The 72,089-nt window shown below is 45.0% G+C and overlaps 1 protein-coding gene across 4 annotated transcripts; it reads right to left on the bottom strand.

Annotated features, from left to right (window-relative positions):
* Positions 1–25,047: 25,047 nt before the first annotated feature.
* LOC137422949 (aly/REF export factor 2) lies at positions 25,048–51,858 on the bottom strand. Of its 4 annotated transcripts, none has more exons than XM_068109632.2 (6): positions 51,469–51,858; positions 47,072–47,245; positions 46,821–46,968; positions 35,015–35,057; positions 28,569–28,701; positions 25,048–26,629 (listed from the first exon to the last, which is right to left on the bottom strand). In XM_068109632.2, the coding sequence occupies exons 1-6, from the start codon at positions 51,595–51,597 to the stop codon at positions 26,615–26,617; spliced, it is 642 nt and encodes a 213-aa protein (XP_067965733.1). In that variant the 5' UTR covers positions 51,598–51,858; the 3' UTR covers positions 25,048–26,614. The 4 variants fall into 4 exon arrangements, with proteins under 4 accessions (XP_067965733.1, XP_067965734.1, XP_067965732.1 ...); XM_068109633.2 differs by having other exon boundaries at positions 25,048–25,674; positions 51,469–51,714; XM_068109631.2 differs by having other exon boundaries at positions 25,704–26,184; positions 51,469–51,717.
* Positions 51,859–72,089: the final 20,231 nt, after the last annotated feature.

Genomic DNA, 72,089 nt, shown 5'->3' with positions numbered 1-72,089 from the left:
GCTTAATTTAATTAAATGCTTAATTTTGCTCTTGATGTGTTCATAGCTCTTGCATGAGCATTTCCTTTGAAATTGTTTGTGGTTTTGTTTGTGTCTTCACCTTTGGTTTGTAAAATTTTTATACTTGCTGGTTTCCTTTAAATATCATTTGCTCCTTTTGGTGAATTCATGATCCTTACGAAATGTTTCTTTAAACTGGTTGCTTTGCTTACAACCGCTTTGTGGAATTGCTTGTATTTTTATAATAAAAGGGCACAAAAGTCTCTCTCTCTCTCTCTCTCTCTCCCTCTCTCTCTCTCTCTCTCCCCCTCCCTCTCTCCCCCTCTCTCTCTCCCCTTCTCTCTCTCCCCCCCTCTCTTTCCCTTTCTCAATTTTTCACTTAATTTAATCAAACGCTTAATTTGCTCTTGATGTGTTCATAGCTCTTGCGTGAGCATTTCCTTTAAAATTGTTTGTGGTTTCTGTTTGTGTCCTCACCTTTGGTTGGTAAAATTTTTATACTTGCTGATTTCTTTTGAATATCCTTTGTTCTTTTTTGGTGTGTTCATGATCCTTATACAATGTTTCTTTGAACTCGTTGCTTGGTTTAACACTGCTTTGTGGAATGGTTTTATACTTTTATAATAAAAGGATACAAAAAACTCACTCTCTTTCTCTTTCTCTCTCTCTCTCTCCTGGCCGTTCGTGTGTTGGGCGTGGCAAGATGGCGGTTGTGCAGTTCGGGGAGGTGTGAGTTGCTCTGGCTGTCGAGTGTTCCGGCTGTTTTCCCTTATTATTTCAACCTTTCCCTCGCCCCCACGACCCCCCTGTTGTTCTCATATCATTACTTCCTTCGTATTCGTGTTTCCTCCCCTGTGCTCGAACCTTTCCCCTGTATTATCCTTTCCCTCCCTTCCCTTCCTTGAGACGAGAGAGAGACAGAGCGCATGCGGTGGGTGATGGTAAGTAAGTTCGTTGCTTTCCATTGCATCTGCATGTTCTTATCGCTTCGTGTAAAGTGACGAGAACTGTTTTTTGAATTAATTACTTTCTCACTTTGCCGTCGCCATCCTTATCACGGCCCGGGCCGGCATGACGAGCGTCCGTTCTCGCAGTACCGCGTTCGGATCGTTAAGCAGGAAGCATGGCCTCACGTGCGTCCCTCCAGCTCATGTTGCGGTCGAAGCGATTATTATCGCCGTCGGTGAAATTATCGGAGCTGAAAATGTCCTCGCAGCTTCGAGAATGAACAAGAAAGTTGTTGTCTTCGTGCTACAACAAGCAATGGTTGCGAGTGTTGTGGAATCGGGTTTATCCGTCGAGCCCGATATTTTCATCCCAGTTTCACCGTTTGATTCGCCATCAGTAAAAGTTCTGGTTTCCAACATTCCTCCATTTTTGGAGGACGAAAAAGTCGAGCTTGCTCTTCGTAATTTTGGCACAATCGTGTCCCGCATTTCAATGGTTCCCTTACGGTGCCGTGACGATCGTTATAAACACGTTTATTCCTTCAGACGTCAATTATTTATGATTTTGAATGAAAACCGTCGTGACCTTGACGTTAAATTCACGATAAAACATGATAACTACAATTATCAAATGTATGCAACAACAGAGGTGTTAACGTGCTATGCCTGTAATCAGCATGGACACCTGCGGAGGGATTGTCCGAATAATCTCCCTGATGCTAATTCAGCGTCCAATCAGAACACCACACCACCTGAAGAACAGGAATTTCTTCCTGCGACTGAAAGACGGGACTCTTCTTCTTCACCTGAGGGACAGGAATCACTTCCTTCGCAAAATGCTCACCCAGGAGGGACGAATGATGCAGATGATGGCTTCACGGTTGTAACCCGGAATAAAGCACAGAAGCGGGCAATTGATACCAAATTAGACAATCAAGTGAAACCCAAGAGGTCTCCTTCCTATGCGCAAGCGATAAGAACACCTGCCAAACAACCATCTGAACCCATTCCCACGGACTCACCTCTTGAGCAGCCAAGGAACTCCTGTTGTGAGTACACATGAAACTGTTACTCCCACTGTGCTTGAAGAACCGGAGATCCTTCGTGGAGTCGATGAAACCCTCTCCCAACCCCCACCATGCACAGATGCCACAGTTAAAATCGATGCACCGGATGTACAAATTGATTGTGATCTGGATGTGGCTGTACCTGCAGCATCTGGACAAATTGCTAATGAAGAACCGCGGGAACTTGTGGTTGACAGCATGGGTTACGAGTCTGATGGAACATCTTCTGTTGCTTCGACCCTAAGTGACACAGGCAGCGATGTTCCTCCTCACAACCTTGAGGTTGATTCCTCAGTATCTCCCGATGCCGTTCACGCCTTCTTACACAAAAGTTTTCGCAAAAAGGGGGTCAAAATTAAAGATCATTTTCTAGTCCTAGAAGATTTCATTCAAGTGGCTCGACTAATGATTTCTAGACCGGATCGGTACAACGTTGCAGACCCTCAACGTCACCGGTTAAGGAAATTTCTAAGTCGTGCTCGGAGCGAACTCAAAGACCATGGCTGATGTCCTGCCGGTGCCCCCATCACAATGAAACTACGCATTGCCAGCCTTAATATCAACGGTGGTCGCACGTCTCTTCGTAAAGTGCAAGTTAAACAACTAATCGAGTGCAACAAGGTTGACATCTTGTTGTTGCAGGAAACTCATTCTACTGAAGGTTCTTCAGCTGAGTGGGAGTTGTTTCTTAAAGGGCATTGGTTCTTTAGCAATCTATCAAGCCCAATTGCTGGGATAGCCGTCTTCTTTCGGCAAACTCTTCCTTTGACTTCGGTTTCCTTTAAAGAAATTGTGAAGGGATATTTAGCTTCGCTGACTTTCTCTGTTGGTCAGCAGCTTTTCACAATAATCAATGTGTACGCACCAAGTACAAATGCTGAAAGATCTTCCTTTTTTGACTGTCTTGACTCGTATCTTGCTGGTGTCCCCCCTGACCACTTTCTATGTCTTGGAGGAGATTTCAATTGCACACTTAACCCCTCCCTTGATAGGAATGGGGCTGAGCCACATGCAGCCAGTACAAGACCTCTCGTTCACTCAATCTCAAGATTCAAGCTGACAGACATTTGGAGATTGCAACATCCGATGCAGCAACAATTTACTTGGTGTCGCTGCTCTAACAACTTAGTGTCGCTAGCTCGACTTGATAAATTGTACGTTTCTGATCATTTCCTCAACCTCGTCTTAAACACCTCTATTCTCCCATCTGGGTTTTCCGATCACCACATCATCACTATGCATTTTCAGTTGCCACTCATAAAGGTGGTGAGCCCTTATTGGAAGTTCAACACAACACTTCTTCAAAACGAATTCTTTGTTGCATCCTTTAGGGCCTTTTGGGCACATTACATCACGATGGATAAAGAGTTCTCGTGTTTACGTCAGTGGTGGGACAACGCTAAAGCTCAAATTAGAGTTTTTTGTCAAAATTTCTCACGACACAGTACTCGGGATCACGATGTAAATATAGATCTGGTGAAGACACAAATTCTTCACTTGCAAAACAAAGTGTCCTCCTCTCGTAATAATGGGCAGCAGCAGATGCTGTATGAAAAGAAAGCCGTGTTAAATGAATTACTGGCCGAACGTGCAAAGGGTGCACTCCTTCGGATGAGAATGACTCATTTGCAACAACTAAATAACCCGAGCAGACTTTTCTTCAAGCTGGAAACTGCCTCAAAAAAACAAAAACAAATATTGTCCTTGCGTTCTGCTGGCGGAAGGATTTTGACTGATCCAAGTGACATTAAACTTACTATTAAGACTTTCTTTTCTCACCTCTACTCCTCCAAGCGCACTTTCTCAAACCATATACATTCATTTACCGCATCCTTGCCTACACTTACTGAGACCCAGAATTCGACTGCTGAAGGCGAAATAACATTGGACGAACTCACTATTGTGTTTTAAAGACCTTGCCCACCAGCAGGGCACCTGGCTTAGACGGGTTGCCAGTGGAATTCTACAGCACCTTTTGGGATTTGCTGGGACCATGTCTATTAATTGTCTTCATAGAAAGCATACAAACTGGTGAACTTCCCTTGAGCTGCAGACGTGCCATCATTTCATTAATCCCTAAAAAGGGAGATCTTCATCTTGTTGAGAACTGGCGCCCGATCTCTCTACTTTGTACCGATTACAAAATCCTGTCTAAGTTACTCGCTAATCGCATAAAGACCTTAATTGGGCACGTTGTATCCCCCGACCAGTCTTATTGTATTCCCGGCAGATCGATATTTGATAATATTTTTTCTGTTCGTGATTTGATTTCGATTTGTCATTGTCAGAATGTTAACACCGGGCTGATCTTTTTAGATCAGGAAAAGGCCTTTGATAGTGTTGACCATTCATATTTACTTGAAGTTTTGAAGGGGTTTGGGTTTGGTTCCTTCTTCATTTCTTGTATCAAGCTGCTGTATCACAACAACTTTAGTTTGGTGAACATCAACAACAGTTTATGTTCACCTTTTCCTATTCAGCGAGGCATTAGACAAGGCTACCCTCTTTCCGGGTACCTGTATTCACTTTCCATTGAACCCTTGCTGATTCACTTACGCCACAAACTTTCTGGGTTCTTGGTGACACCTCTTGCTAATCCTGTTAAGGTGCTTGCGTATGCTGACGATTTGTGTGTGATTGTTAACACTCAGTCTGACATTGCTGCCCTCACAAGTGCTCTATGTGAATTCAATTTGGCATCCTCTGCTACTGTCAATTGGAGTAAGAGTAAAGCCTTGTGTCTTGGTCCTTCTGGGTTATTTATCCCACCTTCCCTGCCTAATGCTTTGCAGTGGAGGTATGATGGTGTTAAACATCTCGGTGTGTTTCTTGGAAATGAGACCTTTTCCTTAAAGAACTGGGATCAGATGGTTGATCACATCGCCCATATCCTTAATTGTTGGAAAAGATTGTCCAGCCTACTGTCTTATAGAGGTCGAGTGCTGATAATTAATAACTTGGCTGCTTCCAAACTCTGGCATCGGATGACTGTCTTACAACCGCCCAAATCGCTAGTCATTAACTTGCAGCGTATCCTTGTTAATTTTTTCTGGAACGGCATGCACCGGCTCCGAGCTGATCTTCTAAGTGTCCCCTTGGATAAAGGAGGTCAAGGACTTGTGGACATTACCAGTAAAATACTGGCTTTTCGACTAACCACCTTGCGCCAACTTCTCTACAAGGAAGTCCTGTCTTGGCGGCCCCTGGCTTCTTGCTTGTTGCAGCAAGCGGGTAAGCTCAGGTGTGGCCCCGAGCTCTTTCTACTCGATCTGCAGCGAATAGACATCTCCTTGCTGCCCTCCTTTTATCGAAGTCTCGTGAATGCCGGTCAGTGCCTCCTTCCAGTACGAAACAAGGATACATATAAATTTTGGAATTTAATGTGTGAACCCGTTTTCTACAACAGCCTACTTTGCCATGATTGCCAAAGTAGGTCCCTCATTCAATCTTTTATCGAATCTGGTTTTTTTCTTGTCAAGGATTTTGTTAATCATACTTATTCTGGATGGCAGACCCCCAACCAGATTTCGGAAGTATGCAACGTTACCTCAGCCCGACTAATTGGACAACTTCTTCGTTCAATTGTTAAAGTGTTCATCTCTTTTAATTTATCATGGCCTCTACTGCATGATGTTCAGAACACAAAAACAATGCACCCTGACTTCCCTGATTTTTGTTTTTCTGGTGCTCCTTCCACAAAGCCTCTACAAGCCTGTGCAAAGGCTACTTTGTACGTGCAATGTCTTAATGTTGTCATCTCTGCTAACCCCAATAGCCCACTGACCACCCACTGGAGAGAGCTTCTACCTGCAGGGGCTCCATCCTCTCCTACCTGGTCGTCGATGTACGCGTTACCTGTGTCTAAACATGCCGGTGATATACAGTGGAGGCTTGCACACTATTCTTTGCCTTCCAACGCGTTTCTTAAACGACTGAACCTCGTGATATCTGATGACTGCCCTTTTTGCCATCACTCTGAGGACACTTTCCATGCATATGTCGGATGCCAAAGGCTGGCTCCACTTTTTCAACTCCTGAAATATGTCTTCCAGAATTTCGGTTTTTGTTTTTCTTCTTATCTTTTTGTGTACTGCATGCCTGTGTCTAACGAGAATGTCGGTTCTCAAATCGTTAATTTTTTACTTTCCGAGGCGAAACTCGCGATATATATTACGCGGAAGAGTCGGGTCTCTGGGACAAGCTCACCGGAATGCAGTATTTTGTTAGCCTTTAAAGGCCTTGTGTCTGCCCGCCTTAAAATTGAATTTAATTTTTACCGAGAGACTTCTCGGCTTGATCACTTTGTTCAAAAATGGTGCAAAGCTGAAATCCTGTGTAAGGTGGAGGGAGATGAACTTTTTTTGCTGCCTAATTATAATTAATGTCATGTTTTTCAATTCCTTGATTTAATTATTTTGTTGACTGCTATTGAATTACTTGGTTTGTTGTGCTTTTTTTATACTTTTGTAATAAAAGACCTTAAAAGTCAAGTCTCTCTCTCACTCTCTCTCTCTCTCTCTCTCTCTCTCTCTCTCTCTCTCTCTCTCTCTCTCTCTCTCTCTCTTTCTCTCTCTCTCTCTCATTACTTTCTCTTCCATGTGTACTTTTTGTCGCTCCTTGCAGCCTGAAGCAATGGCTTGTCCTTCAAAATTACAGTGTGGAACTCAGCACAGGACAGGTCGAAGTTGAGTGAGACCAGTAGCTCACTCTTCATGAGCTCCACAGAGCACCTGTTCCGGACGTCACTCCATTTGTTGACCATTCTGGAGACTATTCTCTCCACAAACCCTGTTGAGGCTGGTATGCTCGGTCGGTAGGAAATGACTGACAGCATATTTGGGAGATCAGCTGCCTGAAATACAGCCATCCACTTGGCAGCCATGTCTGTGGTCTTCCATTGATCGCCCTCCTGGAGCTTCTCCACAAGGCTGCTTGCTGTAGTGCACTCATCGTACAGTTCATCCATGTTCAGGTCTTCCATTGATCGCCCTCCTGGAGCTTCTCCACAAGGCTGCTTGCTGTAGTGCACTCATCGTACAGTTCATCCATGTTCAGGTCTTCCATTGATCGCCCTCCTGGAGCTTCTCCACAAGGCTGCTGGCTGTAGTGCACTCATCGTACAGTTCATCCATGTTCAGGTCTTCCATTGATCGCCCTCCTGGAGCTTCTCCACAAGGCTGCTTGCTGTAGTGCACTCATCGTACAGTTCATCCATGTTCAGGTCTTCCATTGATCGCCCTCCTGGAGCTTCTCCACAAGGCTGCTTGCTGTAGTGCACACATCGTACAGTTCATCCATGTTCAGGTCTTCCATTGATCGCCCTCCTGGAGCTTCTCCACAAGGCTGCTTGCTGTAGTGCACTCATCGTGCAGTTCATCCATGTTCAGGTCTTCCATTGATCGCCCTCCTGGAGCTTCTCCACAAGGCTGCTTGCTGTAGTGCACTCATTGTACAGTTCATCCATGTTCAGGTCTTCCATTGATCGCCCACCTGGAGCTTCTCCACAAGGCTGCTTGCTGTAGTGCACTCATCGTACAGTTCATCCATGTTCAGGTCTTCCATTGATCGCCCTCCTGGAGCTTCTCCACAAGGCTGCTTGCTGTAGTGCACTCATCGTACAGTTCATCCATGTTCAGGTCTTCCATTGATCGCCCTCCTGGAGCTTCTCCACAAGGCTGCTTGCTGTAGTGCACTCATCGTACAGTTCATCCATGTTCAGGTCTTCCATTGATCGCCCACCTGGAGCTTCTCCACAAGGCTGCTTGCTGTAGTGCACTCATCGTACAGTTCATCCATGTTCAGGTCTTCCATTGATTGCCCTCCTGGAGCTTCTCCACAAGGCTGCTTGCTGTAGTGCACTCATCGTGCAGTTCATCCATGTTCCGGTCTTCCATTGATCGCGCTCCTGGAGCTTCTCCACAAGGCTGCTTGCTGTAGTGCACTCATCGTACAGTTCATCCATGTTCAGGTCTTCCATTGATCGCCCTCCTGGAGCTTCTCCACAAGGCTGCTTGCTGTAGTGCACTCATCGTACAGTTCATCCATGTTCAGGTCTTCCATTGATCGCCTACCTGGAGCTTCTCCACAAGGCTGCTTGCTGTAGTGCACTCATCGTACAGTTCATCCATGTTCAGGTCTTCCATTGATCGCCCTCCTGGAGCTTCTCCACAAGGCTGCTTGCTGTAGTGCACTCATCGTACAGTTCATCCATGTTCAGGTCTTCCATTGATCGCCCTCCTGGAGCTTCTCCACAAGGCAGCTTGCTGTAGTGCACTCATCATGCAGTTCATCCATGTTCAGGCTGGTAATGAGGTTGAGCTTTTCACAAACCTTTTCAAGGTCACTGAAGGTAAACTTGCCATCATGGAGAGATAGAGGTGTAAGACAGTGAAGGCAGTTGCTGTCGGAAAAGTCAAACCATTTTTCAATGTACCTTAGGGCAGTGTCGATGAATGCAGTGAATTCCTCCCTTGTCTTGCCTGCATCAACTGGAGAGAGACGCTGCAGCTTCATTTTTGTGAGGTATTCATAGAACTCGTCATCTCACCTCTGTGTGAGTTTGGCTCTAAAGGAATGCATGATGGGATAGAGCTCGAGACAGGAGGTAGCATTGGCCTCAAGCTTCTTAACAACATCTTCAAAGAGGGAGCGAATGTTATTACCGAAGAGAAGGTAAACCTCCACAACATCACCATCATCCTCCTGTACACCAGAATCATGGCTGAGCTTCAACACAGTGCTGATTTGCCTGGGGCACTCATCCCCAAGGCTGATGAAGTCGGACTTCAGTGCGGACCAGTTTTGCATGAGTCGAGAGATGGCTGGATTGAGGGAAAGCCATCTTGTTGTGACATGCCGCAGGACTTCACGGAACTCTATCTCACAGAACTCGCAAAACTCCTTCAGTGCCTCTCTTCTTTTGGCTGATACAGAGAAGTGGCTATAGACTTTCAGAACCACATTCTCAACATCAATGCTCAAGTTGTCTCCTGCATGCTTGACTGTGTTATGCACAATATGGGCATGGCAGTTACCCTGAAACAGGTTGTTTTGGCTTTTCTTTAATACTAGCCGAAACCCGTGGAACATCCACGGAAGGGAGGATGTGGTGTATGGATAGAGTGTACCATTATGGATGGCATAGGGGAGCGCTCATGGGATCTTCTTCTTCCGCTAAGCTGCAATTTTTTCTCTTCAAGTTAAGTCCAATCAGTCCTCTCTGCTCGAAGTGCTCAGGCCATGCCTTCCCGCTCTCATACTTTTATTTCCGTTCGGTGTAGAAAGAGATTGACATATCGTTCGTCTGTTTTCAGCCCGTTATCTTTAAGCTTCCTTACGTCTCGCCACCTGCTACACCTCTCTGAGTTACGAGGATTTATGCAACGCACCCCGAGTATCGCAACGTCACTCCATTTAACTTTATTAAAATGACGATAAAGACGTGAAACCCGTGGAACATCCACGGAAGAGAGGATGTGGTGTATGGATAGAGTGTACCATTATGGATGGCATAGGGGAGCGCTCATGGGATCTTCTTCTTCCGCTAAGCTGCAATTTTTTCTCTTCAAGTTAAGTCCAATCAGTCCTCTCTGCTCGAAGTGCTCAGGCCATGCCTTCCCGCTCTCATACTTTTATTGCCGTTCAGTGTAGAAAGGGATTGACATATCGTTCGTCTGTTTCAGCTCGTTATCTTTAAGCTTCCTTACGTCTCGCCACCTGCTACACCTCTGTGGGTTACGAGGATTTATGCAACGCACCCCGAGTATCGCAACGTCACTCCATTTAACTTTATTAAAATGACGATAAAGACGTTTCCTTATATATCCTAATTTAAAATGTTCAAGGGAATAAAAAGACCATTTGGTTCACACCACCCATGTTCACGCCACTCGACTGTCCAATCAGCGGACGGCTCGCTTCGCCTTCGCCCAGCAGACGCCAATACGATGGCGTCGTATCGGCAGTTAATCGGATGCTTTTGGGCCCCAACGTCGGCTAATTCAGATTTTTTGAGTATGGCTGTACGTGATAAACAAAGAGCGCGGTTCGTCGATCGTAAATGCATTAGTGCCGTGGGCATCGGGTCACTGGGTGCGGCGTAAAAGGGATAACAAAGTCGAGTCCTTACGCTATTATTATATAGATGGTGTAGACTGAGTTGTGGATCCCGTAGTTCACACTCGCGTTTTCAGCGCTGAAAGCTGAAACTTCACCTAATGACAGCCCAAGTGTTTCGAGAGAGTGCAGTATGCACTGCACGATTCCTTCTGCTGATTCATTGGAATTCTCCATGAAGTCAACCATTTTATTCACCACATGAAGTTTTATTCACATTGGCGAGATCTTGTCGGCGAGGGCACGGTTTTTCGAAGCTGTCCACGCTCTCACGCTTTCGAAGTTAAGTAATTGTTCACAATGGTATTTTTGTCGAAACTGTATTTATCTTTCGGTGTGTGTACCTATAGTGTGTCCCTAGGAAGATTCTCGGTGTTAATCTTTCATACCTGTATAAAAAATCGCCAGTTATTTCGTGCCGCGTTTTTTGAGGCCTAGTACAGCACTGGAGGGGGGGGGGGGGGGTTGCGGGGCATTTGGGGGTCCTCCCTCAATAAATTTTCAAAAAATGATCATCAGAAACGGCATTTCGTTAGTTCTTGAAAGTTTCTGCAGTTCCTTGTGTTCGTCCCTGGTCCAACAATTCAACAGATTCGCAATGATTAATGGTCAGATAGAGGAACTGGGGAAACGACTTGCCCAACTGTTCCTTCTGCTATAAATTGATGAATTTTGTAGGTGTGTGTGTGTGTGTGTGTGTGTGTGTGTGTGTGTGTGTGTGTGTGTGTGTGTGTGTGTGTGTGTGTGTGTGTGTGTGTGTGTGTGTGTGTGTGTGTGTGTGTGTGTGTGTGCGTGTGACGTGTTTTTTGTGTAGTTCTCCTGGAGCTTTCTGATGTGGAATTTCTGATTTGTGTAGTTCTCACGAAATTATTGTTATGATCTCCTGAGTTAATTAGGCTGATTAACTACAAAGAATCCAGAAGAATTCCCATGTTTCTAAATGCACGCCATGTTAAGGTGTATAGAGCAGCTTAATAGGTGCTGGTCAAAGTCCGGCACCGCCATGCGCCTCGGTTGTGAAGCTCAAGGCAGGAGGTTCTTCTCACAAAAGAGATCAGATAGGACAGCGGATGTGAATTATTTTATTAATGGTAAATTATGCTATTTTGGAATAGACGACGCTTGTGTTTCTTAATGAAAATGTCACACACATCATGTGGGGATATGGTGAAGTCATGGTGCATGTTCATGAGGGCCAGAGATGCCATCCGACTTTCTCCCATGGAATATCTTAGGTACGGTAGGTCTTCAGACGACGCAGGCAAGAAAATGAGCGTTCGGCCTCACAGGAGCCTCCAGGGAGGGTGCATCCAATATGGAGTAGGACTTTGATGGATGGGAATTCGTCTCCATCTACTGCACAGAAACAATCCATGAATGTGCTTGGAAGCGTGTTGTTGGGCTTCCTTCTCCAAAACATGTCATTCTCGAAGCTCATTTATCAGTCCTGCGGGATGTTCCATGTCGTTTTTCCAACGCAACAGCTTCTGATGTAGGGCTGGAATGTCGCAGGTATTGGCGATTATTGCAGATGGCATCAGCAGAAACAGATCACGACGTTCCTGGTTTTCAGGACAGAATCGGGTGTCCATTTCCTGGCTGAGGTGGTCGAGAAATGGAATGGCACTGTTTCTGAGGTAGAAGAGCAAGGGAGTATTGGCGGCAGTGTTTGGACGATGGATTTGTCGTTTTACAACTCTCGGCATTGTAAAATCACCTCCTACAGATTCTATCATGGCCTTAGCGTAATCGAACCACAGAGAGAATTCAGTTTCAGCATTTGACCATAGTTGAGTGAGCGCGTCCTTCTTGTCGTCAATCATAGAGTGTGCCTCCAGCACATCCATGCTGTTGCATTGCAGAGGGGGGGGGGGGCTGCGCACCCCCTGCACCCTCCTCTTGGATCGAAGGTGGGGTGGTGCGCACCCCCTGCACCCCACCCCCCTCTGGATCCGCCACTGGGTCGATTGTGGTCCATTTACTTTCGTTCTCAGTTTTTCCCAGTCTTTTCACCCCATACTTCCTTGTTTAAAATCTTAACTTAAAAAACAAACAAATTTTTTTTCCTTCTTTGTTCTTATTCGTTGTTCTTATTCCTTTATTCGTTGTTTTTATTCGTTTATTCATTGTTCTTATTCGTTCGTTCGTTCTTCGACCACGTTTCACCCCCATTTCCCCAAATAGTTTTCATTGTTCAATTTAAAAATGTTTAAACTTTCCCCTGAAGTACTGCATTCTACCATATATTATAACACCTTTTTCTTCTTCTTCTTTAAAAGGATGCTTTCGACTTGCTCACCAAATCTATTCATTCCAAAAAAAAATTCCATCTCTTACAGTTCCTCTTTTCTACATTCCCTAAACTCACCTGCACTCCATCCCCCACCCTCCCTCTCCAGCGTCCTCAAACGTATCTCTGACTCGAAGGTCACAAGAAACTCATTTTGGAATAAATGTTCATTTCCCATTAATCGTACACTTTCTAAAATCCAAACTTACCCCTCCCCTCCAAATCTTCCCCATCACTCATCCCTTTCAAATCTCCCCCCTTGCCCCTTCCCTCCTAAACTCCCCCCGCACGCCTCCCCTCCTAGACTCCCCTTTTCCCCTCCCCTCCTAAACTCCCCCCTCACCTCCAAATCTTCCCCATCACCCATCCCTTTCAAATCTCCCCCCTCGCCCCTCCCCTCATAAACTCCCCCCTCCCCTCCAAATCTCCCCTATCTCCTATCCCTTTCAAATCCCCCCCTTGCCCTTTCCTTCCTAAACTCCCCCCTAACCCCTGCCCTCATAAACTCCCCCCTCCCCTTCAAATCTCCCCACGCTCATTTTTTCTCCATTTCCCCCCTCTCACCCCTCCTCAAAGCGTCCTCCCTGCTTCTTCCCCCCTTCCAACTCTCACCTCCATCTCCCCCAATCTTCTGTCTCGCTCTGCCTCCCCCCCACTCAAATAACACCTCACTGTGCCTCACGCAATCACCATCAAACCGTTTGTCTGCCCCATCCTTCCCTTTCCCCCAGCTATTCTGAAATCTCTGACACACTGTCAACAGCCCTCCCTACCTCTTCCACATCTTACCCCCCCCCCCCCCCCCCCACCGTTCTATATCCGATGCTCCCCCTTCCTCTTCATTAACGGTATGGACCTCAAACATCCGGGGCCTTCGCTCAAACTTGACTGATCTCTCCATACAGGATGCTTCTGACAAACCAGACGTGACCTGCTTAACAGAAACTTTCCTCCTTCATGATGTCTCTGATTCCTTAGTATCTCTCCTGGGTTACTCCCTCCTCCGGTATGATAGACCTGAGCCTCGTCCTGGAGGAGGGGTTGCTATCTTTATCAAAACCTCTCTTCCTCACTCGCCCTGCACTGCCCTCTCTCCACCTCACCCCCAGGAGTACCTCTGGCTACGGCTTCCCCTTCACTCCCACCTTTTGTTCATATGTGTGTTGTACCGTCCACCAAACAGTGATGATTCCATCTACATCTAGCTGTCTGATAATATGGACCAACTTCTGTTCACTCATCCCAACTCTCTCTTCCTCATATGTGGTGATTTCAATTGTCACCATGCCAGTTGGCTGGGTGTGGGTACCTCTCTAGCCAGCCATGGCTCCTCAGCAAAGGACTTCTGCGACTCACCGGGATTGACACAATCTGTCAATTTCCCGACCCAGATCTCAGTCAACGGAGCATCTTCTCTTCTCGACTTGGTTATGACTAACTTCCCTGCAAATGTCTGCTGCTCTTCTTCTGCTCCAATCGGCTCATCTGATCATGTGCTTGTTAAAGTGGACACTGGACATCTCTCTGACCATTCACAGAGAGCCTCCTCAGCGTCGACGAGTCTGGCATTTCACTCAGGCCAACTGGCATGGTCTTCAAGCAGCCATCAAACATCTGGACTGGTCTCCCATCTCTACTGCCTCTGACGTCAACTCATCCTGGGATTTCTTCCTAAGTAAATTGCTCTCTCTCTCTCTCTCTCATGCACAGATTCATCCCTTCTCGGCTTCAGTTGTCATACCCTTCCTCTCATCCATGGTACACAGAATCTTGTGGTGAGGCAGTTGCCCAGAAACAACTTGCCTTCGCCTCCTGGAAAGCAAATCCAATGGAAGGAAATCTCATTTCCTTTTACAAAGCCCGAAACAAGTGTGTGTCCACCCTCAGGAGAGCCAGGAAACAATATCTCTCCACTCTCAAACCTGTCTCCCTCTTCCAAATCTTGGTGGCGTCTGGTCAAATCTGTTTCTGGTGTTTGTTCCCCCTCCATCCCCAATCTTCCCTCAAATGGCTACACGGCTGACTCCGCATGTGAAAAAGCTGAATGCCTCAACTCTGTGTTTGCCTCTAAATCTTGTGTCCCAAACCCATCCCTCTCTGTACCCACCGTACCCAGCTGCTCCTGGACTCTGTGTGGTTTCCTCCTGACAAGGTGGAAAAGTTTCTGCCAACCCTCGACTCTGATTCTGCAACTGGACCAGACGGCGTCAGCCCACGGGTCCGAAAATCCTGCTATGCCGCTCTTTCATTCCCTCTCTGTGTTCTCTTCACCCTCTCTTTTGCTCAAGGTCATCTGCCATCAGCTTGGAAATCAGCCAACATCACCGCTTTACACAAAAAAGGTGCAAAAACAGATCCTTGCAACTACATCTCTCTACAACTCTACAACTCTGCAGACCTTCTCCCAATTATCAGCAAAGTCATGGAATCGATGATTGCTTTGGATATCAAATCTTTCCTCTTCTCAAATGGCTTGAGCTCTGATCATCGTTTTGGTTTCAGACCTGGTCACTCTACTCTGGACATGCTGCTTCTGCTGTCTCAACAATGGACGGAGGTCCTCAATGCCAAACAAGAAATTGGAGCTCTCTCCCTTGACATATCATGTGCCTTCGATAAGGTCTGGCACCCCGCTCTGCTCACCAAACTCTACTCCTTTGGTATCCATGGAAATCTCCACGCATGGCTGGCGGACTTCCTCTCTAGTCGGAGTCAATGTGTGGCCCTGAATGGATTTCTCTAATCTCCCCTTCCTGTTCAGGCTGGAGTTCCCCAAGGCAGTGTTCTGGGCCCTATGCTTTTTCTGGTCATCATTGATCTCTCTGACTCTCTTGAAAATCCTCTCTACCTCTTTGCTGATGACTCCACTCTTTGCTGCTCCATACCTCATCCCTCAGATTGGCAGTCTGCAGCCTCCTCACTCTCTGCAGACCTGGACAAAATCACAGACTGGGCAAACAAGTGGAACATGTCTTTTAATCCTGACAAATCTCACACTCTTACTATGTCTCTCCGAAAAGACCAACTGGACAACCCTCCCATCTACTTTCTGAATAATCCTCTCCAAGAAGTTCTGTCACTCAAGCTTTTGGGTCTCACTATCTGCCATGATCTTTTCTGGGAAAATCACATTTCAAATCTGGCCTCCAAAGCCAGTCGCCGACTGGGCATCCTCCGTCGTGTGAAGTCCTTCCTTGGCACACCTGAGCTCCTCACCACATACAAGGCTTTCATCCGCAGCTCAATGGAACACTGTTCTCCCCTCTGGGCCGGTGCTCCTGCCTCACACCTAGCTCAGCTTCACGCTGTTGAAACCAAAGCTTTCAGAATCATTGGAATCTCCCGTGATGAATCTAACTCCGAGGGCCTTTCACTTACCCACCACAGGCAGGTTGGTGGTCTTTCTGTCGTCTACCGACTCCTCTCCGGACTTGCTCCCCCCGGCTCTCTCTTGGCTCTGTCCCCCAAATATTCCTACAGGTCACACAAGATCTGCCTGAAACCCTCTTATGGTTAAACTGCCAAAATCAAGACTCTCTGCTCACCTTCACTCCTTCATTCCTCTTTTCTCTCGCCTCTGGAACAAACTTCCTCACTCTCTTCAATCCCACTCCTCCCTCCAGGTCTTTAAAACAGCTGTTCACCACCATCTCTTATCTTCCCCCATCCAAAACCTTAATCTTTTCTACCCCCGCTAATTTCACCCCAGATCCACTTTTTTTGAAATACCAACATCTTTCCTGGAAGTCCTTGCAGTGTCCTTGTGTTTTATACTTCTCCCACCCCCCCCCCCCCTTCCCACGCCTCCTCCCCCAAAGCCCTCTCCCTCTCACAGATCTCCCATGTCCCTGCTCTCAAATGTTGTGTTTGTGTGCTTCCCCCTCTCTCTCCATCTTGTCTACCACTCCCCTTATTATATACTTTGTGTGTCTGTTTGATTTTTTTTGTGTGATAAATGTTAGCTCTTCCACGAGCCTCGATCCTGTAAACAAAAAAACCACACCAGTTTCAGGTGTGAAGAATTGCACTGCCAAGGGAAACATTTTTCTGTTACCTTTGTTGAAGGCATCAGTTTGGACAGAATATGGCAAAAGTCTTTCAGATTGAGTCAACATTTTCACCACATCTCCCACTGCCTTTGGTGCAAGCACATCTTTTACCAATGCCTATGCTTTCGTTCTCCCGTTGAGTTTTGTGAGAAATAAAATAAAGAGAGAAATAAAAAAAAACACAACAAGACATTTTCTTGGCAATTTTTGAGTCTTGCAAAATCTTCTGGCTCAGCTTCTGTGCACAATCAGTACTGTTGTAGCTCAGGTTATGCTTGACATTGTGATACACATGAGCCAACTCTGCAGCTGTTACCTGGAAGGGAGGAGCCATTAATTATATTAAACAATGTTAATAGATTTTTTAAGTTAAATACACAATACCATATTTATGAATTATAATATACTAGCAGAAGTACCCGGCATTGCCGGGTGGGGGAGGGGAGGGGGAGGGGAAGGGGGAAGTGGAGGGAGAAGGGGAGGGGAGGGGATCTGGGGGGAGGGGAGGAGGGGAGGAGAGGGGGGGAGGGGAGGAGAGGGGGGAGGGGAGGAGAGGGGGGAGGGGAGAAGAGGGGGGAGGGGGGGGGGAGGGGGGGAGGGGAGGGGGAGGGGGAGGGGAGGGGGAGGGGTAGGGGAGGGGGAGGGGAGGGAAGGGGGAGGGGAGGGGAGGGAGTGAGGGGGAGGGGAGGGAGAGGGGGGAGGGGAAGGGGGCATGGAGGGGGGAGGGGAGGACGGAGGGGGGAGGGGAGGGGAGGTAACATTACATTACACACACACAAACTGTGTTTTATGTTCAATGGTCTGGCGGCGGGGATGGAACATCACGTGATCGCTCTGAGCGAATCAGCGCGCTGCTCTGCCACTGGCTCAGATTCCATGTATAATATTCCTCGCTGAAATGCGCTGAGGTAAAAATATATTATGAAATAATTTTTTTTAGGTCAGCCATGTTCTTCCCAGGCTCAATGGCCATGTCTATGCCAAATATCAAGCACATGAGCCTCTCTGTTTAGGAGTCTATCGGTAACATTACACACACACACACACACACACACACACACACACACACACACACACACACACACACACACACACACACACACACACACACACAAACTGTGTTATATATATATAGATAACAGACTGATCGTGCTATTTATTAATACTCTAAATATAATTTGTAAATGGTCATATTTAGGCTCATATAATATGAACTATCATATAGTCTACTGTCGGCATTATCAAATAAATCTAATTTTAACCTTCAGTCCAAAACCTGTCAGAATGGATGGAGTAGGCTAGTTGGCTATTGGCAGCATTATTAATTATGAACATTAAACAGCATTATTAATTAATTATCATCACCGATATGAACAGTGATGTGGCTTTTGTTGAAATTCTACATACCAGGAGAGAGTAGATCGACTCCTGACGAACTCTTCCGATATAAACGTACGGCTCCGAAATAACATGGCAGCGTGTGCAAAGCGACTGAGAAACAGGTGTAGCAGCCACTTCCGTGTTACAGATTCGACGCGCACTCTTCACACGTGCAACTGAGAAAGACGTGTAGCGGCCGCTTCCGTTTTGCAGAATTCAATCTTTTTTCAAAATGGGCGCCATGTACTGTTTAGATTTTGATGATTTGCGTGTGATATGATTCAACGGATGTTTATATGAATCGTTTAAAATAAAATAAAACCCTTCAATTTCTGATATTTTGCCTTTTCATTTGGGCTTCCCAATTGAAGCCCAGCCCATAGGGTGGGTACCGTTGCTAGTAAATATAATATACAGTATGAACATCTACGCTATGTCTTGCGAAACGGTTTTGGTTTTATTAACTATCATGTCATTCTAACCATTGTGAAGACCCAGTGTATTATGAAAGTATGGTGTGCATGAAAATAAGGGACAAATCGCGTCCCGTATTCACTCGATACGGGACACTGCATTTTATTCTCCAATACAGGACGATCCCGTATTATACGGGATGGGTGGCAACCCTACTCCAAACTGAGTGGCATATGCGAATGAAGAAAACTTACTCTTCACCCCACTATACAAATGGTTGATGTAAATTATGAATAACGAGTAAAAAACCCGTCTTTGGACAGCGCAGCCTCGTCACCGTGCTTGAGTCTGAAGCCTAGGCCTAGTGTCACGTGTGCAAATATCATCTTTATTTATTCTCCACTAGCAGGAGTACCCGGCGTTGCCCGGTGGTGTTCTAATCTTGTTGGCATTTTGAAGAAATCAATTTTTTTTAAAATATAATTTTGTGGGTGCCTAAAACACTTCCCTACACCTACTAAAGAAAATATATATTTAATATTCTATTATTACACACACACACACACATCGGGAATAATTTAATATTACCTTTCACATACAGTATCTACAAAGGCTCAGGCACCAGAGAGCGAATTATATTAAATCCCCCAAAAAATCTAACTTTTTTTATTCAAAATTTTCACTTTTTTATTACTAGTACACCCGCAGACTCCGGGAGGGGCAGGAAGCGTAATTCCTCTTTGGGGTATATAGATTACAGTCGATCTATGGGCGGGTCTCAAGAACATTGGGTGTGTGTTCATTTACCAAGTTTCTTATGAAGAGATCGCCAAGTGGTTTAAGCATTTGAGCAAGCACTCCATTCAAAACCGTTAAGGAACAGCTGGTTTGGCAAGCGCTACCTAGCTGCTTGGTAAAGGAGCACAACCCGAGGTTCTCCCTTTCAGTTTCGTATCAAACACCAGGAGAGAGTTTCAAAGGTTCGCCATGAAAAATGCCACGGTAGTGGTAGAAAGGGCCATGTTATTAACCCTACATTTGTGTAGAAACATTGATCGTGGGTGTCATGAAGTTAATGGTTCCATCCGAGCGATGCCCTCCATCTCCTTCACATTACTTATGATGCTATTCCGACGCCGACCGCGTGGGGAGGATTTTATATACCACCTGTGAGTAAGGACGGGTCATTCCGCTCTCTTGTGTCTTCGAGTTGGTAAGATTGTTACAAGACCTGTTCTACATTTGCTAATATCTCTGCAATGGCGTAATAGTAATGAAAGTGCTCAGAGATGCTTGCTTAATAGCTTTTGTGTTCTCTTTGTAGATCAGTTGCATTCAAGTGAATAAAAGCTCATGCTTTGGAGTTCTTGGTGAATCGTTTCATTTCACCACAGTGGGTCCGTGGCGAATCTGCACATGGCGATCCGTGAAGTTCACGTTTACAAAGTAGAAACCATCACGGCATGTCGTCATTTACTTGAACTCGATATCTCTTTTTTCATTCCAAACAACCAACTCCAATCACAAATTAATCACAAAACAAGCGTTACGCCTCGGTCCCCCGTCGGGGAAGTGATGTGAGTTGACAAAGTGGAAGACGCAGAAAACATGCGATGATATGATATTTCACTCACAAGGTTCAGACATACATGGCGGCGGCCATCTTGGATTTTGATGTGGCAACCCAATTTTCAATAGAGTTCTTCCTTATGCCGAGATACACCCACACACCAAATTAGAAGTTGGTACTTCGCTTATTTTTCAAGATATTCATCTCACAAAGTTCAGACATACATGGCGGCGGCCATCTTGGATTTTGACGTGGCGACCCAATTTTCAATAGCGTTCTTCCTTATGCCGAGATACACCCACACACCAGATTAGAAGTTGGTACTTTGCTTATTTTTCAAGATATTCATCTCACAAGGTTTAGACATACATGGCGGCGGCCATCTTGGATTTTGACGTGGCGACCCAATTTTAAACAGCTTTCTTGCTTGTGCTTAGATACACCCACACACCAGAATAGAGGTTGGTACTTTGCTTATTTTTCAAGATATTTCGCTCACAAGGTTCAGACATATATATGGTGGTGGCCATCTTGGATTTTGACGTGGCGACCCAATTTTCAATGGCGTTCTTCCTTAGGCCGAGATACACCCACACACCAAATTAGAAGTTGGTACTTCGCTTATTTTTGAAGATATTCATCTCACAAGGTTCAGACATACATGGCGGTGGCCATCTTAGATTTTGACGTGGCGACCCAATTTTCAATAGCGTTCTTCCTTATGCCTAGATACACCCACACACCAGATTAGAAGTTGGTACTTTGCTTATTTTTCAACATATTCAGCTCACAAGGTTCAGACATACATGGTATCAGACATACACGGCGGTGGCCATCTTGGATTTTGACGTGGGTTGCACCCACACACCAAATTCGAATGCAGTCCTTCGCTTACGCACGCACGCCCGCACGCACGGATGGACGGACACACGGACGGAGGGGAAAACCATAGTCCCCCTTTCGCTCCGCTGTGCGACAGGGGACAATAAACTTTTAACAACATTGTTAATGTTTCCTTCATTATAAAAACTACCAAGTCAACAGTTAAAAGGATTTTGAGCCGATAGGTGTTACGGCCTTGGCAAGATCGATGGAGACAGCGATCTGTTAGTGTATACACCGCCCAAATAGCTATGTGGAATTCTCTCATGTAGAGATTAAACCCACGTCGTTTGAACTTTGGCCGAGGTCATTATTTACTTTTAATGATGTTTATATACGAATCAAAAAGAAGATAATTGGTTTTGGGTCGTCTTTTCCGCATATATCGTGGAATTGTGAGTTGGAGAGACGACCGTGGTGGCGGGGAGGGGGTTAGCATTCTCTCAAGCAGGGATTCAACCCATGTCCTAATAAAAAGGTCTTTGTCCGAGGTCACTGAGTCCGATCGGTGCAGCTGTGCAGCGATCAGTGCAGCCGTTTGTGCGGCACCCAGGAAAATAACATTATGCGGGAGTCCAAACCTGAAAATGCTGGAGGCCAAAGCTGAAATTGGAAAAACAATATACCCTATTTTATTCCAGGAGATCCCAGGATTACCCACCCAAAATATCGTTGCGATTGGTTCAGCCGTTTTTGCAGTACGTACCTTTGAACGGACGGACAGACGGACATTTGGTGAATTATAGTAAGATAAGCTATTTATACACGTTATCACTGCAGGAAAAATGCCTTGGAGAAGTGGGACATTGTTAGTATTAATATTGTTTTGTAATAACATTTACAATATGCGATTATCATTAGTTTTGTTATTAAAAGCGTCTTTGGAAAAACGCCACGATAAAGCTAATTTAACATTTATATACAACCCAACGTGCAACCCCATTGACGGCAATGGCGGGAAAACTTGCTCGGGGGGTGGGGGGGGGGGGGGGAGGGGGGAGAAAACCCCCTTGGGGAGGGGGGCAAATGAATGCGCTACAACCTTCATTGTGTAACCCTTCGTCATCCTGTCATGTTTGGTTGCGATTGGATAAGTAACGACAGAATGTATTGGCGTCCAAAATTCATCAGACAGACAGACACAAATGGCGTATTTTAGTATGATGATTATTTTTTCCCAAAACACTCCCAGGCACTCATCACTGCTGAACCTTTGAAAGTTTGTTTCCAATTTAATATTCAGTTTACATTTATACCTACTGTATTCATTTATCAGGATCTGCATTGGGGGTAACAGGACTTGTAAACAGCCAGTAGATTATTGGCTGAGACATTGTAAAAGTGTTACCTAAGAAATGTAATGATGTGTTATTCATGGAATGGATGCAAGTGAATGAATGTGCCCTTGATGTTTCTGGGTTCCGTTTTGCAGGATCTATAAATATGGTGTCGTTCATGAAGATGTACTGCCGACCTTGACCACTTCCGGAAGAGGTTTATTTGTATTTAAATGTCTGGTAATTGCTTTGTATTTATTTATACGTATGTACACTTGAATATAACGAGCATTCATCAAAAAGGCTCTGGCAGAATAGCGCGATTTGAAAAGGGGAATCAAAACAAAAAATCGAACTTTTGTATTTAAACTTGTTGGAAATATATACTGTATATATATTTTTGCCTGAAACACTCCTGGGCATTTGTTGATGAACCCCTGAAAGTTTGACGAAGATCTGTTCAACCACCTGTAGGAAAAATGGCGACACATGCATGACACAAGGCCCAGGGGAGGGAGTCCTCTAAAGGAGAGGGGATACATGGGAAATTGTGTGAGGGAAGAAACCCAGAATTCTGATATTCACACATCGGCAAAATGTCGATGGTCTGATTGTCTCCAATAAAGAAGTGTATTTTCATAATTTATTCAAGAAGAAAATACTTCAGAAACAGCATTTAGGAATATACGCGTAGTATAATGTTGTTGTGTAATTACCCTGTAGTGAACACCACAGGGCGACACGGATGACCAAACGAGCTTTAACTCCAAGGCGTTCAATCCAAAGATTACGGTATTCTTTACACGCGAGGGAAAGGAGGATGACAACCCGACTTCTTCGCACCTGGATAATTAATCAACTCAAACGACACAGAATTTGCTGTACAAAAATACCGGCTTTATTAATGAAATGCCGGTAACAAAATAATGAACGAAAAAATAAAGTCCTAATTGGAGCGCCCCCATACAGACTCAAATACAAGCAAAGGGAAATATAAAAGAACGAAAATAAATGTGTTATTTATTGTGTGCACTTAGCTCCGAGTTGCTCTTGAACCTCGTCAGGAATCGTCAAAGATCGCCACAGGCCTCTACGTCCTTGCGCGCGAAACCGCATGCTGCACTCCCCGTGGGCATGAACTAGGCCTCGCCGCGCGGTCCGCTCACTTCTGGTTCCGTGTGCGAAGCGAACAGGCCGCGTCCGCTCGGTCGCTCCACCCGCGCTTGTCCTCACAATCTCGTTCACCAACACCAACACCAAAGCCAGAGGATGTGAGCCAGCCATGAGCAGATGAAGAAGAGCGATGTCGGGACACGACCGTTTGTCGTCAAAGCCAAGACTCAAGAGTGAGGGAAAGCCAAGAGCGGAAAAATGTCGGGCAGAGCGTTCCTTTTATACTCGGGGTTCTGATGTCATCAGTGCCTACTCCACCAATCCAATAGTCCCATCTCAGCAATCTTTGCGCCAATCAATCCCGGACCAATCACAGCTCTTCGGGGCGTGGCCCCATGGCCTGCCTGATTGATGTGTGCTCACCAGGTCGGTGCTTTTCGTGGTAGTGCTCAATGTCCTGCTTTCGGTTGGTTTTTTATTTAGGGTTATTAATGGGCGATTTCCTGGCTAGGTGTGTGTGTGCTGTGTGTGTCATAAAGAACAGAGGAAAAATATCAGAGGCCATTACATCGTGGATTTACCATTAATCCCTAACTAATTAACATAACCCCACCCCTCGTGATGGGAACGAAGATACGCTCTTCCACGACATACGGTCTGACTTATGTACATCAAGAAGGCTACACGACATTCAGAAGGCTACCTATGTAATTCTACCTGGACTAAGGTAATCGCTGCCTACCCCTTACAAACGTAACAATATGATAGATTTAATTGGTAGAAACAGCATTTAGTAATACATGTATGATATAATTTAAACATGCGAGAAAATTCTCAGCTATAGAATATTCTTGACTGGTCACAGATGGCCTAATGTCCTTCGGGGGTATGGAACAACCAATGGTGAGATTACATTTTAATCAAATTAGACAGTGTTGTGATGCAATTCACTTACAAAATTATATTTGTTGAAAAATTGTTTTAACCAACCTTGTTGCAATGTTGAAAAAGCAGTTTGACAACTCCCCAGTTACAAAATAAGTTATTGGGATATCTGAGAAACTTCCAATTCATTCAATCAATCAAGCATAAGCAGTTTGACAACTCCCCAGTTACAAAATAAGTTATTGGGATGTCTGAGAAACTTCCAATTCATTTAATCAATCAAGCATACTCTGACAGTGTCAGTGCTATCGAAACACTCTAGTCGAGTTCATAGAACTAGAGAGTTCATAGAACACTGTCCCACACAGTCTTAAGAAAAAAGGAAATGGGTGTGGTCTGCATGCGGCGAATTTGATTGGTTGAGATGGCATGAAATAGCTTAATATTTTTAGAAGTCCTGATAAATAGATGGGTTTTGAGTGTTAAAAAGGCAATTTCTGTTCTGCAGTGTTCCAGTGTATAATTCAGTTGAAATAAAATAAATATTTTAAAGGTTGTATAAAAAAATTATTCCGGAAGTTTCCCCGCGATTGATGCAGCGTCTTTTACACCACCTTATTTAACATGTTATATTCGTTATTCGTGCTGGTTGTTTGTGTCTTTTATGACGTCCTTAAAAACCGTAGTTTCCTGTTTGGAATTATTTTCGATTTGGTTTGACTGCCAGATAAGCAGACAGAGTAAAAAAAAAAATACCCCACTACTCTCAGGAATTTGTTCAGGCTGCCGACAATAACTCACCTACCTTTTCTTACAGACGGGACGCCATGTTTAACGTCCATCCGAGGGGCGGCACACACATTGATACATCACTTTGTTTGCGAAACACCGGGATGACAGTTTATAGTTGAGCCGAGATTCAAACCCAGGCTAGACAGCTCTCAGAAGCAATTGTACATACCTCTAGGAGTCCAGGCTAACTGGCAGGATAGCCTGATATATATTGTTATATGTGCAATATATTGTTAATCAGTTGTCAAAATGTGCACAAATGTATGGATATTTTCACAAATGTATGTTTTATTGTATCAGAAATAGTCTCACACCCACCATTGTTGTGATTGCAATGACAATTTACAAATGGAATAAATCTTCCATCCACTTGATCGAGTTAAAATTCCCATCCACTTCATGAAAAAAAAAAATATATATATATATATATATTTTTTTTAATGCCTGAACAGGAAGATGAGCGACCGAAGGTTTAAAACTGGGAGGATTCCATCAAAAGTTCTTCCTGTTCTGATCAATATTCCCACAAGACTACAATACAAACAGGTCCTCAAAACAATTGCTAAACAAGACAAGGTAATTTACAGTCCAATGCAGACCTATGGATTTGTAGAGGTCAGTAGATCTGACAATGAGCAATCTATATTACAGGTGTGTGTGCACATGGGGAGGTGACGGACAGAGGTATTCACACATATGCGCACATGCAAACACACACACAGCAATTTCGGCCGAAACAATGCAGAAATCAAGAAATTGATCAAATCTCAAGAATGAAATGAAAAGTTATTGGAAGCTGAAGAACGCTGAAATTGTACCAGTGAGAGTTGAAGCAATGGGAATGATGAAGAAGAACCTCAAGGAGATCTTAAAAACCATCCCCGGGAATATTACTACAAAATACAAGAAAAGCAAGACAAAGTGATTTTAAACAAATCATTTATTATAAACAAGTTCAAATATAAAAAGCTACTGCAGTCACTGTTGTCACACATGTAAACATTATTCTTTGCGTGTCTGTTTTACCACGGGTTTACGATTTCAAAAGATGTAAAAAAAAAAAAACTCTCGATCCAAAATTTCAGGGAGATTCGATTGCAAATGTGAGTTGGTAAGAACTGAAGAGGATGTAATTTTAAAAAAAAGAACAAGTGTCAAATTTCTACCAAATGCACAAACAAGAACAGAAACCAAAAATAACAAGGTGAACAACTTGGGCAAGTGACAACAACCAATTTTGTGTATGTCAAATGAAACAAAAGTGGAAAAACAAACCGCTTGATAATCACCAAAGTATCCGTGGTCTCGGCAAGCAAAGTAAATTCCTCTTGGGAAGCAAACGGGTAGTATTTCCAATTTCACTTTCTTGCACCATTCATAGTATTTGTCGACGCGTGTGCAGACTGTGCGGGGCATCGTATTGTACACTTAGGATCAAATTGATGTCGAACGGTTTTTAATAAACGGCAAATAAATGTTCCCATCCGAGACGGTGAGGTGCATTATTTGGAGGTGAACGCACCGCTGTTCGTGACGCCACGTCGGTGGGTAAAGCCGATCCGTGGCAGGTACACGTGGGCATGCGCACATACAAATAAGCAGTTGCAAGTACTTAATTATCTCGAGGAAAAGCAATTAAAGAACTTTTCTTACATCAGGACAGAAATTCACTTGAACTGTCAAAGTATTCCAAGTGGGGTTGAGCGATGCCGGTGAACATAAACGTCAAATTAATCACCGAGTTGGTACATAACCCCACACTTATTGAACTACTATGAGTATTAAACAAACAAAAAAAAAAAAACACATTTTCAATGGATATCTTCAAAACTTCTAACTTGTATCCATCTGAAAAACAATAAGGAAAAAAAGAACAACAATAATCATTGGTCCACAGTAAGCACGGAACTTCATTTTGCAGTAAAAGCCACAAAAGCAGAACTGTTCACAAAATAAAATCTCGAAGGGGCGCACGTGCAAGTGATCCAAAGTTCTTAATCGCGCAGCCAAACTCCGAGACACAACATAGGACTGTTAGATGAGACAAACAGCCACTGAGCTTGGGGGAAATGCTGTCACTTCCCGGGGTACTCTGGGGACCAGCGACGTCACGACAATGGCGCCACCTTTCTCACCACACTCAGCGGGGGTATTTCCTCTGGGGGAGTTTCCACCTCCGCATGGATGCCAATATAATATCAAACATAGTATAAAACAGTATAAAAAGTATAAAACATAAGGACATTGCAAGGTCTTCCAGGAAAGAGGTTGGTATTTCTAAAAAGTGGATCTGGGGTGAAATTAGCGGGGCAGAAAAGTCAAGGTTTTGGACGGGGGAAGATAAGAGATGGTGGTGAACAGCTGTTTTAAAGACCTGGAGGGAGGAGTGGGATTGAAGAGAGTGGGGGAGTTTGTTCCAGAGGCGGGAGAAAAGAGGAATGAAAGAGTGAAGGTGAGCAGAGAGTCTTGATTTTGGCAATTTCACCTGAAGAGGGTTGCAGGTTGCAGACAAGATATCTCAAAAAAAGTTGTGGACGGATTCGGACGAAATTTGGCAGAGAGGTAGCGTATGTGACAAGGACGAAATGATTAGATTTTGGTGAAAATCCGGATTTGGAGCCGACTACAACAATTTTGTAAGTGATTCTTCACCATTGGGAGAAAGGGCCAAAAACGATACATAGCAGGATATCTCAAAAAGTTGTGGACGGATTTGGACGAAACCTCGTGGACCGGTTGGGTGTCTGACAAGGACAAATTGATTCGATATTGGTGAAGATCCGGATACGAGTGTTTTTTGTTTTTTGTAAATGATTCTTCACCATTGAGAGATGGGGTCAAGACGATATATATCATGATAGCTCAAAAAGGTATGGATGAATTTGGTCGAGTAGCTGAAACTTGCTGGACAGGTTGGGTGTGCGACAAGGACAAATTGATTCGATATTTGTGAAGATCCGGATGCGAGTGTTTTTTATTTTTTATAAGTGATTCTTCACCATTGAGAGATGGGGTCAAGACGATATATATCATGATAGCTCAAAAAGGTATGGATGAATTTGGTTGAGTAGATGAAACTTGGTGGACAGGTTGAGGAGATGGCAAGAACCAGCAGATTCCAATTTGGTTCAGGTCCGGATGCAGATCCGGCCCATCAGTGGGATACAAAATATAACCTGTTCAGTCTGGCAGAGGTATATATTCTAGAGTGCCGTTCTAGTATATTATGTATTTGTAGTACCATATCATTATTCGTGTTTATTTATATTAGGTTATCTGTATCAATTACAATACCGGTGTGTACCCCGGTTTAGAATAGGTACACCGTATCCCTGCGTGTCGTAAGAGGCGACTCAAAGGGTTGGCATCAGGAAGGGCATCCGGCCATAAAAACATTGCCTCAAAAATAGAACCATGCCAATTTGGAGAAGATTGTCGTGGGGACCGCAAGGCTAACCCCCGCTCTTGCATGGAAAATAGCCTTAAAATGCCTGTTGTTGTTGTTGTTGTTGTTGTTGTTGTATCAATTACAATGTTATTATCAAACTGCGTGGAACCAAATATTGCTATTCCCATTATTTTCCGTTAAATTTGCATCAGGTTTCAGCTGACACATGGTCCCACTGGAACATAACCGTGGGATCGAGGGTCCCGCTGGAACATAACCGTGGGATCGAGGGTTCCACTGTAATAACATATATGGATGGAAAACAACAATCGCAGTGTTTGGTGATTACGGGATCAATCACTGAGCAGTGACAGCAGAGTGACTAAGGCAGTCATATACCTTGGCATTGTAAGCATCCAACTCTGCATCCAATTCAGCAGCAGAAAGAAGATTTCGCGAATCTCTGCCTCGGCCACGACCACGACCCATACGACCTTCCATTCCTCGTGCCCCAAATCTCACTGGGCCAACGCTGCAACGATTGAAGTCATATAATGAGATCAATAAAAATAATAATCAATCAGGTTGCAGGTACTGTCTGAATGCTAAAGATTTGACTATTTAAATTTCGCACCGGAAATCAAAAACAATTTATTAAACAGAGTTCAACAGATAATCTGAAGCTATATAAATATAATTAATTTCCAAAACCTAATTAAGCAATAAATTTGAACATTTTTTTTTTCCTTTATCTCTTTACTTCTTATGTGCAGTATAGGAAACATGTTACCAAGGTCTTAATTAAATTTAGGGATGTCCTGTGTCATAAAAGAGGAAGTAGGTTGTTACAATAAATGTTTGACAGTCAGGGCATGTAAACCAGGTACACTGTTGCAAAGAAGTGATATTATAATTAGCTTACACACACACTCTCTCTCTCTCTCTCCCTTTGATTATGTTATTACTATTATTATTACCCACCAAATATATCATTACCTCCGCCACCAACGGTGGACGCAGGTTATATTTTCACCCATGTCTGTTTTCTTGTTTGTTTCTCTGTCTGTGAGCAGGATATCTCAAAGAATAGTGGACGGATTATGACAAAACTTGGTGGACGAGTTCGGTAGGTAACAAGAACAAGCCAATTAGATTTGTTTGAGGTCCGGATCCAGATCTGGCCTATCAGTAGGATACAAAACGTAAACTGTTCAGCCGGGTGGAGGTATGCGCTCTACAGAGTGCCACTCTAGAAATTAGCGACAATGTTTGGAATTTTTTTTGCCATTTAGTATTGGAATTAAGGGAAACCAATTATCACCCTAACTTAACCTTCACTTAATTATATATTAGATATATTTAAGTAAGCTTAACCACAAGGCGAAATACATGAGACTGGGAGATAAAGCGACGCAGCAGTCACTGAGCACTTGCCTTATTGTCGGTTATCTACTCGCAGGTGATGCGACGTCGCTTCTACACCGGCAGACAGCAGGCTATTGTGCTTAAAAATTTCGCAAGGTGCACTCCAGCACTGTACCTAAAGTTTTCAAACAACGTTCTATCGAAACGACGCAAATAGACTCGACATAAATCAGTGACTTACTGTACAATGAAACATTCAAAGCGGAAAGCCTAGCAGAAGCAATCCAACTGCATGTACATTTAAGGATCGATACAGCAAAACAGATGTCAGTGGCACATCATCAAAAGGAGATGAAGCTTGTGTGGACTATTAATTACAGTAAGGTAAGCATGGGGAGGATTATATATGGATGATATAAAAAAAACTGAATAAAAACAATTTACTTTCTCAAATTTACACAATCCTCCCCCACCCCATCATACCTGGTGCATTTGTAATACGTATATATTCCCCCAAGCATGAACATCAATATGAACAACGGGTCCTGTGCTAACCTGCACAACTGGCAGTGAAAACCAGACGTCCAGAAATATTTTCTGAAACAGTTTCTTTGGCAACAATTCCTTTCCATCTGTTTCCTGTTAACCATGTTGCTTGGTTATCTTCTTCATTTATCTCCAAGAACATCCACATTGCATTTGTGCAGGCCTGATTTTGCAAAGTCAGACATGGTCAAGAGAAATTGATATCGTCGCATGAACTTCAATTACTTGGCCACTTCATTCCAGTTTTATTTATTTTGTGATAGAGAACCAGGAGTATCATGCTGAGAACGCTTTCCTTTTTAGAAACCAGCAATCTTTGAACCCGTGTCAATAAAGAATGTACCTGACGAAAGGCGACTTGTGTTTCAGAAGATGAAGACAACAGGGGAATCAAAAGCAATCTTCTTGGCTAAAACAAGTCCTTACTACAAATGCAGACTCCTGTTCATCTTTTCCTTCCATTCGACGCGTTTCAAGCACTTGTATGGGAAATTGTCCAACGTCTCGGTCCTACTGTAGAAGCGGCAACCTCTGCAGGTTACGACGCTGGCTTTCCTTCAATCGGAGCATATTTCATCAGTCGCCATACAAAATATTGATGCTTGCAACACTTTTCTTGTCCCACCAAGCCGTGCTATTTGGAAAAAGATGCTTGAACAGTTCTGAACATATAAATCGCTTTCCAATCACCGTGAACCAAGAGTATATCAATTTGGTGTCAAGGATAGAGCTCTACCTGCAGATAAAAGAAAATAAAAGTCAAGAAAAACGTGCTGATGGCACCAACATGAGGATCCTCCAAATGTCCTTCCTGCAAAATAGATCAAACACAAACCAAAAGTTTATGACATATTCAAGAGCTCAGACAAACATTGTCCATAATGAGCAACCTTCACGTTTACAAAAAGTTACTAGTCATTAAAAAAGAAGAAGAATTGCCCAGCAACTCAAGGTGGAAGAACTAACGGGTGCATGAACCGACCAATATAATCAGGAAAGATTTGTTCAAGAAAAATGTCTGGTACAAGTTCATCCTCAATGCAGGTTGTGTGTTGAAATATGCTTCATTGACGAATCAGTACTGCATTATGAACTCTGCAACCTTTTGTCAATGTCAATAATAGCCTGAGCTTGTGGGCACCACCTCTGGAATCTTTATGGCAGCCAGTTATCTTCAGAAGGCACTTGCCAGCATAACTCGTGAGTAAAGATGATGAATTTCTTTCATTTGCATTCGGGTTTCAATGAGGCTGGTAAATAATGTCGCGGTCGGACCACTGTTAAAGTTCTTCACAACCCATCCCTTCGTTATATATGAATGGGGACAATGTGAGTCTCGTTCATCACGTCATTTCTCCATCATTCATAATGCTTCTTGCCAAGCCTCGTATTGCCAAGCTCCATGACATCAAATTGAAAGAGTCGGCAACTTTTGCAACTGTACAGCTTGGCAATGGGCAGTGGCTTGCTCCATCCCACCACTTGACTAGACGATGCCAAGTATTTTTCCCCCTAGTGCAAAACATACACAAAGATATAATCGCACATTGAAACAAGGATGTGCTCAATTAATATCCCTCACCACAAACATTTAGCTATCTTTCTCGAGCAAAACAATACGAACTAAAATAACCATTATGGTTACAATTTTATTGCTACCCACATATTACTCATGCATTGAGGTGAGTAAAATAAATTGTGGGGGAAAAATTAACCCGAGAAAAGAAAGTTTAGGAGAGCATGGGAGAATAGGATGGAGGTTAGGAGATTAGTGCAAGGGAAAGAAAGGAAGGTCAGTGCGTTGGACATGTCTAGGAGAGGATATTGTTTCACGATTCTTTTACACAATAGGCTAATCTATAAGAATGATAAAAGGCAGTGTCCGTCTGTCTGTCTGTCTCCTCCATAACTCCAAAACCATGAATCCTAGCGGCCCCCAAACTATGCATGCATACACCTGGACCTCCAACAGATTGCAATGATGAAAACTGGGTGTTTGGGTGTGTTATAACATCCTTTTTGAAGATGATTAATGAGGTGCTCAAAATAAAAAACCCGAAAAAGCCTTACCAAGATGGCGGCCCGCCATCTTGGCCAGCCCCCTGCCACTCGCTGGGTTCTTAAGCCACCATTTTGTTTCGGCCTATTCAAACGTGCCTTCCATTGGAAACACGATCGATTATCATTACATAATTGAAGCATATCATCAAAATCTGGATTCGGATATGAGGATTGGATCCTGTAGACTAAATAAATGTCCAAATCTGGAGTGAAATCCGACAAAATTTACCATATCTAGCGATTTTTATAACTAAGTGTATATATTCACTTATTTAAGCGAGGCTGTCATTGTCCTTCTGGGGTTAGTTTTCTATTTATTTAAATTAATATTTTTAAACTTGATTCATACTTCGATGGTATAGGGTGTCACTCCACTGTACCTGTGACCTGTTTTTAAAATTCCTCGGCCATTTCAACCAGAAGCAATCAGTTTGCTACCGCTAGCCAAGCCAGCCGTTCCTGATCACCCATTTCATTGGAGTGCTTGCTGGAGTGCTTAAGCTGCTTGGTGAGGGCTCTACAAATGAAGTCAGAAATGAACTCTACCAATGAATACCTGTGTACTTAATTAATTAGTCACAAGGCCAGGAAAGTTTGGGTGTGTTATAACACCCTTTTTGAATATGATTAACGAGGTGAACGCCATTCAGGCTGCTTTTGCAAGCCATGGCGTTACAGTAGACAGGGCTCGCTTTTTGTTTTTAGGTACCCATTTTTTTATTGACTAACATTTTTGTGTGATATACTAACCCTCCCCTCTCTTCCCCCCTCCCACTTCCCTCTCTCTCCACCCCCTCCTCTCTCTCCTCCTGCTCCCCCCTCTCCTCTCCTCCTCCCTCTCTTCATATTCCCATCAGGAAGCGATTCATTGTTACCTGGTAACGCCGGGTACTTTTTCTAGTTATTAATAACCAGAACGGCACTCATTAGAGCGCATGGTGCTCATTCTGAACAAAAATCCCATTGTTAAGTGCCCACGCTACTTTTGTGGTCCATATACCCGTATCATCCATGCACTCTTATGTCACACATGCTTTGCCATTACCCGTATCATCCATGCACTCTTATGACACACATGCCTTGCCATTATCCATAGCTTTATTGATTGACAATTATTCACATATTTAACAACCACTTTTGTGCACAGTAAGGCTAAATCGTGTTGATGAAGATGAATATGAAAAAAAAATCAAAACGATATTCCCCATGGCTAATTGATCACATGTATGAGGTTTTGCATCAATCTGTTAACCCATAAAGTGCTGGATTTACATGTTTGTTGGCCAGAAATGTTTTTTGTCATCAGATTTTCTCCACCAATTAGAAGCAAGCTTTCATAAGTTACCCAGGTATTATACGTTATAAGAAAGGTCATGATTCATTATTTGGGTTGACGTCAGTTTGCATTCACGTCTCGGCCACAATCGTGGTTAGTGACACGCTTAGTGGGTTAAGCGGTTTGGAGAAGAGGATTTTTTAGCCAAACCATGTGACCGATGACATCATAAATTTAATTCTTCACTCACATCGGGTCGTAGATCAGATAATATGAAGTTTCAGATTTTTCGGGTAATGATTTTGTTTCAAGTAATTATGGCTGGAATACCTCTTCACTGATGATGTCATTGCTGTCACCATATATGCCCCTGGGGACTTGATGACATATGCCAAGTTTCAAAAAAAAATTCGTTTTGCGGTTTTGGAGTTTCAGAGAAAATGATGTCCAAATTTTCTAATATTGCTGCCATACCATGTGACCTATGACATAAGAGTTATCAATAAAATATTCCCTCCTATGTTTAAAGTTTCGCATAAATAAGACCAGCAGTTGCAGAGAAAAAAATTTAAGCGAAAAAATAGACATAGACACACATACATACATATATATATATACACACACGCATGTTGCAATATTCGCGCAACCTCTTTCGGGTGAGACTAATAATGACAACATTAATAATTAGCCTCTTGTGTATAACAATCGTGAATCATCCTGAAAATAGTGAAAATATTATTATTATGACGTAGAACACAGAAAACACAAAAGAGCCTTATAGATAGGAATGATAAACTATACAGTAAACCCTCGTACAACACTGGGGTTAAGTTTGTGGAAAATTATGTGTTTGGTAAAACCATGTTGCGCAAGCTTAAGACCTTATGGGATAAATGGGGTAGGGGAACGCGGCCGCGGAACGTAATATACGGACAAATATTTTATACGTTTTTTTTGTTAATTAGATCCTCACAAGGAATACCTATTAAGTACATGAATATAAATTTGTAGGGTGGGAGCTCAATTGTTTGAGGCCGGGGATCATCGTCGCCACTGGACGGTTTGTGGCACAAGCTCGCTCGACCACAGCGCTATGCAGACTGAAAGCGCGGGTGGTAGAAGATGGCGGGAGACGTCACTTCTGTGCATGACGTAGTCATAGCTCCACATTCAAACCTGCATATAATCAAGTTTTATGCTCGTTCTGGAAATAAGCATCACATTTATACAAACAAATTTGCGTTGAAAAAACCCGTGTTGGAAGAGGGTTTACTGTCATTTGAACAGTGTACAGTGAGAAATCAGAAGAATTCATTATTTTTAGGATAGACAAAACAGTATATTGATGATGGAGACAAAAGAGGGATTAAGCGAGAAAGTTATTTCAGGTATTGTGCAATAAGGATGACCACAGGATAATGGGTAATCTAGAATTTGACTCCTTAAAGTCCAATTTGGTTTACATGAATTAAAAGTGGAGCAAACACGACAGATCACAGCAACAACACAAGTGACCAAAAGATGCGTTTGTAGAATCAAAATTGCCAAATTGTACTCGTACTACCAAGATTATTGTTCAACGTGAAGGCAAACATACCGTCTTGATGCTGCGGTTGCAAACTCAATGCTCATTGCTCTGCCTGAAAAAAAAAAAAAAAAAAAAAAACGTTATTATTATTCTTCTTCTACCCTTCTTCCCTTTATAGTCTAATACCATAGGCAACAAGACTAGAGTTGGTTCCATTTTTTTCAACGGCGTCTTCGGCGGCCATTTTGAATTTCAAAATGGCCGCCATATTTTGGACTTTTGTACATATCTTTTTACATCAAATACTTTGATTGACGATTTTTCTGACATTTCTATAATTCCTTGTACAGAAAATCCACTAGAACACTTTTATCCAGTCAACAAAAATTCTTTGTGAAATATCAGCTATCTTGAAATTCAAAATGGCCGCCATTTGAACTTATTTTCTATGTTTCAGTTGCACAAACACGCAATCCCACGATAAGTGAATCTAATAATGGAATTGTATTGTCATGCTATGCCAAAGTAGTGTTAATGTCACTATCAAGAAAAACTGCAACCCAAAGGAAGGGAATATTGGCCATCTTGAATTTCAAAATGGCTGCCAAATTTTGTAAGGTAGCTACTGTCTTTAAAATATAAAATAACGTTGTGTAGTCTACCTGTGTATAGACCGATTCGATAAGGACGATCGGGCCCCCTCGCCGATAGCCGGCGCACTTGCGTCCGCCATTACTGGGGGGCGTCCCGATCCAAACTTAACTCCAGCTGTCTGCGCCAGCACAACTATCATTGCGATCGTACATGAAAAGTGTCCGTGATAATCGTTCTCAAGTGTTTCTCTATACGTGTGGAGCGGTCGTGGACACCTGGCACCTGAAGGCACATGATAAAAACGCCGTTTTCGGCGATATCGCCGGGCGCCGCAGGCGCACGGCCATGCCGCCCTGAAGGCACCTGGCACCTGGGGGTACCCGGTTTCCACTTCCACCTGCACCAAACCTATTTTGTTAGCAACCGCGTACCCTATGCTACGCCATGCTGAGCCCCCTTCCGAGCCCCCTTCCAAAAATTAGCAGAAGAACATATGATCATGAAGGAGAAACTTCACATGTACTCAAAGCATGATCATGATATTGAGGCATGGCTCTCCAAAGCAGCTTTACATTTGCGGAATGAAATAAAGGAAGCCAAAAATGAACAGCCTTGGCCACCTTGCCCAAATTAACTAGATGACAAATATGTGGACATCCCATCATCACTCAAAGCGTTTCTAACAAAATTGTTAACTGGTGAAACAAAGAGCTCAAGTAGCACAACTTGTGTTCAGAGATTGGTGTGGTCATTCGCTCAAGATCTCATATATGGAACAACTTCAGGCAAAGTAAAGACATCAAAGCACATATTATTGCCTTGGACAGTAAAATCACTGACTGGTAATGTCGAGATCATAAAGATTCTGAACCGTCTAGGTCATGGGATATCATATTCTACATTGTTGGAAATAGACACAGCTTTGTGTCTGCAGAAATTGCAAACACAACCAGAAAATGATATTGTGCTGCCATCAAATATCTATCCTGGGGTTCCTACTGTGTTAGCATACGACAACATTGACAGGCAGGAGGAAACCCTCAGTGGAGGAGGGACATCACATCGAGTTAATGGGATTGTTGTACAACCACAAGTATTAACAGCCCATCTCCCCACAAACAGAGAAGGAATGCAGAAGGACAGAAGATGCTCCATTCCTCCTAAACCCTTTGTCACCCAATTACAACTGTGGCGACAGAAGAAGTCCTCCAGCAATCACACCACTTCAGCCTGACGAGGCACAAATGGCAGAAGTCAAAACTGCTAAGTATAAAAACATCGCTATAAAAACATAAAAACATTATAAAAAACACCACCCTGTGAAGACTGCCTTCACCAACATGCCTTGAGAGCCAACTATCAAAGTGCCATATGGCAACGTAGCCTGGTAGCAGATCCAGATGTACCAGATCCCCAGGACAACCATGGATGGACTGCAAGAGACGATGGCACACTTGATGTTCTGTGGATGACTGGCTCTCCTGCACCTCTGGTCATCATGGAATTCATATCCTGCACATGCCGGCGTGTTTGTCAGCTACCAAACTGCCAGTGTCTGTCTAATAGACTAAAGTGCACAATTGAGTGCAAACTTCAAGACTGTATCAACATGATGGATGCTGATGAAGATGATCCAGACCAGAAAACCAGTGATGCTGAAGATCTTGATGATGATGAGGATGTTGACTAAACATCAAACCTACACACTGTACAAGTATATTTGAATGCCTTATGAACATACATTGACAAGTGTAACTTGGCCACTCAAACAATTAAGATTTTAAATGTAGATGATCATGTACATGTACAGGTACGATGTTTACAAGTCAGCTTTCTGTTTGACATGTGAAACTGTGGACTTTCTTGTTTACATGGATTTATGATGCTTAATTGTGTAATAAATACATGAATTTGTGACTTGTAAAGTTATGTTTTGTGTCCTATTTGAGATATTAGAGTGTGTTATCAAGCGCACATCTCCAAGCCGTTGCTTTCAAATCTTGATTGACAGTATGTCTGTTCGACAGCAATTTGCCAAAAAAAGCTACAAGCTATAGTGGTCCAGCAAAGTTACTTGAAAAGGACCGATTAATAGGCTTTAATAAAAGTATATTTTTTATCTGGTACCTCTGGTTGGTACCGATTGGCTATAATCTGGGGGTCCAGCCCATGACTGGTAATTTCAGGCAAAGTAATGCAAGCTTCACAAGCCGAATGAAGCGGACGCCCCCCAGCTATGGCGGCGTCTATAGAGGGCGCCCGTCCATTGAACCCTCCGTCGGATCGGTCTATACTAACCTCTTCAGACAATAATGCAATACATTTTGATAACGGTCAAGCAAAAGTCCATTTGTACCAAGTAAAAGTCCATTTGTAGACATTTCAATTTTGTTTGTAGCAATGTCACAATATCTGCATCTAGTTATCATCATCAGGGTTTTCCTCAACTTGATGCTCCCTAACACCAGTGTTAGCACATTCCTCGTCCGCTCCACATTCACACATCTCCGTGCATGTAAGATTGTTATGCCTACAGGTATATCTTCTTGAACATTTGCTTATTCCACAGCCGCACCTGACAAGCTCAACTACTGATTCAGGTGCTATAGGAACAGCTGACAGGAGAGGAAATGGAATGTTATCTGCAGCATATGACCAGCCCAGCTTGAAAGGGTCTGGAATATCTGGATCTTCCACAAGGTCTTGGTTCCAAATATATGCTTCCAAGTGAGCCCTGAGAATATGCTGATAACAGGCACCAGCAGTTGGAGGGATTTTGTCTATCCCCCCAGATTGGTTCTTGAAACGTTTCCATCTGAGTTTTCCAGCTGTTTTGGACAAGTCCCTTTTGGTGCTCATCAGCCGACACAGGAACTGCTCACATCCCGAGATAACACCTGCAGATGGCATCTCTTCAGTACCAAGTTGAGCCAATGCAGTGAGTTCATCTGGTGTTGCTTCATTAAATGCCTTGAAGGCAGATTTTTTGCCTTTACTTCTTATGTGCCCACATGTGTCGCACCCTGTCATACTATGAAACCCGGGAAGTGCTGCAGCTTTTGATGGACCAAGACTGTCATATATTGGTTTCAGCAACACTTTTCTTCTCTTGTCACCTGTTCCCATAAGCATGGTTGTCTGAGGACCAAGAATTGGGAGTCTCCGTAGAGCAAGTACCATAACATCTGTGTCCTGGCTCATAATATGCACATTCTTTCCAGCTGCAGAGACCGCAGCTGCATGTAAAATAATTAAGGTGTCTGCTTCTTCTTGTGTACTGACGCCTGTTGATGGCTGAACATCTTCAATGTTACTTCTTACATGCAGATGTGTCACCGTGGCCACTGGAATCTTCAGCTGCATGACTTTGTCTGCCAGGAAGACTGTGAGGGAATCTTTAGTTTCATTGTTAGCCAGAAATAGCTTTGGGTCATTGATAGGGGTTGTGTCAACAACAATGTAACCCATCGCCGATGATTGGCGCCCTAACTTGCGATGTCTGATGATATCCTTGATTGAGTTCTGTCTTACGTAATTATCAAAGATCACACGGCAACCTTCATAGTTTTTGCATCTACTTTATATTGTCTTAACAAAGGCATCTCCCATATCTTTGCAGGTTTTTGGTGACATTGCAGACATTACTTCATGAACAACTGACATGCCATAAACAACCAAGAAAGTGTTCAAATGTGAATCAGTTGTCACCTCTCTGTTGGCTTTCTCTTCTGTTGCCAAGCTTTCTAACACATGTATCAGATCACTTTTACTGTCTGAAGTTATCAGCGAGCCGTCAGTTTTCATCAGAGTTGAATTGACGGCTGTGAACTCGTAATTGGAGATAACGTCTTGAAGGTCGATTTCGCGACTTGACTTTGCTATCATTAGCAATCTGGCAAAGAGTGTGTTTGTTGCTTTCAATTCGACTTCCCCCTTGGTACCTTTCAGTTTGAGGGTTTTGCACATGTCGTCCCAGTTGAGATACTCACATCACCTAAGTGTACTTTCCAAGTCTTGTTCCCACTCTTATTGACAATTGCTGTCAACTGTGAGCCCCTATTGGCACTAGAACAAGGACAGAGAACTTCATCAGTATCTTTCTGGCAAAAGAAACATTTATCTCTTAAAAATAAGTCAGCTTGGCTTTGAGATCTTGTGACTGTTGACACAGTTGCTGCTGATGTTGAAGGCGCCACTAGGTTTTGAGAATACGACAGTCGTCCCCTCTTGCGGTTCGTAAGATTTGAAATCTTCTTTGATGCACAATATTTACTAAAGTTTACTTCATCACGTTTGATATGAGCACGATTTGTCACTGACTTGTAACACTACATGTGCATGTCACTACATGTGCCATGTAGCCCTTTTCTCTTTAAGTACCACTGCAGACACATCACGTAGTCTCTTACTAGCTGACACAAAGCTTAAGTTTCCAAGTTGTGCTCTTTTGTGCACGTTGCTGAGAAATGTTTCATATAACACACATTTGAAGTTGGCATGATTAATGTCAACCAAGAGTTCTGGAGTTCTCTCTTGGCAGAACACACAAAGTTCGTAACTTGTACATTGATTTTTCTGCGGGGGCTCTTCAAAAGATGACATCATGGAAGAGTGATTCCACAAACTTGATAAATGCCTGTGAATACCTGTAAAATAAAAAGATTTAAAAGATTACTCAAATTTCATATTTTGTCATTGTAATTGTTGTTACCTATGTGTAGTTTAAGTTGTATTTCATAACTTTGTAGCTAAAAGTACCTTTTGTGCAGCGCTTAGATCTTTTAGGTTAAGCGCTTTATAAATCCGAACTCTTATGTTAAGATAGTAAGAAAATAATATAAGACATCACTGCACCATGCATGATGTATGATGAACCTAAAAGTTTCAAAAGAGCAATGACCTAAATCAATTTTGAAGTGCAATAACATGAAGTTGAATTACAGATAAGTGCAATATCATTAAGTGCAACCGAACACATGTGCAATATTCATAAAGTGCAATAACCTTTTCGACAACGAGAGGAGTAGGCCTATATGATTCAGCATTTTCAGCAAAACGTAATGCCACAAGAGGTAGAAAAGTAATCGAATATAAAGCAAACATTTGTATGTTAATATAAAATTTGTCAAAAATTATTAATTAATTAATAATCAAATATTATTAAAGAAAAACTTACATAAATTGGAACAGCAAATTTGTAAGACACCGTACTCCATCAACATGTTCAGTATGTACAGGCATGACAACAAATCTCTACTGTAATGCAAAACGCACAACTTGCGCGTGTTTTAGTTGCGCGCACGCTGCACGTATATGCTTTAAATGCATATTTAACAACGCTAGCGCCTGTGCAAAGACACAGAAAGACTTGGATCAAAATATTATTAATATTTCTAAGACAAATACGCATTAAAAACTTACGTTTTGGATGTTATCAAGTTTTTAGTAAAAATTAGCAATGGCGGCCATTTTGAATCTCTGTTGACCAAACTTATAGATCATTGATTTATCTCATGAAGTTTTTAGTTGTTTTAGTGGATTCCTCACAAACATACGTGGTGGAAATCATAGAAAAAAGCATAACTTGTTGTGCTTTAGGTGCAAATACTTCTTGAAAAATTCAAAATATGGTGGCCATTTCGAAATTCAAAATGGCCGCCGAAGGCGCCATTGAAAAAAATGGAACTAACTCCAGTTTTGTTTGTTAGGGTGTAGGGAAGGTAAAAAACATTGGTTCCACTAGTATAGCAAATTTTGCACGCACGTCAAATAATTCTACATAACACCATGTACTATTATGTGGAGTGTGGCCAGAATATCTACTATAAAAAGCCATGTGTAATGGAATTCATTCAAAAGGATGAGGGTTCAAAAAAGCTGCATGTGCCAGCAAAATATAAACAACAAACCCCAAGAAAAACCCATGTGCATTCGTTCGTAATGCAGACGTGTCATAGCAGGCATCACGTAACAGGAAAGTTCTTTAAATGCAAAACCTAGGAACAATGGAGTCTGTGTATACCAGGTTGAAGCCTTGTGAAGGGTCATAATTATTATTAAAGTAATCTTGCCAGGTTCTATAGAAAAGGTTTTGTATAAAACAAGAAAGTGCAATCAGAGATTGCAGACCCTCGCCAGGACATGTTTTTAGTGGTTTTTAAGGCTTTTGTGTTAAACTAAATATGGCGGCCGAATCATGTGACCGATGACGTCATCATTTTTTCCCCTCCACCAATTTATCCATAGACGACGCTCAAGGAATTTCATCGTGATTGGATGAAGTTTTGTACTTGTCGAATTATGACGTCATTATGGAGGCACCTTGGAGGCACCGATGACATCAACATTAACATATTGTTACGGACCGCGGAGGACGGCTCTCCCGTTAGCAAGGGGTGATTAGCCCCCTGTCCTGTTAAGCTGGCCGTCTCCCCGGTCCTGGTACTTGTAACGCTATCCCGCGGGATGGAACGGATCAGGGTTATGGGTCCAGGGTCTATCCCGAATACCTTTATCCGTCCCTCCGCAGACTAGGGAGACAAGTACCGCTCGAACCCCGGTTTGGATGGTCTAGTTAGTTGCCGAGCGGTTTTTAGCAACCTGAGGTTCGAGTCATTAGCCTTCACTAAACCCGATCCTGAACGTTGGCCGAATTGCGCCACGTACACTCAATATGGAAACCTCTAAAGCGACCGAAAGAGCATGAAGAAGTAAAGACAAAGTAGGGAATAACAAGATTTATTACTATTTATACACACTAAGCAGAAGGAAAAGAAAGATGATTTATAAGGCAATTGAAGGAGCAGGAGACATAGTGCCTTGATTAGCTTATATATATGGCAGTCTTAATTAATACCCCAAGACAACATGAAAGACGGACAAACGGGCACACTTACACGGGGGAAATGATGGCAGGAATCACTGGAGGGAGGAGAAGGTCCAAGCCGATGGCAGGGCAGGAAGGTCCGGGCAATTCCACACCGTCGAGGTCCACGTTCCGTGCTCGAAGCGAACAGCAGCTGGCAGCTCCGCGTCTCCACAACCGGCAATAGGGCCTAGAGGGTCTCGGCGTATTGCTCAGTATCAGCACCCCCTCACGTCTCGTTCTCTCTTGGCTGCTTTAGCTGGATCGCGCATCTGCCGCACCTCTCTCTCAATCTTCTTCGGACCTCAATCTTCTCCAAAAAGCTCATCTGCCGTGGGGAGCGTCGCGCTGCGGGTTATATAGGCCCCGCCCTTCAACCTTTGCGAACCTCCCCTGGTGTTCTCTCTCCGCCCTCTCAAGCCAAACCCCTCGTTCTGGATTGGATGAGCGGGGCCGACTTACTCCTCCCCTCTATGACGAGGTGGAGACCCGCCTTTCTTCTTCGTCGTTACCTCGTGCGTAATGGAGTCAAATACAGCAAAGTGGACGGGAGATGAAAATGCAGCAAAGTGGCTAAAGAGTCAATTGCAGCAAACCTGGCAAACCTGGCACTTGGAAGCTGCCATGGGGCATCGGAGGGGCCTACTCTTATTTAATTCGGTGCAATGAAGAGTCAAACTATTGGGAAACACATCCTTAACCTACAGAGAATAAGGGACTAACTATTTAAAAGGATATATGGTGTCCTGTGTGTAGGTTTATGGAATTAACTAAGAGGACGAGCTTCGACCTTTCTTTACATTACGGAGGGTGACAGTTACACACAACAAAACCATACTTCTCAAATTCGTTACACTTCTCAAATTCGTTACACTTCTCAAATTCGTTACAATATGTTATTCCCCATGGAGAGTTCTTTGAATTGAGCCATGCCTCATTTGTTTTCTATGCAGCACTTTCGGAGATATGAAGGTGCAAAGTTTTTTGTTTTTTTCCAAAATGGCGCCTGTAACACGTGACCTATGACGTCATAATTATCATTAAAAAAAAATTATACAGGAGGATTTGCACCTATCGTACAAAAAATTCCTGTCAATCAGACCAATGGCTGCAGAGAAAATTATATTTATACTGTGCGGACAAACAGACAGACTCAAATGCAATTCCCCTCTCCTCTGGCGAGGGTAACTAGGTGGGGTACATGAGACAAATACATGAGACTACGCCGGATTTGACTACAGACAAACACAGCCACTGAATTTGGGGAGCGTGGCACACCTTAACAAGGAATTGTGGATGACGGAGTCATCGTATGTGACATTCCTTTTCTTGTTGGTCAGCAGGGCAATTGGGGAGTAATTTTTGCCTCCCCGTGGATGTCAACCCACAGATTTTGGCCGTATGCTATCCTCTAAATGCTGAACGTCAAACAAGGAAGCACAAGGTACCATTTTTAAAGTCTTTGGTATGTCTCGGCCTGAGTCAGAATCAAACGATCGACCACCCAGACTCATAGAGGACAATCTAACTATTATGCCAGACAATGGTAAAATGCCACATTCCCAAAAAAAAATTATTTCTCCTTTAATAAATTCTTAACCTCATCTCTTTCATCTCCAACCTCCAAGTACATAGTCACATTTGATTTTGTCTTTGAGGAAACCTTCTTCTTTAGAAGAAACCCCATGCACAGCTGGTGTTTTTGTGAACCTTAACATATATGCATGTATATATGTAAACGCATATACATATATATATATATGTATACACACACATGTATACATACACTCTCCACCATAAAAAAACTGAATATGTAGAATTGATAATGTAATTGTTGAAGGACTGTTCCAGCATTCATTACAAGCGCATTTTTGGCACAAGGAATGTGCAGAACACCTGATTGCAAGTGTCCATGTGACGTAATTGCCTCATGCGATAATCCTTGAGCACGTGCAACTCATGCACTCTTAGGTTTTTGGAGAGGACACAAAGCGTTCCGAATAAATTCATAACAGACTTTCCAAGACATCAGCGTGTGGATCATCCAAAGAACACCAATTCTTTAACTAGAGTGAAGTCGATGATGCGCAAATCCCCACGTTTCCCACCCAGAGCAAAGTTAAAAGACGGCAAAAAGGTTCCATCAGGAATGACCCAATATCACATTTTGAGTTTAAGAAAATTTCCATTTGACCCCTGTGATCCTAAGTCCTCAACCCCTGGGATCATGAGAACCCGGGGGTTAAATCCAAATAAATCATTACATATTGTCAAGTCCGTAGCCGATGAACACCAGCCTTGGAAGGATAGCCGGATGGTCTTTAATTTCCGAAGCAAATTGGCAAATAATGGCGGTTGTTTTTATGGCGCGCGCGGGACCGAAGGCGGCGAGGTGCTTACCTGAAGGAAGCACACGGGTTGATTCCCGAAACCCACTAACAAAGAAACACACACGACAAATAAAAATGCAACACAATAATTTAACGAAAATAAATGCAATACGAAAGTGGTGAAATAAAGGGTGAAATAAAACTAAGATTCTACTTTGAGACGTCTCCATTCAGACACAAAACAGGGGAATGATAAAATAAAATACATTGTTTTGTTGAGTCGGCCGGTACTCAACTCTGGTCCAAAAGGTGTTGAGGGGCTTGTTGGTCGTTGCCGCTGGTGTAGCCACTTGCGCAGGAAGCGCTTTGACTATGGCGCCGAATCCTCGCATCAAAAATAACCAGGCGTGAAGCAAACAGTCAAATGGCCCTTCCTCGCTTCCACCGCCGAACGCACCATGGCTCCAGCTCCAGCTCCTCCGAAAAGCACCACAGTCCAACAACACCCCCTCCTCCAATGTTGCAAAGGTTCCACAAAAGCTCCGGAAAGTCTCCTCACAAGCGCACCCGAGACAAAAGCGACCGCCAGACAAAAGCCAGACAGAGAGAGAACAAAGGCTCAGAGAGAGAGAGAGAGAGAGAGAGAGAGAGAGACTCTTCTTCTCCCTCCTCTCAAACTTTCTCGATGATGTCACCCCGACCAATGGCCGAGCTCCATTGAAACACCCCATGTCCTCTCAACCAATGACGAAGCTCGGGGGTGGTCTATCGGTTACATTCCTTTGGGAGGTGGGGCTCAGTTGTTGATCAAGAATGTTTGGCTTCTGTCGGCAATTATGCTGGTTATGGACGGTCGTTGTTATTGTTGTTGTTGTAACGAGGGTTTTTATGGCCGGCCTTGTTACAATTGTAAAAACACAGGGAAAAACCACCGAGGGCAATCACATACTGGGGGAGAACTAATCTTAACCCCTAACTAAATTGAAACATAGCTTCACCCCTCGTGTGAAGACACATATACAACCTTAAGCTCCAGTTTCCCTACTTAATACATCGAGATGTCTCCTACACGTCCACGGTCCATGCTACACCTATACGATCCATGCTACACCTATACGATCCTGCCTCCACTATGGTATTTCATCATCTACACAAAAAACGTAACAATATTTAATGCGTTCCCCAATGTTGAATCCATATAAAAAGTTTCATTTAAGAATGTTTTAAAATGTGCCCATAAGAGCATTTTCGGTATTTGATCTTTTGACCTCACCCCAGGTGGGCAAAAATTATACAGCTCTTGCACCTTCATGTCATGTGGTGATCGATCAAAGCTACCAAGTTTGGTGAATTTCTGCACAACTGTTTAAGAGGAGATAGTGTGACGGTCGGCCAGATTACAATATCCCTCCGCTTTTCTGGAAAAGCGTGGGGATAATTAGAATGGCACTCGGTAGAGCGCGTACCTCCGCCAGGCTGAACAGTTTACATTTTGTATACTGGTAGAACACTACTTGCATCTTGGAGTAGAGAGGGACGGCCCTCCGAATGGCATCATATCACATGAATATGAATGAATGATCGTTTTAAGGCCATTTTTTTCCCCGCTAAAGCGGGGGTTAGCCTTGCGGGCCCCATGACAATCATGGTTCCCTGTTTGAGGCAATGTTTTTATGGCCGGATGCCCTTCCTGACGCCAACCCTTGGTCACGCTCTTACGATGCGCAGGGATACAGTGTACCTATTCTAAATCGGGGTACACACCGTGATCATTCATCCCAGCAAGCTGGTACTCAATTTGCCGACCTCGGAAGGATGACAGGCTGAGTCAAGCCCCCTGGCGTTAATTCAGCGATCGACCGGGATTCAAACCCAGGATCCTAGGATCCCAAGCCGGCACCCTAACCGCTAAGCCAACACCAGGCTCAAATATCACAGATTGATGAAATAAAGGTTCTTTACAATGTTCATTTTATTCTGACAGGGCACTGTATTTGAGGTCTGTGCAAATGGATCAAATTAAATGGCGAAGTAGTAAAAATTAAGCAAAAGACTCGATGGCAGAAAGGTTTCAGCAAAATCCCACCATCCAGAGGTACACCATTGTACTCTTTCTGTGCACGCACTGCGTCACTGCTGCTCTGGAAGTTCACGTGAGCCAAGCCGAGGCTACGTCCACTGCGATCATAGCGCACCGCTACGCGTACCAGAGAACCAAACTCAGAAAAGAGTTCCTGTATAAAACATTGCGGTAAACAAACAAAAGTGCAAACTGAAACGTAAAAAGTTTTCCATTTATAAACTAAAAATCCTCAAAAGCGTCTCAGTATCCCGTACCTTCAGATCATCGTCGGACACTCCATAATCGAGGTTCGACACGATGAGCTTGGACGTTTCCCCGGCCGTTCTGGTCTCACCAACCCGTCCGCCGAGACGTCTTCCTCTGAGTCGCAACCCAACCAAGCTCTCTTCAAACTTGTCATGTTGCCATTTATCTGGAATATCTTCCGGCTGATGAAGGTAAATAGTTGATAACAGCAAATTTCATTCATGCATAATTCAAAGCAACCTCTCCAACACAACTGTGTAGTTATACAGGTCAAGTTACAAAAAGGTACATACGTAGGCGGATAATTCCAACAAAAGGTGAAAATTTTGAAAGGGGGTGTAGACTTTCTATAGGCACTGTATATATGCAGACACACACACACACACACACACACACACACACACACACACACACACACACACACACACACACACACACACACACACACACACACACACACACACACACACACACACACACACACACACACACACGGAGGTGGCTACTTCGAGACCGGGTACAACTCCGTTCCATCAGTGGGATACAAAACAAACTGTTCATCAGCCTGGCGGAGCCGAGGTATGTGCTCTACCGAGTTCCGTTCTAGTTTTTATGTGTGTATATTACCTGTGCCACTGAAGGTGCACGGAAGGGTTATGTTGTCACCCATGTTTGTCCGTCGGCTGTGAGCAGGATATCTCACAAATATATGGACGGATTCTGACAAAATGTGGTGGGCAGGTTGGATGTGTGACAAGGATGAAATGATTTGATTTTGGTGAAGATCCAGATACGAGAATTTTAAAGTGATTCTTCACCATTGAGGGATAGGGTCAAAAACGATATATATATATATATATATATATATAATCTAATTAGCCGTAATTTGTGTGTTCGGCATGTTTCTCATGGTTTAGGGAGCGTGACTACGTCTTTTGAAACGTACCTTTTAAACCTTTAGACTGCTGAGACCCCTTGACCCTATAGATATTTCGATCAGTTAGACCTTTTAAGACCCTTTTGACATTTTAAACCATGTAGACCCTATGTAACCCTTTTCGACCCTACTATTGGAACACACCTTTTAGGCCTTTGGAATTCTTAAAGATAACTGTAGACGCTTTGGACCCCTTAGATCCTTGTTGGACCTTTACACCCTTTAGACACCTTAGACCAGAGGTTCCCAAACCCAGGGTCACAACCTCAGCTTGGGTCGCAAGGGTCTTCTGATGGGTTGCGGATGACTGTGAGGTAGCACCTGTGCCCTCTTTCTCAAAGAGCGTTCATCTATTCATTTTTCTCAGCTCTTTTCCAGAGCATTTGCCAAGGGCCACCTACCTGCATTATGGGAAGTTGCTGACGTTGCCCCCAATTGGTTGGTCTATACATCTTAAAATGCAAGATTCCAATGAGAGAGTTCATAGAACACCTTACCACGCACAGTCTTGAGATCAAGGGACATGCGCAGGGTCTGTGAGCAGCAAATTTGATTGGTCGCGATGACGTAAAACGCTGTAAAAAATTGTCCAAGTCCTGCTGAACAGGTTTTTCAAAGTGTCAAAAAGGTGATCTGTGTTCTAGTGTTCAAGTATATAATTAAATTGAAATAAAATAAAGATTTTAAAGGTTGCAAAAAAGAATTCACAAGTTTACCGCCGTTCATGCAGCGTCTCGTACACCGCTTCAACAAGTTTAATTAGTTATTCGTACCTGTTCTTTGGTCCTTTATGATGTCGTTAAAAACAATATGTTTCCTGTTTGAAATGATTTTCAATTTTGTTTTACTGCCAGACAGACATACTTCATTTCACTCCTCTCGGCGCATTTGCGATCAGGACAAATTCAGAGCCAAAGTACTGATAAACTACAGGTTAATTTTCCGATTTGTGTTCAAAAGATATCATTCAATTCAAATTAAGTTGTTCCTGGATCATGAACAGACGTTTGTGAACAGAAAAGACAGACAGACAGACAGACAGACATTAAATTGCTTAACCCCCGGTTTTTCTGCACAAGTGCAAGGTAATGAAAAGGAAGGCCTTATACAGGGCCTTAAGGGCAGGCAAAATAAGTAGCACCAGTCCGCAGTGGGATGCAATACACCATATTCTGTATGGAGTCTTTAAACACCATTAGAAGCTGAAGGATGCCTTGCTGCTGCAGACAATAGAGGTGGTGGCGAGCTTTGGAAGCCAATCCGGAGACGTGATTTTCCCAAGAGAGGTTATAGCCGATAGTGAAGCCCAGAAGCTCCTGAGACTATATTTCTCCACGATTCTGTGCTGAGGAATAAATTGTGGGATTTGCTTGGCAGTTCTTGAGTGACAAATTGAGAATATGGGTGTTTCTTGCACTAAAATACATGCTCCAGGTAGATTAGCAGTAGCTTTTCTTCTCCAGTTTGGTAGAGGGATGATAACATCACCTGCTTGGCGTATAGATGCAGATCTATCCTGGCACAGAGCAGAGTCATCTGGAAAATTATAAAATCGATCATTCCAATGACAAAGGCATGTTGATGTATATCAAGAATACGACTGGTACCAGAGCGCTACCTTGAGGGAGAGCAGCCTCTAAAGCTACAGCATTGGATGGTATTTGATTCATTCAAAGTAACCAGCGACTTGTTAGCACACAGGGAATGATGGCCAGTTGAGGAGGGAACTCCTGATACCATTCGCTGACAGTTTGGAAACCGGGATGAGATGCCGGACTATAAGGGTGGCAAGTCCATCTGGAGAAAGCGGTCAGGCCTATCCATTCATTGCCAACACAGAAGCCTGTGCAATGTGGAACAATCTGGGTGGAAGCCAAACTAATGTTCAGGTTCAGGTGACAAGAGTTATACAAAAGAAGATTCTTGATTTCTGCTACTTTCTGCTACTGCAATGATCGATTTGATTACTTTGCTTAACTGTTGGGTGGAAAGCCAGCTGGTCTGGAGTTGACGTAGAGTTTGGGCACCATTCTTGTGAATTTCGGAAAACGTCATAGACTTCCCATGATGCAGACACAGGTGGTCCTCAGCAAATGACCTGGAAAAGAGCAGAGAAAGACGAATCTAGATGAACGGTCTTTGAATGTTAGGGCACAGATGCCTCCTGAGCCAGTCACGTGGTGGAGTATAAGGGCACAGGTGCCACGTGAGCAAGTCACGTGGTGGAGTATTAGGGCACAGGTGCCACGTGAGCCAGTCACGTCGTGGAGTATTAGGGCACAGGTGCCACGTGAGCCAGTCACGTGGTGGAGTATTAGGGCACAGGTGCCACGTGAGCCAGTCACGTGGTGGAGTATTAGGGCACAGGTGCCACGTGAGCCAGTCATATGGTGGAGTATTAGGGCACAGGTGCCTCCTGAGACAGTCACGTGGTGGAGTATTAGGGCACAGGTGCCACGTGAGCCAGTCACATGGTGGAGTATGAGGGCACAGGTGCCACGTGAGCCGGTCACGTGTTGGAGTATTAGGGCACAGGTGCCACGTGAGCCGGTCACGTGTTGGAGTATTAGGGCACAGGTGCCACGTGAGCCAGTCACATGGTGGAGTATTAGGGCACAGGTGCCACGTGAGCCAGTCACATGGTGGAGTATTAGGGCACAGGTGCCACGTGAGCCAGTCACATGGTGGAGTATTAGGGCACAGGTGCCACCTGAGCCAGTCACGTGGTGGAGTATTAGGGCACAGGTGCCACGTGAGCCAGTCACGTGGTGGAGTATTAGGGCACAGGTGCCACGTGAGCCAGTCACATGGTGGAGTATGAGGGCACAGGTGCCACGTGAGCCAGTCACGTGGTGGAGTATTAGGGCACAGGTGCCACGTGAGCCGATCACGTGGTGGAGTATGAGGGCACAGGTGCCACGTGAGCAAGTCACGTGGTGGAGTATTGGGGCACAGGTGCTTCTTGAGCCAGTCACGTGGTGGAGTTGAGCTGTTAGGAATTTCTCCACCTTGGCACGAGAGAAGTGCACATGTTGTGGGATGGTTCCAGTGACGTGGTGAAAACAGCTCAATCTCCATCTTTCCCCTCCAAGAAAATATGGACAACAAAAAGGATTAGAAATTCAAGAAAAAGAGAAAAATCCTCGTTATTCGGTCTTTTATGGCAATAAGTGTTACAATCGTTTTTAAAAGGTTAATGCACACAACATAATGTTTATCCGTTGGTGGTTTTCCCTCCCGTCGGTGAAATATTGCGAATGACGGTGGCGCCTCCCCGAGCACATCTATGAGCATTCAAACTGGAAGAGTTTAAAGGATGGGGATTCCGTGCAGTGACGTCATAACCTCAACGATGGAGATGACGTGTGAGCATCGAGAGGGGACACACAGACACACAGACAGACGGACGGACAGTGAGTCAGGTCAGAGGGCCCGACACGAGATCCCTCGCCTCGTCATGAGCCGTACCTTGCTGTACGGAGCAGGCCTCGGCACGCCTCGGCGCCTCCTGCCCGCACGCCCACGACTGGGCCGATCCCCTCCGTCCTGGGTCTGTTTGATTATGTCATCCAGTGACATGTCTATCTTGTCCGCCATTGAAAAATAACAAAACTCAGATTATCGAGGGTACAGCGGGGCAACGGAACTGGAGGGCGCGGGGACAAGATGGGAGATAATTGGCCTTAGTTGTTTTTCTTCTTCCTTTCTTTTCGTGTCGTTCTCAACAGCTTTTGGCAGTCATTTAACAAGTAAATATGGATAAAACTATTAAAACTATATCATATAATGGAAATACAGTTCAACGGAAGAGGTAACTAAAAAATATTAAATATCGCGAGACTTTTACCATAACATCGCGAGACTTTGATCATACAGGGTCCGGCTGGGAGGTGTGACGATTTTCAGAAAACTCGTAGTTATTTTTAGTCGAATTTCAATTTTTTTTTTTTTTAAAGACTACATATATAATGCCATGTAATACACTAACAAAGACATTTAAAAAATGTAATTCGTGTTTGAATTGGGTATAACAATGCAAGTGGGGGGTCTCGCGCATGCGTGATGGCTGTTGGTTACTCGTTGTTAGGCGCCATTTCAGTAGCCATGGAGCTGTGGACGATTGAACATCGCGTCTTTGTTGTTGTTGTTGTCGTTTTTTTTTTCTTTTTGTATACTGAATCGAGGCTCGTGAAAGAGCTAACATTTATTTCACAAACAAATCAACCAGACAAACAAAATATATAAAAAGAGGGAGCGGAAGACAAGATGGGGAGAGAAGGGGAAGCACACAAACACAACATTTGAGAGCAGGGAGAAGTGTGGGAGGGAGAGGGCTTGGGGGGAGGAGGCGTGGGAAGGGGGGGGGGGGGGAGGTATAAAACACAAGGGGACCGTTGAGACGTTTATTCAAACGGGTAGTTCGGTGGTGCTTACACAGCGCAGATTTCGTACTCACTTCAATGTTGGTCGACGTGGCGCCGTTCCGTCTCGAAACACAATATTGAAGTGGGTAAAAAACTTCAGGACAACTGGATCTGTGAGGCCGGGAGCAGCTCGGGGCGGTGATCGAACCGTTAGGACCTCGGAAAACATCGAAAGGGTTCGACAAGCTGTGGAGGCCAGCCCTCGTCGGTCAGCGGTACGGCACGCTCGCGCTCTACGGATGTCAGACAGATCGGTTAGTCGAATTGACTGTTTTTTTTTTAATTGACTGAAAGTGGCGGCCTGTGACTATTTTTTATGGGGTTACCTGAAAGCTAAGGTTTACATTGAAAAACCACGCACTCTTGAGACCCTTTCAGATGCCATCACCAGAGAAATTCGAGCTATTCCATTTGCCATGGTTGAAAGGTCTGTGGACAACTTTTCCGCGCGTCTGCAAGAATGCTTGGACAAGAACGGCCGCCATTTAGATGATGTCATTTTTCAAACATGAATTACATTTTTAAAATGTCTTTGTTACAGTGTATTACATGGCATTATATATGTAGTCTTTAAAAAAAATAAAAATTGAAATTCGACTAAAAATAACTGTACGAGTTTTCTGAAAATCGTCACACCTCCCTGACGGACCCTGTATTTATTAACGGCTTCTTGTGGAGATATGAAAAACTCAAATTGCATTAAAATAACTTCATTTTGTGCTTTTAACTTTACAATATTCTAGTTATTGCTGTGTGTAACGGACAGTTTCAACAAATCAGTATTCGTAACGAAATAAGGAATCGCCTCGGGGAGTGACTCTATGCCCATACACCGCTTTATATATTGTAATTTGTATACAAGTAAAGAGTATATTCGACAAAGAAACTTAATAATGCATCCCATTTACATTACAGTATATATAATTTGATAAAGGTCGGCTCTGGTATTATTTGGCCTAAAGCTTTTCAATTGTGTCATATATTTATTATGTTCTTATGGAGGGCAGTTTCAAGTGAGAAAGGAGGGGGAAGCAGAGGCGGAGGATGGGAGGGGCTGGAGGGAACTTGGGATGAGATACCTGCATATAAAGAGTCCCGTCAACGTGCAATTAAAAGCCATTTTGTTTCCATCATGCACAGTGCACCGAACCTGTTTCCATTGTGTGTGAAGCATAACGTGTCCGTTTTCGAATCAAACTGTCTTTCTCTGCCCCCAAAAGGGAATTCATATTAGGTTGTGGCGGACACGAAAGCACTGACGTGGTGACATCACCCCGCACACCAAGTGGGGGTGGGCCACGCCCAGGAACGAGGCGTGGCCTCACGATATACACGGGGCGCGCAGCCCTGAGCAGCTCAGTGTTACAGTGAGCTCTTGAATAAAGACTCTTACAAGTTACCGCGTTGTCCGCTTCCTCCTTGCTCACAAGCAGCGCGTGTAACACAGCGCTTTACTGGTGACCCTCGACGTTGGTTCTGCCGTAGCGATCCTTCCAAACACGACGCCATTGCCATGGCCAACAACGCGATGTCGGTTAAACTTCCCGAATTTTGGGAGGCCCAGGCCGAAGTTTGGTTCATCCAAGCTGAAGCCCAGTTTCAGCTTCGGCGCCTCACCGACGACGACACGCGCTACTGCCACGTCGTCGCCTCCCTCGGGCCCGGCACGGCCGCTCGAGTTGTGTCCGTCCTTCGCCACCCACCGGACAGCCACAAGTACGAGGCACTCAAGCGGCTGCTCCTAGCCACGTTCGGCCTCACGGAGGACGCACGGGCCGACCGCCTCCTGGATCTCCCCGAGCTCGGCGACACGCGCCCGTCGGTCCGAATGGACCATATGCTGTCCCTGTTGGGCGACGAAGCCCCTGGTTCTCTATTCCGGGCGCTTTTCCGTCGCCAACTTCCAGCACAGGTACGCCTCGCGTTGGCTGGGACCGTGCTAACGAAACCCCGAGCATTGGCCGCCGTGGCGGACAGGTACTTCGCGGCTTCGGACACGCGGGCGAGAGTCGGTGCGGCCCACCTCGTGGATCCCGAGGCCGATGCTGATCCACAGCATCAGCTTCCACAGCATACACAGCATGCTGATACGCACCTCGTGGCCGCCACCACGCCCCGCCCACCGCCGCGGCGAAAACCGCCAACGCGGGGAAAACCGCCGGCTCCACCAGCCTGGCGGAGCCAGCCGCGCTCCTCCAGCTCCACCACCTGGTGCCGGTTCCACGCCAGGTTTGGCCACGAGGCTCGACAGTGTCATCCACCATGCTCCTTCGACAGGTCGGGAAACGCCCGGGCCGGCGCTCGATAGTGGCAATGAGCGCCGGCCGTTCGAACAGCCTGCTGTTCATCACGGACACCTTATCCGGTCGCCGTTACCTGTGCGACACAGGTGCGCAGGTGAGTGTCGTTCCTGCCGGTACGTCAGACAAGCACGCCACGGGCGGGGGCCCCGCGCTGCTTGCCGCAAACGGGACGCCCATCCGTACGTACGGAAAACGCTGCCTCTCTCTGCGGTTCGGAGGGCAGGTTTTCCGATGGTCGTTCGTCACCGCCGACGTGCCCATGGCATTGCTTGGCGCGGACTTCCTGTGCGCAAATGGGCTCCTGGTCGACGTAAAGCCCAGCCGTCTTGTCCAGGCCGAGACGTTCAGCTCGCTCGCTTGTGCGCTGCCCAGCTCGTCGAGCAGCCGACTGAGCGGCTCACCGAGCGGCTTGCTGAACGGTTCGGTTCCGGCCACGTTTATCTGTACGCTTCCGGCAGCGGACGAATTCACCCGCCTCCTCGCCGGCTTCCCGGCCCTCACGCGGCCCACCTTCTCGGCGGGGGCCGTCAAGCACGGGGTGGCCCATCACATCCCCACTGTCGGGCCACCGGTCTACGCCCGGGCATGCCGCCTCGAGCCGACGAAGCTGGCGGTAGCAAAAGCGGGGTTCGCTGCCCTGGAGCGACTCGGCATCGTTCGGCCCTCGGAGAGTGCTTGGGCGTCGCCGCTGCATATCGTGCAGAAGCCCGGCGGGGGATGGCGACCGTGCGGGGACTATCGCCGTCTCAATGACGCCACCACCCCCGACCGCTACCCCGTCCCCCACATTCAGGACTTTTCCGCCCGTTTGGCGGGCATGTCCTTCTTCTCGAAGGTGGACCTCATACGCGGTTACCATCAGGTCCCCGTCAGGCCGGAGGACGTCCCGAAGACGGCGGTCATCACGCCGTTCGGACTCTTCGAATTCCTGCGGATGCCCTTCGGTCTGAAGAATGCGGCTCAGGTGTTCCAGCGGCTGATGGACAGCGTCCTGCGCGACTTGGATTTTGTATACGTCTACCTGGACGATATCCTCGTCGCCAGCGCGTCCCGCGAAGAGCACCTACACCACCTCCGCACGCTCTTCGAACGCCTGGGCCAGCATGGCCTGATTGTGAACCCCGCAAAGTGCCGGTTCGGCGTCGCCGAACTCGATTTTCTGGGGCACCGCGTCACCAGGCACGGAGCCGTCCCCCTGCCGGCCAAGGTGGAGGCGGTGAAGGGGTTTCCCCGCCCCCGCACGATCAGGGGGCTGCAGGAGTTCCTGGGCATGGTGAACTTTTACCATCGGTTCCTGCCCCGTATCGCCCAGCTCCTGCGCCCCTGCACGAAGCTCTCCGAGGTAAGACGGGCAAAGGCGACGTCACCTGGACCGAGCAGATGGACGCGGCGTTCACGGGCGCGAAGCTCGCCTTGGCTAACGCCACCACGCTCGCGCACCCGGCGCCCGATGCGCCGATCGCCCTCACCACCGACGCCTCGGACTACGCGGTGGGCGCGGTGCACGAGCAATGGGTGCGTGGAGCTTGGCAACCGCTGGCGTTCTTTAGCCGGCAGCTTCGCCCGCCCGAACGCCGTTACAGTACCTTTGACCGCGAGTTGCTCGGGCTTCACTTGGCGGTCAGGCACTTCCGCCATCTGCTCGAGGGCCGTGCGTTCACGGCCTTCGTCGACCACAAGCCGCTGGTCTTCACGATGGGCAAGGTCACCGAGCCGTGGTCGGCCCGGCAGCAGCGTCACCTCTCGGCCGTGTCCGAGTACACGACGGACATCCGGCACGTCGCGGGGAAGGACAACCCGGTGGCGGATTGCCTTTCCCGGGCCGTCGCCCACGCAGTCCACCTCGGCATCGACTATGCCCTGATGGCAGCGGACCAGGCCGCTGACCCCGACGTCCAGGCCTTGCAGACCGCCGTCACGGGCCTCTGCGTCACCGAGGTGCCGTTCGACGGCGCGGGCGCGGCCCTCTTGTGCGACGTCTCCCTCGGGCGGCCTCGCCCCATCGTGCCCGCGGGCTGGCAGCGCCAGGTGTTTGACGCCATCCACGGCCTATCCCACCCAGGCGCGAGGGCCTCCCAAAGGTTGATCGCCGACAAATTCGTCTGGCATGGCCTCCGGAAGGCCGTCCGCGGCTGGGCCAGGACGTGCCTCGCGTGCCAGCGCGCCAAGGTGCACCGGCACACCCAGGCCCCGTTGGCCCCGTTTACGGTGCCGGAACGCCGGTTTGACCACGTCCACGTGGACCTGGTGGGACCTCTGCCCCCCTCGCGGGGTTTCACCCACGTCCTCACCATGGTGGACCGCACCACCCGGTGGCCGGAGGCCGTGCCCTTGGCGTCGACGATGGCGGCGGACGTCACGCAGGCTTTCATAGCCACCTGGGTCGTCCGGTTCGGTGCCCCCTCAGACATCTCGTCTGACCGCGACCCCCAGTTCACCTCGGAGCTCTGGGGGGCGGTCGCGCAGGGGCTCGGGGTCCGGCTGCACCGAACCACGGCCTACCACCCCCAGGCTAACGGCCTGTGTGAGCGATTTCACCGCTCATTGAAGGCCGTGCTCCGGGCCACCCTCCGCGACGGCGGCTGGGTCGACAGGCTCCCCTGGGTCCTGCTGGGCCTCCGGACGGCGCCCAAGGAGGACCTGCGCGCATCCGCGGCGGAGTTGGTCTTCGGGCAACCGCTGCGTGTGCCGGGCGAGTTCCTCCCCAACTCCACGGCACCATGGTCCGTGGCACAGCAGCGCTCCGCTCTGCAGGAGACCGCCCAGAGGTTCGCCCCGGTGCCGACGGCATGCCACGGGCACCCACCGACGCACGTCGCCCCGGAGCTTCGCACGGCGGAGTACGTCTTCGTCCGCCACGATGCCCATCAGACACCACTGTGGCCCCCGTACGACGGGCCTTTCCGCGTGCTGGAGACCGGGGTGAAGCACTTCACCCTGGACATCGGCGGTACTCCTGACCGCGTTTCTGTGGACCGCCTCAAGCCGGCCCACCTCAACGTGGACCATCCACCGCCGGTGGCCTTACCCCTGCGTCGGAGAGTAGGTACTGTACCTAGTCGGGGATTCTGGGGGGGGCGCGTGTGGCGGACACGAAAGCACTGACGTGGTGACATCACCCCGCACACCAAGTGGGGGTGGGCCACGCCCGGGAGAGAGGCGTGGCCTCACGATATACACGGGGCGCGCAGCCCTGAGCAGCTCAGTGTTACAGTGAGCTCTTGAATAAAGACTCTTACAAGTTACCGCGTTGTCCGCTTCCTCCTTGCTCACAAGCAGCGCGCGTATCACAGCGCTTTATTGCCATATATTTATTATGTACTTATGGAGGGCAGTTTCAAGTGAGAAAGGAGGGGAAAGCAGAGGCGGAGGATGGGAGGGGCTGGAGGGGACTTGGGATGAGATACCTGTATATAGAGTCCCGTCAACGTGCAATTAGAAGCCATTTTGTTGCCATCATGCGCAGTGCACCGAACCTGTTTCCATTGTGTGTGAAGCATAACGTGTCCGTTTTCTAATCAAACTGTCTTTCTCTGCCCCCAAAAGGGAATTCATATTAGGTAATGATTTATTTTCGTTCATCCAACGTGTCTGAATAAGCATACAATCAGACAGGATTTATTTAACCTTTAAAAACATATAGCAGAAACCGCGGCAAAATGAAGTGGAATGCACTGCTAAACGTTCACACTGATGAGTGCCAGATTCCAGGTGTACAGAGTGTGTGGGTAGAAGAAACACACACAAAGGTATAGTAGTGACAAAATGTGGAAGTTTGAAAGAAGTGGAAGAAGGAAAGTGAAAGACAGAGATGGAGGTACAACATCCAAGCTGGATGCGCACACCAACAAGAGAGCAGAGAATTGGGAAAAGCTAACAATTGTGAATGAAAAAAAGAAAGAGGGCTTGAGAAGGTTGATTGATTGAGTGCTCTGCTTGAAGGCAGGTCCTTGGCTGCTTGGCGAAAGTGATACTAGGTGGTTTGCCATTGCTTTCACAGCAGTTAGTCAAGGCAAGAATTTGTAATTTATTCAGGGTGCCGGTGATGACTCGCCTACTATTGGCGAAGGACTCCGTGGGATATTTAGCATCCACCACCTACTGTCGGAAGATGGGTCACCCGGCTTGAGGTCCATCCGAGGGACGGCACACACACAATGATGTATCACCCCACAAGTGAATCACCGGCATGACGTCTATCTACCCTTGCCTAGTGCAGTGCGGCGTGCAGGTTACTGTGGCTCATTATGGCTATGTCACGTTCTCCTGTAATCTACAAACACGACCAAAAGTCTAACACGGCGTAGCCGGGGCCCGGGCTAGTAAAATATTATAAACCACAAACGCACATGGTTAGATTTTTAAACAGTTGCTAATGCTGCTTATAACATTAAACAAAGAAATTTGGAGGAATCCAGACATGCGTGAGGTAAGTTTTACTTACAGAACTGAGGGAAGATCTACTGTAATCTATATACCCCACAGGGGTGGGTACGTACCGTTTTGTTGGAAGAGACGTAACGCCGATGCTTTCGATATTTAATTGTCATTTTAACAATCGGTTTGTTTGTGTTTCACACTGAATGAAAAATGTAAAGGTAGAGCATGGTGATTGTAATATATGACAGGTTCAACGATATGTTCGGCATGAACGGCATATAAATCAAAATGGCGATATGTGGAGAGTCAGCCGCCGTAATGACATCAGACGTAATCACATCACCCTGTCATATGACCAGATCCTCAGCTCTGATTGGTATACGTTTGAGGGGACATACATACATACATACATACACTGTTCAAGACGGCTTTGCCCTATGGGCTACGCCATAAAAACCCATAGTTGGGAAAGAGGTTTTTACTGAACGTTTGACTACTAGTACCCGACTGCAAAGCCGCAATGAGCCAGCGAAGCCAAAGCCTCTTGCCACTATTTTACCCATCACTATGGCATCAGTAGGTTAGGTAGTTGGTAGTAGGTAGGTGTAGTAGGTACTGTACCTAGTTCAAAATGACACCATTTGCATTCTGGATGAGATTAAAATTTATATAACTTCCTTCTTGATTAATTCGGTCTCAACTTCTGACATTTCCGGCCGTGAAAAACTATCCCTACGGCCACGAGATTTCTAATAAATAATTCTTCGTCAATGTTAGAATATTTGACGCCGTTTTCAGCCTCCGAAACGTGGTAATAAGCTTTTTTGAAATATTTTTTCAAATGCTCGAATCTCATTGGTTCCGGTGTCTGGTGACGATTTTCGTTGAAGATAACCAGGGCCCGTGCGGGCCCAGGGAACGAGGTTGGTCTTAAAGTATTTTATTTACAAATTAGAGGTGCATAAGATTGTGAATCAAAAAAAGATGGGTGAAACAAACTCCTATTGAACTTTTTCTCAATTTTTTTATGCATACTTCCGCATCCGCAAGATGGCGGCCTCCATGGAGCGATTTGGTTTTGAAACATTTTTTCAAATGCTCGAATCTCATTGGTTCCGGTGTTTGGTGACGATTTTCGTTGAAGATAACCAGGACCCGTGCGGGCCCGGGGAACGAGGTTGGTCTTAAAGTATTTTAATTACAAATTAGAGGTGCATAAGATTGTGAATCAAAAAAAGATGGGTGAAACAAACTCCTATTGAACTTTTTCGCAATTTTTTATACATGCTTCCGCATCCGCAAGATGGCGGCCTCCATGGAGCGATTTGGTGCGTCTAAGCTTCGAAATTCTCAAAGGATTCAGCAAAATCTGGCTTTTCAACATAATACGTACGCGTTCATTCACAACACTGGCTTCGCCGGCTAACATCACCCTGTCATGTGACCAGATCCTCAGCTCTGATTGGTATACGTTTGAGGGGACATACATACATACATACACTGTTCAAGATGGCTTTGCCCTATGGGCTACGCCATAAAAACCCACAGTTGGGAAAGAGGTTTTTACTGAACGTTTGACTACAAGTACCCTACTGCAAAGCCGCAATGAGCCGGCGAAGCCAAAGCCTCTTGCCACTATTTTACCCATCACTATGGCATCAGTAGGTTAGGTAGTTGGTAGTAGGTAAGTGTAGTGGGTACCGTACCTAGTTCAAAATGACACCATTTGCATTCTGAATGAGATTAAAATTTGTAAAATTTCTTTCTTGATTAATTCGGTGAATTCCGTCTCAACTTCGGATATTTCCGGCTGTGAAAAACTATCCCCTTCGGCCGCGAGATTTCTAAAAAATAATTCTTCGTCAATTTTAGAATATTTGTTTCTAATGCTCGAATCTCATTGGTTCCGGTGTTTGGTGACGATTTTCGTTGAAGATAACCAGGCCCGTGCGGGCCGAGGTTGGTCTTAAAGTATTTTAATTACAAATTAGAGGTGCACAGGATTGTGAATCAAAAAAAGCCGGGTGAAACAAACTCCTATTGAACTTTTTTCAATTTGTTATGCATACTTCCGCATCCGCAAGATGGCGGCCTCCATTGAGCGATTTGGTGCGTCAAAGCTTCAAAATTCTCAAGGGATCCAGCAAAATCTGGCTTTTCAACATAATACATACGCGTTCATTCACAACACCGGCTTCGCCGGCATCTAATACCTTGTCTCCATGCGCCACTCGACCAGGAGTGAAAACCAAGCTGCCCTGACCCGGGTTCCACTGCAGTCCGCTGATGAGCGTCTGCCCAAGCTGAAAGGAAGGCCTGGTGTTTGCTTTCAGTGGATGTTTTAATGGAGTGGGTGGTTCTTTCTTACCAGGTCTTGTGTGAAAACAGACAGGATGCACATCACTTTTTTGCCAATCTTATTCTTTACTTACTTGGGACATGTCGTGGTTTTCAGTACAAAGGGCCACAACCAGGTTCCACCATCTTGTTTGGTCTTGAGCAATCTTCAGTGGAATTCTGGGCTGACTCACCTCTAAGCTGTCTATCTCCAGCACCCTGACCAAATTCCTGCCATAACTAGCAAAGGGCATTGCATCAGCGGCACAGCCGCACCTTCAGCGAATGATGCTTCCCGCACGAATGAAGAACAAGTGCAATTTCCCCTATCTAATCGAAGTTCATTTTCAGCATTCTTCTCTTCCTTTTCCCCAATGGTGTTAAAAACATGGCTTCTAAAAATCAAATGTCCCTCTTGCTTTCTTATTATAGGTCGTACCCATCACCATCTTTATTCTTTGGCCTGTGCCACAAAATCTCTTTCTCCAGCCCTCCTCCTTATTCCCTCATTTATTACCCCATTTTGTCAGAAAATCTGTAGAATCATTCTCAAACATCTATGGTGGAACACCAACAGTTTGCATTCCACTTCCTTGCTCATTTTTCATGTTTCTGCGCCATATAATAACACTGATTTGACATTGGAATTGAATAGTTCCGTCTTATCGTTTTCAGTGATCGTTCAAAATCCTTATAAATAGATGAACACTGCTTGAGCTTTTGCAATTCTTTTTAAAAGATCACTTTCACTATCCCTTGTTTATGTACGTATAACAGATCCTAGAAAATGAACTTATCAACTTGCTCTACTTCCTCTCTGTCAATCACACTCTTCCTTTCATCTTCAGTATTTATCTTCATGGTCTTCATCTTTCCTCCCTCCCTCCCCAACCCCCACCAATTATTTGGTGCTTTGTAAAAGCACTCACTCAGTGGGCAGAAGAGAAGAGATGGTTATGTCCGAGCAACGCGTATTCGGCCAAGTGCTCGACTAGCAAGCCTGGGCGGGCTATAGTTGTTGTTGTTGTTGTTGTTGTTGTTGTATAGCCCTGGACAGTTCTCTGGAAAAAGACCGCGACAGGGAAACAGCAGATCGATCTCCCAGGAGCGACCCAGAGATCCCCCAAACCCACAATGGTGTACCCCTGCCTTCACTAAGTCAGGGCCACGACAGAGTTGGAGAAAAAGAAAAGAGAGAGAAGAGACAGAGAAAAGAGGGAAAGGGCCAGTTTTTTTTTTTTTTTTGTTATACAAGATCGAGGCTCGTGTAAGAGCTAACATGAATGACAAAAAAAAACGGACACATAAGACGAAATAAAGGGAGCGGGAGACAAGATGGGGAGAGAGGTGGAAACACACAAGTACAACATTTGAGAGCAGGGACATCGGGAGATCTGGAGGAGGGAGAGGGCTTGGGGGGAGGAGCCATGGGAATGGGGGAGGGGGGAGGGTGGGTGAAGAATAAAACACATGGACACTAGGATATTTACTGCTAGGACTTCCAGGAAAGAAGTTGGTATTTCAAATAAGGTGGATCTGCGGTGAATTAACGGGGGTAGAAAAGATCAAGGTTTTGGATGGGGGAAGATAAGAGATGGTGGTGAACAGCTGTTTTAAAGACCTGGAGGGAGGAGAGGGATTGAGGAGAGTGAGGGAGTTTGTTCCAGAGGCGGGAGAAAAGAGGAATGAAAGAGTGAAAGTGAATAGAGAGTCTTGATTTTGGCAGTTTTACCATATAGTCAGGTTCACTATGTTTTTTCGTTCAAAATCTTGGTAGATTAGCAAAACTATACATTTTTGGAATATTCAGAGCATGAGGAATCCAAAAATTAATGTTTACATTTGCGTAGACACCTTTGCGAAAATGACACTCAGGACAGTGATGAAGATCTGTAAAAGCATATTCCTGAACGGTATAGACCTCGTAGATCCTGTGTATAGGACTTATAGTTCAATCTGACACTACCTATAACTTCCTATAACAACCTATAACTTCAAAGGACTTGCAATATCATGTATTATGTAATACAGTTATATCACAAATATAAAGACAATGGTTTTCAATCACCTTTGTTTGTTGCTTTTCTATAATCCTGAGCACTATTTTGAGGCCTTTATTGGATTCCTTGACCCAGAAAACATAGGATTAGCATATTTAATTAAGTCTCTAGGTTGACTAGAAGCCGAGATCGCGCAAAATATGTATTTTATGGTGGCCATTTTCAAAATCCAAAATGGCGGCCATGCAGGTGTCTGTGCAAATGCCAACATTGATTTTCAGATTCTCCATGCTCTGAAGATTCCAAAAATGTACAGGTTTGCTAATCCCAAAATTTTGAAAGAAACTATATTTGTTAACATGGTGAACCTGACTATCTTCATCACTGTCCTGAGTGTCATTTTCGCAAAGGTGTCTACGCAAATGTAAACATTAATTTTTGGATTCCTCATGCTCTGAATATTCCAAAAATGTATATTTTTGCTAATCTACCAAAATTTTGAACGAAATTATATTTGTTAACATAGTGAACCTGACTAATAAGAAGGTTGCTGGCAGATCTTGTGCGACCTGTAGGAATATTTGGGGGACAGAGCACAGACAGGGCTGGGGGGGGGGGGGGGCTAGGACAGAGAGGAGTCGATAGAAGACAGAAAGTCCACTAACCTGCCTGCGGTGAGTGAGTGAAAGGCCCTCAGAATTGGCTTCATCGCGGTAGATTCCCATGATTCTGAAAGTTTTGGTTTCAACAGCGTGAAGCCGAGCGAGGTGTGAGGCAGGAGCACCGGCCCAGAGGGGAGAGCAGTATTCCATTGAGCTGCGAATGAAAGCCTTTTATGTGGTGAGGAGCTCAGGTGTGCCAAGGAAGGACTTCGCACGACGGAGGGTGTCCAGTCGGCGACTGGCTTTGGAGGCCAGCATGGAAATGTGGTTTATGGGGACCGATCGGCACTCTGACCATGCCCTCTCTGTCCTGACGAATCCGGGTAGCAGGGAAGAAGAGGGAAAAGTCGGGGGGTACAACCACCACGAAGAGGCGTCCCTGATGGGGGCGATAATTTAAGCTTGTGGTCTGACTTGTGCTGCAAGGCCCAAGAGAATATCTGCACCTGTTGAAAGTACGTATCTTGAAAGAGCTTCACACCCAAGCGACGGCCTCGATCCCATCTCACAACTTTATTGCGGTTTGAACAGCAACATTAGGTTAGTCTTATGGCTAAACATGAGATGGACATACATGGCAATCCAATGATTTCAGGTGGATGCAGCTTTCATTGCTTTGAAAACAAAGTAGCATTTGGGTAGAAATAAACATCCCAGGCAGCCATAACCTAGAGAAATCACTGCAAACATTTCTGTTGCAACAGCAAATTTTCCTTCTGTGCTATTATAGGCAGGGACAAAGGCCAATCCCACCACAAAACAAAACAGCATGTTGAAGCTGATGAATTTGAGCTCTTTCGATTCCGTGTGCTGTTTCTGGGCTGTGGAGGCCAAGGCAAAACAAATTACTGATAGGACACCCGGATAGGCCATGGCACAGGCCGCCCAAGCAGGCGAGGACCCGGTACACTCCACTACAATCGCACCTTTGCGTGCCTCGTAGTTGCTGATGGCACGTTGCTTGTCAAAAAATGCCCACACCATACAGAAAACCATCTCTGGCAATTCACACAGCAGCAAAGAAGTGTGTGGCCAAAGCCAGCAATTAATTCCAGGTGAACTTTGATCTGTAAAACGAAGCCAATCACGATATTTGTGAGCTGTGATTTGCTCTACGACGTTATAATATCACGAATAATATTGTTATGAATTTTGGGGTAGTGATATATAGATTCAGGTAGATCTGCATAGGTGGGTGCTCCCATGATCGTGGGTAGAAAGAACCACTTCGATGCACATACTTAAAGGACCTGTTTAGCCCGAATGTCGGATTAAGGTGTATCTTCGTCCCCATTACGAGGAATGGGGCATGTTAACTAGTTATAGGGATTATGTTAACTACTACCTTGTTAGTCAAACCTCTGTGATCTATCCTTTGTCCCTTATGGCACCACACATAAACACTAGTGAGGAATCCCACCATTAAAAGCACCACACATAACAAATGATAATAAAACCCAACCGGAAGCCAGACATCAACACCAGGGCTAACAACACCGCCTGATAGCAACACACATAGCACAGGTAGTCCGAAAGCCACGGCCAGAAGGACTCGCTATTGGGCGGGAGTTGACCAATGGGAAGAAAGGAGTAAGGAAGGACTTGTGATTGACCAGGGGCGGGGCAAGAAGCTTCCCGCGGATTGGTGAAGAGAAAGGCGCGAAGGGGCATCACGCTGATTAGCAGGGCACGCCGATGACGTCAAAGGGCGAACTGCGTGTGATAGGTGGAGAGCGAAGACAGTAGTTGTGGCCTGCGGGCATTGGCAGAGAGAGACAGATGACGTCACGACTGATTGATAAAAAAAGCTGAGAGACCGACATTTTCCTCTCTTGTTTTGGACCTTCTCCCTGCGCTGGACGTTGCCCCTTGCGTTCTTGACCCTGGACTCTTGCTTGTTGGACGACGGACGGTGGAGAGCTGGTGGAGCGCTGACGAATCTCCTCCCCTGCGTTCACATACGGGACCTCGCGAGCGATCGCGCGGGGACGCGAGGCTTGCCGCTGCAGTGTACGCTGGCCTAGCAGCGCGGAGCGAGAGGTTCGCGCCAACGACCGGGCAGTTCCCGCCAACACCGGAGCCATGTCCGGAGTGCGTGTTCGGGGCTGGACGATCGCTGCTAAGGCACCACTTAAGTTGAGTGCCACAATTAAACATCCACCATTCCTTTCCACGTTATTTTATCCCTGTGTCTGTGTTTAAGTCTGGTGTAAGGGATCCCAATTTAGGAGTTTAGTTCATCACGTTTCCCGGCATTCCATTGTAAATAAATCCTTACATTATTTTCCCTGTATATTCTAAATCCGTTTTCGTGTGAGTTTATTTCCTGCAGGGTTTGAAGACTGCCCGGCGAGATCACTTGAGGTAAAAGCTTCCAGCTTCTTCTTCTTCTTTCTTCCTCCCGCGTGTAGATATAAAATCCGCTATTTGAACTGAACGCCCTTGGAGTTAAAGCTGGCTTTGGCTATTCGCGATTTTCCGGTCTTCACCGAGGTGAATCACAGGACAATATTTTGTTTCATGACGTACCAGAGCAAATCAAGTATAAGACAAGCTCACTAGACAACTCGTCAACTAATCTTTTCTGTAACTTTTTATGCCTCCGCCGACAAAGTCGCAGAAGGCATTATGTTTTCGGGTTGTCCGTCCGTTCGTCCGGGCGGGCTAAACCTCGTTTTTCTCAGCAACCATTTGACCGATTGAGACAAAACTTTCAGGGTAGGAGTGACACCCATGCAGAATATTTTAAAGATAATTGCGACGTCATAGGTCACTGGTAATGCAGCCATCTTGGATTAAAAGCAAATAATAATAAAATTATTTCTCAGAAACCACTGAATGGAAAAATTTGAAACGACACATTGTCAATTACTCCCAATGGGGAACAAAATCATAATAATGCTGACATCATAGGTGAAGTGGTATACCAGCCAAAAAATGTTTTGATCGAATTCCTTATCCTAAAAATCTAAAATTGCATGCACATGATCTATGACCCATTTGTATTGAAATATTAAATTGATGACATCATAGGTCACATGGTTTGGCAGCCATATTGGATTGAAGGAAAATATTAAATAATACTATCTCTGAAATCGCTCACCCTATCGATGCAAAATTTTACAAGTACCATCTAACAGCACTGTTGCATATAGTTTGAAAATGATGGTCATAGGTCACGTGGTTTGGCAACCATCTTGGATAGAAAAACGAACCTTATCTGATCAACACGAAACTTCACAAACGTGATCCCCGACCCATACATATGCAGAATGATGGCATCTTACATCCCGTTGTGGGACTATGCGGAGGCATATTGGTGACACAGGCGCATTGTTCTAGTTTTTGTCTGATTTCAATAGTGCCATCAATATGCCTGTAAACATTTACTTTGATAACGTATCAGTCGGATCACATACACTTCGTTTTTCGATTACTCGATTCTCTCCGCACATTTCCACAAAGCTCATCGAGTCCAGCCCCCGAAGGCAGAGCCTATGAAACTGGTTGCTCTACGTACAGTCACGTGAAAAAGTAAGTACACCCCATCTAAAGTTTTGACTTTTTCAACATATTTCAACATACAGCTATTTGATCTTCATTTCAACAATATTGATAGACAAAGGTGATACAATATAACAAATATCATGAAAAATTTACATTTTGTAGTCCATTATATAATTTAAATAAACATAAATGCAAATTTCGCATGTGGAAAAAGTAAGCACACCCCTACATTTATCACTACTTCAAATACCTAAAATTAGAATCAGGTGCACCAGCTCAGGTGCAAATGATTAGAACATCGTTAGAGAGGATCTTGGAGGAACCTGTCTTATTTAAACCTCAGACATTTAGTTTGGCTTGCTCTTTGTTGTTGAAGTGTGCGGCGTCACTATGCCTAGATCAAAAGAGCTCTCTGAGGCCTTCAGAAAGAAGGTTATAGATGCCTACGAGTCTGGGAATGGATTTAAAAAGATCTCCAAACAATTTGAAATCAATCATTCGACTGTCGGGAAGATCATCTGCAAGTGGAGAAGATTCCAAGCAACTGCCAACTTGTTCAGGCCAGGCTGCCCCAGCAAGTTCAGCCCGAGAGCAGACCGCAAGATGCTGAAAGAAGTCTCGAAGAACCCCAGAATGTCATCACAGGACCTACAGGTAGCTCTTGCCTCTGTTGATGTCAAAATGCACGAGTCTACCATTAGAAAGAGGCTGCACAAATTTGATATACATGGGAGGTGTGCCGGGAGGAAACCTTTGCTGTCCAGAAAGAACATCAGGGCAAGACTAAAGTTTGCCAATGAACCCCGAGGCAAAGACCAGCACTTCTGGAACAATGTGCTCTGGACAGATGAGTCAAAGGTTATTATTTGGTTACCTATTTGGTTAATATTTGGACAAAAGGTTACCTTTTTGGCCACAGTACCAGAAGACATGTTTGGCGAAAACCAAAGATAGCATTTGACCAGAAGAACCTGATACCAACTGGAAAGCATGGTGGTGGAAATATTATGGTTTGGGGCAGCTTTGCTGCATCAGGGCCTGGGCAGCTCACCATCATCGAATCAACTATGAATTCTTCATTATACCAGAGGGTGCTTGAGGATAATGTGAGGCCATCTGTCGGAAAGATGAAGCTCAATCGAAGGTGGACCTTGCAACATGACAATGACCCGAAACATACCAGTAAATCCACCAAGGAATGGCTGAAAAGAAAGAAATGGATGGTTCTGGAATGGCCAAGTCAAAGCCCGGATCTAAATCCCATCGAGATGTTGTGGGGGGATTTGAAACGAGCTGTGCATGCAAGAAACCCCTCAAACATCGCACAGCTGAAAGAATTCTGCATGGAGGAGTGGGCAAAAATTTGTCCCAGTCGAAGTCAGAGACTCGTAGACAGTTACAAGAAATGCCTATTTGAGGTTGTTTCTGCCAAAGGGGGCAATACCACCTATTAGAGCCAAGGGTGTACTTACCTTTTCTACATGCGAAATTTGCATTTATGTTTATTTAAATTATACAATGGACTACAAAATGTAAATGTTTCATGATATTTGTTATATTATATCACCTTTATCTATCAATATTGTTGAAATGAAGATCAAATAGCTGTATGTTGAAATATGTTGAAAAGGTCAAAACTTTACATGGGGTGTGCTTACTTTTTCACATGACTGTATAGGGGGATAACACTGTATGAGGCAGTGCAGATGATTCTGCTGTGCATGTCACTCCATAAGGGCAAGCATGCATGGGCACCCACAAGTAGGTGCAGGAGGAGGACGACAGCACGTTCGGAGGAAGCTGATTGGAAAAATGTCAATTTGTTGCCTTTAAAAGTCCAAACAAATGTGAATGTTCACTTGTGATTTTGGATGGCCAATGTGAGTGGGGTAGGGTTGGGCGAAGGTGGAGAGATGGAGAGCCCCATTTCCACCTTCATTGCACCTAAACTCCCAGCAAAATTTTGATACAACAAATCCTTTAAATTTGACATAATGCAACAGTTTAAAGATTAATTATTTCTTACTTTTTAAGTGATGCATGAATGGCACCATCATGGAGAGTTCACACACAATTGCCGACGTGATGCTGAGAAGCACAACGGGCTCTCTGAACTGGCACAGCAAATTCAATGGTTCTCCAACAAACAATATCGAACTTCCAAAGGATCCGACCAAGGCCACCAGAAGCAGAATGTCGATGTGAAGAGTCCCCTTATTGTTCAACAAATCACTGGCCAAAAGCAAACCAAGTACCAAAAGTAGGCTGAGCACAAGTCCGAGGAAAGCAAAAGGCAGCAGACTGAGAGATACAGGGTCAGACAGAGCCAGGAATTCCCTCGGTTTGCGCACACAGGCGTTTCGTTCTTCATTTGGCCACAAGTCAATGGGACACTGCATGCAGTCCTGGGAGTCTTTAGCAGGAAGGTTACAACAGTATCAGCAATAAGTACGCCTCCAACAATGATATTCAATACCATAAACAATGGTTTGGCATATTTTGCAATAAAAATGTCACAAATAATGATAGCAACAAAATGTGTTCCTGACAAAGCCAAAACCTTTTCGACCTAAGTTGTACAGGATTTAATACAAGTTGTTTTGGATTGGTCAAACTATAATTAATTTGCTGGCTGATATTGATGGGATGTGAAGGAGGTGAATATTGTTCCCCACCTGTGGAGTTGGAGAACTCTCCGAGATTGCAGGGGATACAGTTAAAGCAGCAGAAGGGCCGCCCTTTTTGTGAAAGCAAGCGCGTACCTGGAAGACATGATTCACTGCATACAGCACGTGGTACCTGGACACGGAACACCAATCATGTATCAATCTGGAGTCAAAGCAACACATACAATTCTTGAATTGCACTCGGTAGAACACATATACCACCTCCAGGTTGGACAATTTGCGTTGTGTATCCCACTGATATGATAGGCCGGATCTGTATCCGGTTCTGAACCAAAATCTAATCGGGTTGTTTTTGTCACCTCCCCAACTTATCCACCAAATTTAGACATAAACTGTCCACAATTTTTTCAAATATCGCGGTATATAATATCTTCAGAAAGTATTCACATCCCCTTCAGAAAGTTGAGATTTTTTAGTCACTGATCGACAAATGTCAAAGTGGAATTTCTTTTTTTTGAAATTTTATACAAATTAATTTAAAATGAAAAGCTGAAATGTCTTGAGTTAATAAGTATTCAACCACATTGCTATGACACTCCAAATTGAACTCAGGTGCATCCAATTTCCTTTGATCATCTTTGAGATTTCTCTTCAACTTGATTAAAATCCACCTGTGGCCAATGAAATTGATTGGACATGATTTATAAAGGTTGGTAATGTCACAAAGTTCACAGTGCATGTCAGTGCAGAAACACTATCATGAAGTCCAAGGAACTGTCCGTAGAATGCTGAGATCGAATTGCGACGAGGCATAGATCTGGGGAAGGTTATAAAATGATTTGTAGATTGTATAAAGTTCACAACACCACAGTGAGCTCCATTATTAGGACATGTAAAGAATGTGGAACTATGCAGACTCTTCCTAGAGCTGGACATCCCACCAAACAGAGCAACTAGGCAAGAGGACCTTGGCCAGGGAGGTGACCAAGAACCTAACGACCACTCTGAGAGAACTACAGAGTTCCTTGGCTGAGATGGGAGAACCTGCAGGAAGGACAACAGTCTTTGCAGCACATCACAAATCCAGGCTTTATGAGAGAGTGGCCCGACAGAAGCCATTCCTAAGAAAAAGGCACAAGACAGCATGCCTGGAGTTTGCAAAAAGGATGCTTCATGCCATGGGGATGCTTTTCAGCGATAGGGCCTGGGAGGTTTCAAAGGATAGAGGGAACAATGAATGGAGCCAAATACAGCCAAATCCTTGAGGAGAACGTGCGTCAGAGTGCAAAATACCTTAGACTACGGCAAAGATTTACATTCCAACAGGACAATGACCTCAAGCATTTAGCCAAAGCAACGCTGCAATGGATTCAGAACAAGAACGTGAAAGACCTTGAGTGGCCCAGCTAAAGCACAGACTTGAATCCGATTGGAAATATGTGGAAAGACTTGAAGATTGCTGTTCACTGACATTCCTCATCCTTGAGCAAATATGCAAGGAAGAATGGGAGGAACTCCCAAAATCCAGATATGCAAAGCGGATATAGACATAGGTGGGCATCGTTACTCAAAAAAGTAACTTCGTTACCCGTTAATCCGTTACTCAAAAAAGTAACTTCGTTATCCCTTACTCCATTACTCCGTTACAAAAAGTAACGGAAGTTACCGTTACTCCGTTACTCCGCTACTTTTATTAAATAAAGTCAAAGAAACGCCGGAAAGTGTATTTTTTTATTATACAAAGGGAAGAAATAAAAAAGCGCTTAAAAAGGTTAAAAACGGAGCTTATCGGTGACGACGTTCACTCCTTGACGTCCTGCTCCAACTGGTTTGTGAAAGACTTGGGCCA

This window comes from Myxine glutinosa, chromosome 3 (genome assembly GCF_964187855.1).
Source record: "Myxine glutinosa chromosome 3, kmMyxGlut1.1, whole genome shotgun sequence".
NCBI lineage: Eukaryota > Metazoa > Chordata > Myxini > Myxiniformes > Myxinidae > Myxine > Myxine glutinosa.
Note: the sequence above shows the minus strand (reverse complement) of the source record. Positions and strands in the feature narration are given on the sequence as shown.

Bases quoted from the DNA above. Each gene is read 5' to 3' on its own strand.
- LOC137422949 (XM_068109631.2), bottom strand. From the start codon at position 51,597: ATGGCGGACAAGATAGACATGTCACTGGATGACATAATCAAACAGACC. The intron at 35,058-46,820 runs GTGGGATTTTGC...TTTTTTTTTCAG, and splicing joins CAATGGTGTACCTCTGGATG to GCAGAGCAATGAGCATTGAG. The intron at 26,185-28,568 runs GTATATGACTGC...TGCCCCGCACAG, and splicing joins TGGATGCTTACAATGCCAAG to TCTGCACACGCGTCGACAAA.